At 38.7% G+C, this 68335-nt stretch overlaps 4 protein-coding genes and 1 pseudogene across 5 annotated transcripts; all 5 read left to right on the top strand.

Annotated features, from left to right (window-relative positions):
• The first annotated feature begins 37165 nt into the window (after nt 1–37165).
• LOC130749343 (disease resistance protein RPV1-like) lies at nt 37166–43001 on the top strand. 2 transcript variants are annotated; one of them, XM_057602685.1, is made up of 6 exons: nt 37166–38045; nt 38361–39462; nt 39691–39966; nt 40523–41356; nt 41922–42222; nt 42389–43001. In XM_057602685.1, the coding sequence occupies exons 1-6, from the start codon at nt 37327–37329 to the stop codon at nt 42424–42426; spliced, it is 3270 nt and encodes a 1089-aa protein (XP_057458668.1). In that variant the 5' UTR covers nt 37166–37326; the 3' UTR covers nt 42427–43001. The 2 variants fall into 2 exon arrangements, with proteins under 2 accessions (XP_057458668.1, XP_057458667.1); XM_057602684.1 differs by having other exon boundaries at nt 37168–38045; nt 41922–43001.
• A 1310-nt stretch (nt 43002–44311) lies between these two features.
• On the top strand, nt 44312–46403 carry LOC130743972 (uncharacterized). Its single transcript, XM_057596176.1, has 8 exons — nt 44312–44611; nt 44694–44961; nt 45096–45192; nt 45303–45424; nt 45624–45708; nt 45806–45941; nt 46021–46175; nt 46273–46403. Exons 1-8 carry the CDS (start codon nt 44453–44455, stop codon nt 46349–46351), a joined length of 1101 nt encoding a protein of 366 aa, XP_057452159.1. The 5' UTR covers nt 44312–44452; the 3' UTR covers nt 46352–46403.
• An 84-nt stretch (nt 46404–46487) lies between these two features.
• Nucleotides 46488–47300, top strand: LOC130749351 (uncharacterized). Its single transcript, XM_057602696.1, has 2 exons — nt 46488–46675; nt 46799–47300. Exons 1-2 carry the CDS (start codon nt 46490–46492, stop codon nt 47012–47014), a joined length of 402 nt encoding a protein of 133 aa, XP_057458679.1. The 5' UTR covers nt 46488–46489; the 3' UTR covers nt 47015–47300.
• A 5372-nt stretch (nt 47301–52672) lies between these two features.
• LOC130743971 (uncharacterized) lies at nt 52673–58853 on the top strand. Its single transcript, XM_057596175.1, has 7 exons — nt 52673–52831; nt 52948–53257; nt 53363–53427; nt 53536–54369; nt 54700–57144; nt 57431–57653; nt 58507–58853. Exons 1-5 carry the CDS (start codon nt 52673–52675, stop codon nt 55234–55236), a joined length of 1905 nt encoding a protein of 634 aa, XP_057452158.1. The 3' UTR covers nt 55237–57144; nt 57431–57653; nt 58507–58853.
• Nucleotides 58854–59802: 949 nt separating this feature from the next.
• Nucleotides 59803–68335, top strand: part of LOC130743970 (uncharacterized) — a 16189-nt pseudogene continuing 7656 nt past the window's right edge.

The raw sequence follows: 68335 nt of genomic DNA, 5'->3' as shown, positions 1-68335 counted from the left end.
CCTGTGCCTTGGAATATTATCTTTGGTGTTACCTTGGATAAACTCTGGCAGGCCAGGATTTCAATAATGATTTGATTCTAGTATTTGAGATTGAGATGCTTCCTGTTACTTTACTGTTTTGTGTGAAGAGGTGGGATGAAGAAAATAAATCAATCTTTCTATGAAAGATGGCTTGATGCGTATCGGCAGGGCTTTTATTCCAAGTACTTCAAATTTATAAAAGTCATTGGACAAGTTTGCAAAACAAAGACGACAATAAACTGATCGAACACAATGGTGTTGAAAGCCTTTCTGGTTCGATCTGGCTGGTTATCTTAATTGAGTCTCGCTTCTTTTCTAACCAGCAAAGGAGCTTTAAACCTATTTTAAGGTAAAAACGCATCTCTTTTTCTTCTGCAAGACATTTATACGTTCACAATTAATTTTTTAATGTTTATGATATAGTTTTAAGATTACCTAGGAAACTATCAATCATCAGTAAACGGCTATTCCACTAATTTATCTTGAACATTCTTTCTTTTGGGTTTATATTAGGTCCCTCTGTCTGAACCATAACTCTGTAACTTGATCCTGATTCCTCATTTTCCTTTGGAATTCATGATTGCATGCTAATATTTGAGACACTTCCTACTACTCTATTGTTTTGTGTGAAATAGGGAAATGTCCACTGAGAGCATTCAAGGTTCCAATAATCAAGTAGAAAGTGATGAACTCCCTCAGCCTCAAGTGATGTACACAGCTCTGCAACTTGCCCGATCGATGGTTGTAGGAGAGTGAGACATACAACGAAAGCCCTTGTATTTTCATCACTACATGATCTAGAGATCAAAGCAAGACAATTCCCAAAGGAGATCACTTCAAGTCTTCTATCCACTACAGGTACGCAACCCATCTCTATATATTTGGTATTCTATAATCATATATGGGATCTCAATTATTCTTACGAGAAGTTGTCAGAAAACCCAACAAGTCACCTCTGCGTGTAATTGACTTTCAAACTGTTTCTATTTAAGATTTTAACTAGCTAGGTGAACCAACACAATTAATTTTTCAACATTGCAGACTAAAAAATGTTATGAAGGTTCATATACCTGATGTTCACAAGACATTCTAAATAATATATTAAATAATCTCATCGTTAATGCACCACGCTCACTTGACATTCATATCCTTTTGACCTTTTGTTTAAATTAAGTTCCTTCAGTATTTTCTTTCTCTTTTCTTATAAAGAGTCCTCAATCTGCACAATCACTCTCTTATAGGTGTCAGGACGTCGTCTGGCAGTCCTGCAAAAAGGCGCTTTGCCTGCTTGAGCAATGAAGCTTTGCTTAGAGCTCGGTTTCTTCTCATTTGTGTTTGAAACCAAATGATTCATATCTTCATCTGGTTGTGCAGATTTGTAAGGGTCTGGCTCGCTCAGTTGTTTAATATCATCATCATTTTAACTGTAAACAAAAATTATTTATTAAATTTAATTTCATAAAGAATCGAAGTCTAAATTAACATGCCAGAAATTAAATTTAGGTAATTTATCTAAAAGATTGATGGATAACTTGTTTGAAGTTCGTGAAATGGCAGAGAGCTTGTTAAGTTTCTAACTGAAATCATTTGAAGTTCGTGAAATGGAAGCTGAGGCACACTTTCTGGTTATTACTGCAATTTAAAAACTTATCTTTTAAAACTTTTGGTTCACATTTATGCTAAACTCTATTATGACCCCCCAATATATCAGTTTGAGACACATAGATGGATCGATGTTGGTGTTATGGTACCGTCTCTGGACTGGGCGGGACATAAAGGATGCTTATGCCCGCCCAAAATAATGATCAACCAAACGAAGGCAGCCATGGCGGGAATTGGCGATATAGCAAATATCCTTGCCCTTCCTTTAGACGGACCCACAAGCCAGCTGGAAAATTCTTTTGGATTTGTCTTATATGCATAGAGATTTGGGCCCTGATTGTCAGGCCCAAATATAGGAAAAGTCAATATCCTGACCACACCCTCTATAAAAGGGGAGATCATCATCTTGTACGAAACACTTTTTGCACATTTAATGAGAATTTACCTTTTATGATATCCTTGCTATTTTAAGTGCTCTGCTAGGGTTTGCTTTCTTTCATTCTCTTACGTAAGCTTCCCTAGTACAGAATATTGGCGCCGTCTGTGGCTCTGACCTAGATCTACCAGTGACGTAGAAGGTGAGAGTTACGATTCATGGAGACTCGTTCATGCGGCGTGGGCCGCCGTGATCATCGCCGGAGAGGTGGTGGACGTCACGGCGGACGCGGCGGCGGACGGGACAACAATCGTCCCATACTTCAAGAGCAAGAGCAGGAGGCTTCCTCGGAAGGGGTTCACTCAGTGGCGCAGTCACCAGCGTCGCTGATGAACCTAGCTCCGGAAAAGCCCTCAGATCTGGTAGCCAAATCAGATCTAGGTGTTAGGCGACGATCAGCGCCGCTTGAATACGTGAATCTAGAAGACCTTAAAAACAGTGCTCCAAGGAAAACACAAGAAGTCGTGACGGGTATCACGCCTGCGGCTTTACAACAAATGTTGGACACTTTGCAAAAGGTACAAAGCCAGAATGAGCAGTTGCAAGCCCAGGTGGAGTATCTAACCCAGAGGCGAGATTTTAAACAAGGCCAACGTCTTGAGGCTGAAGACGTCGTCGAATTTCAACCTTTTGTTCCAGCCATCACAAAGGTGGATACCAAAGCATTTGCAAACAATGGCGTTAGACGCCTTTTCGGACGACTCTGATCCCATGGATCATTTGAGATATTTTAACACCAAAATGGTAATTGGTGGGGCAACGGATGCCGTGAAGTGCAGATTATTGCCATCGACATTCAAGGGAATGGCGATGTAGTGGTTCATTAGACAGCCGCCCTTCTCCATTGACAATTTTACCGATCTATCTACCAAATTCCTAACTCAATTCTCCGCCAACAAAACCACAAAAGCAACTATGTTTGATCTCATCAGCATACATCAGCAGCCAGGAGAGAAGTTAAAGACCTACATGGCGCGCTTCAGCAAGATGGCTGTTCAACTGGAGGAGGATAACCCGGATGTGTGCCTAGCGTCTTTCAAAAATGGTCTTAGGGCGGGGGATTTGAATCGAGATTTAACAAGGCGGCCGACAAGGGACATGATGGATCTTCGCGCTCGTGTTCAAGAATTCATCTTGATTGAGCAAGATGATCAGAAAAAGCAGGAAAGAGAAGAGGGGCGAAAACACGTCCAGCTTGGCGGAGTTTCGCAGGAAAAATTCAAGGCTGGAAAAGAAACTAGGGTAGCTCAAACCCCACGTATTCCAAGACCTGGCCCATATCAAAATTCCAAACCTGGATTCCAGAATACGTGGCACAGAAATCCCCAAGGTACTGTAAGATCAAGGTTTGATCAGTGGTTGCATCTCTATATTTTGATGATTACAATTAAGGTTTGTGATGATGAACAATTGTGGTACCCTAACGTTTGTCTTTTTTAGTTGTGACAAACACGTTCTGAATCTGACCCAAGCCTATTTATTCAGAAGAAGAAGAACCAAGGGTTACTGAAAAGAGAGCTCTAAAGCGTACCATGTTCGTTCAGAACAGTGGCAAATCCTTCAGAAGTTCTGAAGATACAAGCTCTCAAGAGGTTCTGAAGAACCAGAGTCAGAAGTTCTGAAGACCAGATGTTCCAGTGAAACGGTTCAGAAGTAGAAGACTCAAGTTCTGAAGACCTGCAAGAAGTTGGTTCTGAAGACCCAAGCTATTCTAGCTCTGACGTTCAGAAGTTCTGAGGAACTTGTTCAGAAGCAGAAGTTGCAAGGTCAGAAGAATCCAAGCTTTAACCTGACGAGGATCAGAAGCTTCACCAACGTTCATCTGAAGCCTTCAGATCTCAAGTAAACTGGTGAAAGGACAGGTCGCTATCATAGTACAACATCGTACAAGTCTCAGTCTGTCCGCCACCTACCTCGTGCAGCCTAGCAGTCTGATTTTTCAAGATTGCCACTCCAACGGACAAAACCCTAGCAACGGCTACATCACAAGTCTTGGAGTATATAAAGGCTAAAGAAAGAAGAAAGAGGCTAAGAAACCTTGCTGAAATCATTCAACATTTACGAACCAATCTCTTAGCATTATTTCTTCACTGTTCTTAAACATCTGAGTTTACTATTAGCTTTTTAGAAGCACTTCTTGTAAACCCGAAACCTTTTACATTACATTGTAAAGTTCCTTAAGAGACCAAGGTTGGTCAGATCTTGAGAGGACTGAATCAAGGTTGATTCAGTGTTTAGCTAGTCTTAAGAGGATCGGTAGATCAGCTTCTTAAGAGGATACTAGTGAGAAAATCAGTGTATTGTTAGTCACTTAGCAGGTAGCAAAGTGCAGTTGTAACACTCATTGATTTTAGTGAATTGCCTTCATCAGAAAAAGGAAGAAATCACCTTCACAGGTGGACTGGATTAGCTTGAGCTTTTATCTCAAGTGAACCAGGATAAAATACTTGCGTGCTTTACTTCTCATCCTTCAGCACTTAGTTCTTATCCTTGAATTTTGAAAAAGTTCTAAAAGTATACTCTTTATTCAAAAACTCTATTCAACCCCCCCCCTTTCTAGTGTTTTTCGCACCTTCAGGTACTACTACAACCCCGATTGGCCAACATGGAGCCTCGCTGACTCCAGTTCCACTTACTAAATTGAATGCTCCCCTAAGCACCATCTTGAGAGCAGTTGGACAGACAAATGTGGTCCAATATCCGCCATCGCCTCGGCGACCACCAGCTAATGTGGATACAAACAGATGGTGTGAGTACCATAAAGCATTGGGGCACACCACAGATAATTCTTGGAACCTACGGCGGGAGATTGATCGGCTGAGTTGGGTGATCCTGTGGGGGAATGCTCATCCATCGCAGGCGGATTTGGAGGGGGTGTAATTTCAAGCAAGGCTAGAAAGCGTTATGTGGCGGCAGTACATTCCGTACATGCGGCGTACGGGGGCGAATGCTGGTTGAATCACTCTCCCATTGTATTCACCCCTCAGGATTTTGCACATGTTATCCGTCATGACAATGACCCGATTGTAGTAACAATTAGGGTTAACAATTACATGACGAAAAAAGTGTTTTTAGACCAGGGATCTTCGGCGGATATCATTTATGGAGATGCCTTTGATCGCCTGGGGTTAAAGGAGGCAGACTTAAAACCATATCAAGGAACCCTGGTGGGATTTACTGGAGATCGTGTCAATGTACGAGGATATGTAGAAATACCAACAGCTTTTGGTGAAGGAGAGTTTGTTAAGAAATTTCAGGTGAAGTATCTAGTACTGGCGTGTAGGGCCAATTACAACGTACTCTTGGGGCAGGACACCCTTAACAAGTTATGTGCTGTAATTTCAACCGCTCATTTAACTGTCAAGTACCCAGCCTGCAATGGGAAGGTTGGGGTTCTTCGTGTGGATCACAACGCAGCAAGAGAATGTTATTTAAGAAGTGTGGCTCTCTATGGGCGAAAGGCCGCCATGGAAAGCCACCGTATCACAGAGATCTTTCCACAAGAAGGGTTTAGCCTAGACTCAAGAGATGATGCTGATGATTTTCGCCCACAACCTTTGGAAGAAACAAAATCAGCGAAAGTCAAAGATAAGGTTTTGAAAATCGGCAGCAGTTTAACAAAAGAACAGGAGGAACGGTTGATCGCCCTTTTGGGTGATAATTTGGATCTCTTTGCATGGACAATTAATGATGTACCAGGGATTGACCCCAACGTGATCACTCATAAATTGGCCATACGGCCAGGAGCAACTCAAGTCATCCAACCAAGGCGAAGGATGAGTGATGAAAAGAACAAGACGGTACAAGTAGAAACTGAGAAGCTAATCAAGGCTCAGTTTATTCGCGAGGTGCAATATCCAACCTGGCTCGCCAATGTAGTGATGGTCAAGAAAGCCAATGGGAAGTGGAGAATATGCACGGATTACACAAGCCTGAACAAAGTGTGCCCCAAAGATTCGTATCCTCTTCCCAATGTTGATAAATTGGTGGATGGGGCCTCCGGAAACGAACTTTTAAGTCTCATGGATGCATATTCTGGGTATAACCAAATCATGATGCATCCTTCAGACGAGGAAAGTACGGCGTTCATGACTAACCAGACGAATTATTGTTACAAAACTATGTCGTTTGGCTTGAAGAACGCAGGAGCCACATACCAACGCCTCATGGATAAAATTTTTTCAAAGCAAGTGGGAAGAAATATGGAAGTTTATGTAGATGACATGATTGTTAAGTCCGCCAAGTCCAAGGATCATGGCGACGATCTTAAGGAAGCATTTGCTCAGCTAAGAAAATATCAGATGAAGTTAAATCCAGAGAAATGTTCATTTGGGATTCAAGGGGGAAAGTTTTTGGGTTTCATGATAACATCAAGGGGGATTGAAGTAAACCCAGATAAAGGCAAGACGATTTTAGAAATGAAAAGCCCGACAAGTGTCAAGGAAGTACAGCGACTAACAGGACGCATGGCTGCTTTAGCCCGTTTCTTGCCAATGGCAGGTGATAAAGCGGCTTCGTTCTTCACTTGTTTGAAAAAGAATTCGAAGTTTCAATGGACAGAAGCATGTGAACAAGCTTTTACCAAGCTGAAAGAATCATTAGCAACGTTACCGGTACTATCCAAACCCACATCTGGCGTTCCTTTGACGTTCTACCTGGCTGTCACGGATAGGGCGGTCAGTACGGTTTTGCTTCAGGAAGAAGAGAAGAAGCAGAAGGTTATATATTTTGTGAGTCATACTCTGCAAGGTGCTGAATTGCGATATCAAAAAATCGAAAAGGCGGCCTTGGCGATTCTAAAAACAGCGAGGCGCCTTAGACCATACTTCCAAAGTTTCCAAATCAAAGTTAAAACCGATGTTCCTTTGAGGCAGGTACTCCAAAAACCCGATTTGTCAGGCCGATTGGTCAGTTGGTCAGTTGAGTTGTCAGAGTATGATATACAGTATGAGCCAAGGGGCCAAGTTACAATACAAAGTTGTTAAGTTCAAATGTGTTACAACGTGTTTCAATCTTATTTTGATCCTAACAATTTTTATAAATACTTTTCTCTACTAAAATCTAATTCCAGATGTTAATGTCATTTTTCAGGAAATATATATTATAAGGTCGCATGCTTCAACGAATATGTCTAAGCCTTATAAGGAAAAAGAAGTTTACGCAAGATATGACCGCATCGTCCAGTAAACAAGGAAGACACTTATTCTGTATCGGTTCATGCCACGTCATACCTCAGAATTTCAGAAGAAGCCTTTGAGCGGGAAAGTCAAAATTGTATCTCAACTATTTGCCCCATGCTTTAGTCAGAAGGAAACTAATCTGGTCACGTGCAAACTGATTTACCTTTGAAGAGAGAAGTCTCGATGACCAATGCAGAGGAAAAAGGACAACACGTCAACATCACTTTTCCAAAATGTCTCTCTTCTGCAAAGTAGCCCAAAGCTATCACCACCTACTAGCTGACAAAGTACACATTTTTGGCTAAAGGATAGCTCTGAACAGCAGCATGCATTTAATGAAGCTACCAACCGGAGATTTGAATCAATGGTTAGATGACACTCACAACGGCTACAAACAACGGCCAGATTTTGTGTCTCAACGGCTACACAACTAGCAAGATCATATATAAAGGACATATCTGAAGATTGAAGCAGAGAAGAAGAGAAAAATTTATTGCAAGAAAAGAAAGAACTCAGAGCAGTTACTCCAAACATTCTTCAAAGCATTAAAAGCTCACAGCAGATTTCCTAAGAGTCAAATCCGATCTCATACCTCTGCAAAATCAAGAGAGAATACCAAACCTTAAAAGAGTCAAACCTCTTCTCTTACTTCTCTCTTAGATTCTGAACTCTTGTGTGTTCCAACGTCCTTTCAGAACCCAAAACACTTGAGTGTTCCAGTGCCATAAATTGTCTACACCAACTCTTTTGAGAAGAGATTTCTTGTAGAGCCAAACAATCTTGTTGATTGTAGGAGGAGTCCTGTACAATACTTGGAGAAGTCCGTGATAATACTAGGAGGAGTCCTGTACAATACTTGGAGAAGTCCGTGATAATACTTGGAGAAGTCCTGTCTAATACTTGTATTGGAGAAGTCCTTGATACTTGCTAGTGAAAATCTTGGTGGTGGCCAAGTACTGGACGTAGCCCAATCGTTTAGGGTGAACCAGTATAAATTCCTGTGTGCTGATCGTTCTGCTTTATTTACTTCCGCTGCACTAAACAGTTTTTGAAAAGTCACCAGAACAATTTTCTTAAGAACTTATCTTCTTTTCATAAACTAAAGTTTTAACAAGTAATTTTTAAGAACACAATTCAAACCCCCCCTTTCTTGTGTTACTTATTTACATATCAATTGGCATCAGAGCTTAGGCTCTAGAACTAACATCTTAACAGGTGTAGAGTAAAGATCCATGGCAGAAGATCAAGCTATCGCTATGGGCTCATCCACCAACAAGCCTCCTTTCTTTGATGGAACCGAATATCCCTACTGGAAGACGCACATGCAACTTTTCATAGAATCCTCAAGCTACAAGTTGTGGGATATCATTGAAAATGGCAACATCGTCTATAAAGATGACGCTGGTGAACCCATCAAGAAAGATCAGCTGACAGAAGCTCAACGCAAAGACTATCAACTCAACTCAAAGGCAAAACTATTTCTCTTATGTGCCTTAAGCAAAGCTCAGTTGGACAAAGTTGATGGACTCGCAACTGCCAAAGAAGTATGGGAAGCTCTAGGGCTTGCCTATGAAGGTACAGCAAATGTACGTCAAGCCAAAGTAAGTTTACTAGTGGCTGAATATGAAACCTTCAAAATGAAGGAAAATGAAACCATTGATGAAATGTTTGCAAGATTTTAAACCATTATCAATGGTCTTCGAAATCTCGATCGCACATACGCACACATTGATCAAATCACAAAAATACTGAGGTGCCTTCCTAAAAGATGGAGACCCAAAGTTACTGCTATCCAAGAAGCAAGAGATCTTAGCATACTAAAACTTGAAGATCTCTTGGGATCTCTGAAGGTTCATGAGATTGAACTTTCTCAAGATGAAAGCCTAAAGAAGCAGAAAAGCATCGCCTTCAAAGCTAACATCTCCAAAAACAGTCAGACGAAAGAAATGTCTGATGAAGAAGATTCCTCAGAAGAACTGTCCGATGATGAGCAAGCACTGTTCAACAGAAAGTTCAAAAAGATGTGGATCAAACAACAAAGAGGAAAAGGCCTGAAGAAGGACAACAAAAGAGAATCAAGTCAGAAAAAGAAATCCTTTCCACACAAAGGTGAAAGCACCTCAACTGCAGACAAAAGCAACATTACATGTTTCGAATGCAAAAAGCCAGGTCACATCAAACCAGACTGTCCTAGACTAGCTAAAAAGCCTGTCAGGAAACCATTCTACAAGAAGAAGAAAGCTCTAGTAACTGGCTGGGATGATTCTGAAAACAACTCTGAAGATGACGAGGAAGAAGAAGATGAAGAATCTCTATTCGCTCTCATGGCTTCAGTAGATGGATCAGATGATGATGAAGATGATGAGGTAAGATCTGAAAACCTTGAAGAAGAGTTTAATGAACTGCTTGAGCATTCTTACACTTTATCTGAAAAATACAAGAACCTGAAGAAACAGTTTTCCAAGTTGCAAAAAGAACATGAGAAAGTTTTAAAAGAAAAAGATTCCATTATTCATGAAAATGAGTTTTTAAAGAAACAAGACTCCACAATGGAAGTATCTGCTTTAAAGAAAAGAATCAAAGTTTTGATTGATGATTTATCTACTTTCACAATAGGGCATGACAACTTAGTTAAACTATGTGGAAACAGTAGAGACTATATGATAAAAGTGGTCTGGGTTTTGACAGCAGTGAACCGTCTAATGAAACTATGTCTGATATATCGTTTACTTCTTCTATTGATAGTGAATCTAAATTTGTTGTGAACTGTTCAATAGAAAGGGAAGGAAAGAAAATCTTCTATGAGAAGAAGATTCCTCCCAAGCGTTCAACTAACCCTATAGGACCCAAGAAAATCTGGGTACCTAAGAAATCAATAATTCCTGTTGCAGATTTACTTAACAGAACGAAGGAAACGCCAACAATGGTACCTGGACAGTGGATGCTCGCGTCATATGACGGGAGAAAAGTCTATGTTCCCCAAGATTCAAGTTAGATCTGATGGTGGATTTGTAACCTTTGGTGGAAATCAAAAAGGATTCATTGTTGGAGAAGGTACTGTTGCTCAGAGACAAGGGAATCTATATAAGACGAACTTGGAAAACCTAGCAAATCAAAATGTAACTTGTCTTCAGCAAAAGAGTTCAAAATGAAAAGGGCTACTGCATCACAGCCATTCGCAGTGACAGAGGAGGAGAGTTTGTGAATGAAGATTTTGAAAAATTCTGTGCACAAGAAGGTATCAGCCATCAGTTCTCAGCTCCAAGGACACCACAGCAAAACGGTGTAGCTGAACGGAAGAACAGATCACTTCAAGAAATGGCAAGGACAATGCTCAGTGAAACTTCCCTACCAAAGTATTTCTGGGCTGAAGCTATTGAAACTGCATGCTACATTCAGAATAGAATATCTATGCGACCCATGTTGAAAAAGACTCCATATGAACTATGGAAAGATAGAAAGCCAACTGTATCGTATTTTCATCCATTTGGATGCAAGTGTTACATTCTCAACACCAAGGACAACATCGGAAAATTTGACAATAAGTCTGATCAAGGAATTCTCCTTGGATATTCTTCTCACTCCAAAGCCTATAGAGTTTACAACTCAAGAACAAAAGTTGTTGAAGAATCTATCAATGTCAAGTTCGATGATAGTTCAATCAAGGCCGTTGATCGTTTAGAAAGAGATTTTCTTAATCTAGACCTATCAGATCATGATGAAGCAGATGACGACACAACAAGAGCTCAACCATCAGAATCAGTTCATGAAGATCAATCTTCGTCACCTCCTGGTACTATTCCTGAACAGTCCGACCAAGTCATGACTTCAAGCGGAATCTCACTTCCAAAGGAGTGGAAGTACAGAAGTGATCATCCACCAGAGCAAATCATTGGAAGTGTATCAGAAAGAGTAAAGACCAGATCAGCATTCAGAGAAGAATCAAACAGCGCATTCATCTCAGAGATTGAACCAAAGAACATTGAAGAGGCTCTACAAGATGAAGGATGGATTCTGGCTATGCAAGAAGAACTAAATCAATTTGAAAGAAGTCAAGTATGGACCCTAGTTCCAAGACCAACTGGAAAATCTATCATTGGTACTAAATGGGTCTTCAGAAACAAGATGGATGAAAATGGGAAAGTCACTAGAAACAAAGCGAGACTAGTAGCACAAGGTTACAACCAACAAGAAGGAATTGACTACACTGAAACGTTCGCACCAGTTGCAAGAATTGATGCAATAAGGATACTCCTAGCTTTTGCATGTCAACATTCCATCAAGCTATATCAAATGGATGTCAAAAGCGCCTTTCTGAACGGAGTAATTGAAGAGGAAGTCTATGTGAAGCAACCTCCAGGCTTTGAAGAACCATCCACTCCAGACTACGTGTACAGGTTGAAGAAAGCTCTGTACGGTTTAAAACAAGCCCCAAGGGCTTGGTATGATCGTCTAAGGAACTTTCTCATGAAGAATGGTTTTTCAAGAGGAAAGATTGACAACACCCTCTTCAGGAAGCAATTGAAGGACGACTACATCCTTGTACAATTGTATGTGATGATATCATCTTCGGTGCAACTAGCGATAAACTGTGTAAAGAATTTTCTACTCTCATGCAAAGTGAATTTGAAATGAGTATGATGGGAGAACTGAAATTCTTTCTGGGACTTCAAATCAAGCAAGAGAAAGACAAGATCTTCATACATCAGTCCAAGTACATAAAGGATATGCTCAAGAAATACAACATGCACAAGTCAAATGAGATGAGTACTCCTATGTATCCCAACACTGTTCTGGACAAAAGTGATGAAAGCTCACCAGTTGACCCAACATCGTACAGAGGGATGATTGGTTCACTTCTTTATTTAACGTCCAGCAGACCAGACATAATGTTTAGTGTTTGTATATGTGCAAGGTTTCAGGTAAACCCACAGCAATCTCATCTTAGTGCTGTTAAGCGAATCTTTAGATATTTAATTGGTACTGCTAATCTTGGTCTATTATATGAGAAAGGTGAAGATTTCAGGTTGAAAGGATTTTGTGATGCGGATTATGCTGGTGATCGAGTTGAACGGAAAAGCACTAGTGGAGGATGTCACTTTCTGGGAAACTGTTTAGTATCCTGGACAAGTAAACGTCAAAGCACTATTTCCTTATCCACTACTGAAGCTGAATATGTGGCAGCAAGTTCTTGTTGTACACAACTCCTATGGATAAAGCATCAACTTGAGGATTACAACATTCATGAAAACAAGATACCTCTTTTATGTGATAACACAAGTGCCATCAATATTGCCAAGAATCCAGTTCAGCATTCAAGAACAAAGCACATTGAGATCAAACATCATTTCATTAGAGATCTTGTGGCAAAGGGAAACATTGATATATCTCATATACACACAGAAGATCAACTTGCTGACATACTCATGAAACCTCTTTTAGAAGGCAGATTCTCAGATCTAAGAACAAGGATAAATATGCACTCTGCTCAATAACAGGTATGGAAACAAAGGTTTCTATCTTGCAGGTTTCGTTCTTCGAAGAACATCCGCACTGTTCTGTCTCCTCACTGTTCAACCAGTAGATCAAATCTTTCAACAACTCTCCGTTCAATGAAGTTGCTCTCAGGAAATCTATATCGTTTGGTTAACAGCTGGCAAAGACATTGTTTAGTTCAATGCATCATTACTCTTGCACGTGCTACAACAGTGAACTTTGAAAGGTCTCATCACATTAAATGCGAAGCAGTTATCTCTCTTACTTTTAACGCGCGTGGTCTCAACTGCTCAATCGTTTAATAGTTTCCCTCTCATGAAAAGAAAACCGCCATCTGCACACCACCCAAAACTGCCATTCCTTATTCCAAATCAAATATATCCAAAAGATTTCCTTCTCTCTCTTTCACCTCACTTCATTTGACATTTACTCTCTCTCTCTCTTCCAAGTAAAGAAACCCTAAGCCTTCTCTGAAACTTCCTCTCATTCCCAAATGGCCGGAGTTCTTGCTACCTCTTCCAAAGCCCCTTCCAAATCTAAGGCCCCATCCAAGAAAGGTGGTAAAACACCTTACTCTGCTGAAGAAATGGAGATCATCCAAAGGAGATCAGAGAGGATCAACCGCCAACGCTCTGTTCAACTCAAGGAGGTTAGAGCCGTGAAAACTGAGAAACTGGGTGACAACTCTCTTGTGTCCCCAAGGTACTTTGATCTGAAGGTGTTTGCCTTCGTGAAGATGGCTGGGCTTGCAGACTTACTTCATCAGGACTGGGAGACGGTGTACACCATGGCTCAGCGCGAAGTGTATGTGCCTTTGGTAAAGGAATTTTATGACTGTGCCGTTGTGATAAATCACAGACAAGTCATTAAGTCCAAAGTAAATGACAAGATCATCTCAGTGACTCTCAACGACATGGCTGAAGCACTGAATGTGAAGTTGGAAGTTGGTGAAAAATATTCCCCAAATTGGTTTGCGAAAGTTAATGACTGGAAGTGCATTTGGAAGAACCAAGAGGAACCACTGACTGTGGAAGTGGGCAATCTCATTGATGATGTAAAGTTCAACAATGCTGTGATTAGCAAGGTTGTCTTACCAAAGGATGGTGCAAGAAATTATGTAAATGCGCATGCAAGGTACGCATTGTACAAGATTTTGAAAAGAGTGAAAATTAACCCTGCACACTTGATGTGGAACTACTTGATCAACTATCTGGAGAAAAGCCAAGGATACCTTCCTTTTGGCTCGCTGCTGACCGTTATTTTCGAAAAGAAAGGTGTTATCAAAGAGTTTCTGGAATCAGAGGATCGCTTGAATGAAGATGTGATCTTTCCTTCACCGATCAGACTGGGAGATGTGAGCAAAATGAACATTCCCTTTGATGCCTCTGATGTTCCTGAAGAATACTTGCCCAGAACAAGGAAAAACACCAGAGGAAAAGAAAAGGTATCTGATGAACAGACTGTCCAGACAAGGAAGAAAAATCTGACAGAACTGTCCGATGTGTCAAAGAAGGAACCGTTCAAGAGAATCGTTCCTGCAGCTCTCCGCATCGCACCGTTCCCTGAGGACGAGGAAGAACAGTCTGTTCGAATCAAGATTGTGAAGAGTGGTGAACCATTGCATTCTCAATCCAACCCCATCGCTTCAAGAACCAGATCAGAAAAAGGTTCTCCGCCTGTCAAGAATGCTGAACCCAAAAAGCTAAAGAGATTGAGGAAGCAATTTGAAGAATCTCAAGTTACTGTTGAACCACAACCTGCATGTCAGAAAAGGAAGATTTTCTCTGCTGAACCTGAGGAGCCCTTCTTTGATGAGGACATTGTTCTTCACACAAGGTTAGCAAACTCTCTCTTACCTTATCAAGAAATTCCTTCTGAAATGTCCAACAAAGAATTTCTGGATTCACTGTTTGTTGACAATACTCAAACACCACACTCCTCTCCAACACATTCACAACACCACACTGAACCATTGCCAAAACTCCCACCAAACACAAACCTCAATGAACCCTTGACTGAAACAACAAATGAACCACTCACATCTCAACCAAACTCTACCATGAACACTGCTTTCATCACTGACCAAACTGCCGTTGCAAAAGAGAATGCCTCTGCATTCCAACTTGTTCAATCTTTGCCTAAGTCATTGATTGCCGATGAGCATATGACTTCTACTCTCAAACCGTTCACGAAAGCAAGCACTAAGAAAGCAAGCAGATCCGGTACTGTTCTCTATTTTTCTCAAGCAAGAAAGAGGCGCCTTCAGACGCTAGTGTCCTCTGCTATCCAACGCAGACGCACCTTGAGAACTACCAAGGGATCGTTCAAAAGCTACCTGAACCTTCTGGCAAGAAAGATTGACAAGTATTCAAGCAATCAACTCACCGCTACATGGAAACGACAAGAGGGTGACAACTACTTGTTCCAACTTCACGCTTGCAAAGTTCCTGATCCAGAGTTCTGGAAATTGAGTGTCTCTGAGGGATATGTTGGTACTCTGCCATATTCTCTCATGAATCGGACCTCCGCGCTCTCACTGAAATTTGGAACTTGGGTGTTTGTACTCCTACTCACTCACATTCCTGAAGTTGTTTCTCATTCTGAGAAAGCCAACACTGAAAAAGGAAAGGAGAAGATGCTTGAAGAAGCAGATGATACAGAGTCACAACTGAACAGTTCTGCTGAGGGAAAAGAAGAAGATGAATCTGAGGGACTTCAAGCTGATTTCAAGACTGAAGGTGGAAGCTCAAGTGCTCAAGTCTTGGCGACTCAATTTGTCACCAGAGAAGACTTTGAAGACCACCGTGACCACATCAACCAGCAGTTCATGACTCTTGCCCAGAAAATCGATCAGCTGCTGACACGCTTTGGCTAATGGCCAACTCTCTATCCTGAACAATTCGCATTTACTTTTATGTTTTCAGACAATTGTTCACTGATTATGCATATTTTATCGTTCCATCGTGCTTATCGTTTTATAACTAACGTTTGCCATGTTTACTATGCATATTATACCTTTCTACTAATCTCTTTTCCCTTTTCTTTTTAATAATGCCAAAGAGGGAGAAAATAGGAATTAGGAATTATAGAAAAGTTTAAGATCAAGTTCAAGGTTGTTTCCTTAACCTAACACCAAAGTTTTATACAACTCAGGGGGAGTAATATGATTTGAATAAGTTTTTTTTTTTTTTTAAACTTTTATCTTACCCAATTTAGGGGGAGCATAAATTCTTTTTACTCTTGATCATTATCCTTTTCAATAAAAATTGTCATTATCAAAAAGGGGGAGATTGTTAAGTTCAAATGTGTTACAACGTGTTTCAATCTTATTTTGATCCTAACAATTTTTATAAATACTTTTCTCTACTAAAATCTAATTCCAGATGTTAATGTCATTTTTCAGGAAATATATATTATAAGGTCGCATGCTTCAACGAATATGTCTAAGCCTTATAAGGAAAAAGAAGTTTACGCAAGATATGACCGCATCGTCCAGTAAACAAGGAAGACACTTATTCTGTATCGGTTCATGCCACGTCATACCTCAGAATTTCAGAAGAAGCCTTTGAGCGGGAAAGTCAAAATTGTATCTCAACTATTTGCCCCATGCTTTAGTCAGAAGGAAACTAATCTAGTCACGTGCAAACTGATTTACCTTTGAAGAGAGAAGTCTCGATGACCAATGAAGAGGAAAAAGGACAACACGTCAACATCACTTTTCCAAAATGTCTCTCTTCTGCAAAGTAGCCCAAAGCTATCACCACCTACTAGCTGACAAAGTACACATTTTTGGCTAAAGGATAGCTCTGAACAGCAGCATGCATTTAATGAAGCTACCAACCGGAGATTTGAATCAATGGTTAGATGACACTCACAACGGCTACAAACAACGGCTACACAACTAGCAAGATCATATATAAAGGACATATCTGAAGATTGAAGCAGAGAAGAAGAGAAAAATTTATTGCAAGAAAAGAAAGAACTCAGAGCAGTTACTCCAAACATTCTTCAAAGCATTAAAAGCTCACATCAAATTTCCTAAGAGTCAAATCCGATCTCATACCTCTGCAAAATCAAGAGAGAATACCAAACCTTAAAAGAGTCAAACCTCTTCTCTTACTTCTCTCTTAGATTCTGAACTCTTGTGTGTTCCAACGTCCTTTCAGAACCCAAAACACTTGAGAGTTCCAGTGCCATAAATTGTCTACACCAACTCTTTTGAGAAGAGATTTCTTGTAGAGCCAAACAATCTTGTTGATTGTAGGAGGAGTCCTGTACAATACTTGGAGAAGTCCGTGATAATACTAGGAGGAGTCCTGTACAATACTTGGAGAAGTCCGTGATAATACTTGGAGAAGTCCTGTCTAATACTTGTATTTGAGAAGTCCTTGATACTTGCTAGTGAAAATCTTGGTGGTGGCCAAGTACTGGACGTAGCCCAATCGTTTAGGGTGAACTAGTATAAATTCCTGTGTGCTGATCGTTCTGCTTTATTTACTTACTTTCGCTGCACTAAACAGTTTTTGAAAAGTCACCAGAACAATTTTCTTAAGAACTTATCTTCTTTTCATAAACTAAAGTTTTAACAAGTAATTTTTAAGAACACAATTCAAACCCCCCCTTTCTTGTGTTACTTATTTACATATCAAAAGTTTGATTGACTTTGTGGCGGAACTAACGCCCGCGGAAGGTGAGAAAAATCAGGAAGAGTGGGTCTTGTCTGTTGATGGATCCTCCAATAGCACGGGAAGTGGGGTTGAGATAACCATCGAAAGCCCGGATAAGATGGTCATCGAACAATCTCTGAAATTCGAGTTTAAGGCGAGCAATAACCAATCAGAGTACGAGGCATTAATCGCCGGCTTAAGGCTAGCCGTCGAATTAGGCGTTCAAAACTTATTCATCAAGGGTGATTCGCAGTTGGTCGTTAAGCAGGTAAAGGGCGAGTATCAAGTGAAGGATCCACAACTTTCTAAATATTTGGAAATGGTACATAGACTAATGATGGAGATAAAAAAGATCAGGATAGAACATGTTCCAAGAAGTCAAAATGAGAGAGTTGATGTGCTAGCAAAATTGGCCAGCACGGGGCGATTGAGCAACTACCAAACAGTCATCCAAGAAACCCTTCCTCGCCCAAGTATTGACTTGGTGGAAGTCAAGATAAAAGCAGTAAAGTCAGTGATCGAAGGCGAGTCTTCATGGATGGAAACAATCAAGAATTTCCTTAAAAATCCTCCAGAGGATGATGAGTTGAACACAAGAGCAAAACGTAGGGAGACTAGCTTCTACACGCTGGTTGACGGTGAGTTATATCGGCGGGGAATTATGTCTCCGATGCTCAAATGCGTTGACACAAGAGATGCCTTGGGGATAATGGCGGAAGTTCATGAAGGTGTGTGCTCCAGTCATATCGGTGGGCGATCATTGGCAGTAAAAGTATTAAGGGCAGGATTTTATTGGCCAACGATGAAGAAGGACTGTCTGGAATATGTCAAGAAGTGTGAAAAGTGTCAAGTCTTTTCTGACTTGCATAAGGCCCCGCCTGAAGAATTAACAACTATGGTGGCGCCTTGGCCATTTGCTATGTGGGGGACTGACATTTTAGGACCATTCCCAGTAGCAAAGGCACAAATGAAATATATCATTGTGGCAGTTGATCATTTCACCAAGTGGATAGAAGCGGAAGCAGTGGCAACTATTACAGCCGCCAAGGTCAGGAATTTTCTGTGGCGACGTATTGTGTGCAGATTTGGGGTCCCCATGGCGTTGGTAATGGACAATGAGACCTAATTCACAAGTAATGTCACCCGAGAGTTTTGTGCGGAGATGAGAATTGAAATGCGATTTGCATCAGTAGAACATCCCCAGACCAATGGGCAGGCCGAATCAGCCAACAAGGTTATTTTAAAAGGCTTAAAGAAGAAATTGGACGAGGCGAAAGGTCTTTGGGCGGAGGAGTTGCCAGGCGTCCTATGGGCATATAACACGACTGAACAGACAAGCACGAAGGAAACCCCATAACGTTTAACTTACGGAACTGATGTCATGCTCCCGGTAGAAATTGAAAGACAAAGTTGGCGGGTAACTCGGTTCAGTGAGGATGACAATGGAGGAAATTTGATAGCAAATCTAATCATGCTGCCTGAGGAACAACGGGAGGCACATTTAAGGAATGAGGCGGGAAATGTGAAGGTTGCAAGAAAATTCGCAACGAAAGTGGTTCCAAGGGCTATGAGGGTAGGAGACTTAGTGCTTCGAAAGAATACTATACCCGACAAACATAACAAACTTTCGTCCAATTGGGGCGGGCCTTACAGGATAATTGGCGAGGTTGGAGGTGGAGCTTACAAATTGGAACAACTTAACGGTCAAAAGATTCCACGAACATGGAACGCCTCACATTTGAAGCAGTATTTTAGCTAAGGGGAACAACAAAAATGAATGAAGCCGCACTCTTTTTCCCTTTCTTTGGAAAGGTTTTTAATGAGGCGGCATATGTAAAGAATGAAGGGACAGTTGTTCCCATGTATGGAAAGTAATGAAGAAATCAATGAAAAAATCATTTCAAAAGATTGTTTATGTTTTGATTTATATTACGAGTTTATGCAATGCAAATCGTATCAAGGTATAACATACCGCGAATAATCCTTTCGGAATAAGAAAGTATCGCCATAAAAAATCAAAAGCCTTGGCAATTCTAGTGGCCACTAGAAACCAAGCCTCGTCGAAAAATCGGCTAAGGTATATCAACATAAACTGTAACAATTCAGTAAACAACAACTTCAAGGTAATAACAATTGAACTTAAAAGAACTTCATTGAAAATAGGAAAAGGGCGAGGCCCATACACGTTGTGAATAACAACAAACAAAAGGGGCAAACCCAAAGTAAATCTTGACTTAGCAGAATAAAAACAAAAACATTCAAGCCAGGTTCTCATTATTGGCGTTGTTGTCTTGGCTTGCGGCAGGTTGTGGGTCCTTCTCCACTCGATCCTCATTCTTGTCCTCGCCATTACCATCTTCACCATTTCCTTCCTCAGACTCACTTTCGGAATTGAATTGAGGAAGGAGGGCAATGTCAACGTCATCATCGCCAACCACCTGACCATCCTTGATCTCCTTCAAATACCCGATCCGGGAAAGGTCAAAGCCCGGTTCAACAACACTGATTTGCTCCTTGGCCGCCAGAAAGCCTTGAGCAAATTGAAGAGATGCGCGCCCTAAAATGGAGGCGTTCAGGCGCTCATATTTATTTTCCAGCTTTTGGGACTTAGCCTGAGCAGCAGTGTGCTTGACGTTGATGGCTTCCTTCAAGGACTTGGTCTTCTGAAGGAGCAGGTTAGTAGACGCTAAGTCATCAGTTAACTTAGCACATTTCTCCTCAGCAGACTTAAGATGCTTATTGGCGGTTTCAGCGTCGACTTTCGCTCGCTCATATGCAGCCTTATAATCAGTCGCCTTCTTCTCAAGACGATTCTTGGCCGCTTGCAAATCCTTCACACAGTGAGCCATACCCGCCACGGTGCTGGCGGCAGAAAGTGCATGGTGAATGGCCATGGAAGCAATATTGGGGGGGCCTTGACCAGTAATGTCTTTATGAATCCGATTGTGAAAGGTTCGATTCATGAAGTCCAAACCATTGAAATGAGGATCGGACAAGTGTAGCAAAGAAGGAGGAGCCTCGCCCCCAATGGCTGAACTAGTGCCAGCATGGCCAAACGGAGTCGGCGGGCGGTTAATCATCATGTTTGGATCCTGATGGGGTGGCGGGACATTGTCATATCCTTTCTTTTTCTCCGCCGGTTTATTCTTGGAAGCCAAACCGGTTGGGTTGAGAGTTGTCTGGCGAAGAGGTTTACCACCGGTAGTTCTTTCGGTGGCACCAGAAACTTTTTGACGCTTAGGATCCCGGAGGTTGTCAGAATCCGAAGCACCTTCAAGCTTCTTCTTTTGCTCAGCTTCCGCCCTTTTTCTCGCCGCCTCGGCAGATTGGGCGAGGTACTATTTCATCTTCAGCGGGCTGGAGTCGACCTTTCCCTTACCCATCGTGGCTGCACAGGAATGTAACAGTTAGACATGACACATGAGTAAAAGAAAAGCAAGTTAAGTGCGAAAATTATACACTTACTAAAAAATTGATTTAAGGTGCCGGATTTCGACGCCTCAATCAAGTCATGACCAGAGACTACCGATAGTGAGCGAAGATAATCGGCGACCCCTCGCTCAGAATCATCCAAGGCGTCATAAGAAACGGAAATTTTTTGGCGAGGATTTTTCGTCCAATAAAAGGGGAAGAGGGAATTATTGTCGGAATCTCGAAACAAGTCCTTTATTTCGGGCGATTCCACAACTTTGAAATATTTTTTCTGCCACACTTTGTAATGGCTCTTAAGGGCGGTGAACCGGCTCATTTTTTTGCGGGCTAAAAGGGGGACCCACTTTACGGACGTAGGTTTCTTGGTAACAGATTTATAGAAGAGGAAAAACAAAGGGTAGGTGGGCGTGAAGCTCAAATGTTCACAAAGAATTTCGAAGCAACGGATAAAACCCCAGGCGTTGGGCTGAAGTTGACAAGGCGCCACGTTCAGAAAGGATAGAACGTGGCATATGAAGGGTGAGAAGGGAAGTTTAATATTCAAGTCGGTGAAAAAATAACCATAAACGAAAAAGAAATCGGGCGATTCATCTGATGACTCTTTGCGTAAAAGAACACAATCATCCTCGCCACATGGAAGAACATTCAACTGAAGGTCTTCATTATTGGAAGTGGCTGGATTTATCTTCGTAAACCCTTGGGCAGATATCCGAAGCGAGTTAATGCTCCCAATACTGCCCCAGATGGAACGACACAGACATTTATCTTCAACCAAATGCACGTTTGTACGCCATTCGGGCGAAGATAAATCCCCATTAGAAGAAAGGAAAGAGTCGACAGAGCCGGCTAGCCCGAAATCCTCATGGGTAGAAGGCGAGGATTGGATTTCAATAATAGTGGGGGCATGAATTTCCCCCTCTGTAGAGGGTGAAGAAAGTTCTAGGGAAGAAATACCAACATTATTCAACGATATGCTGGGTAATTTGATAAAAGATAAAAGAAGAAGATGAACAGATTCAAGAAGATAAAAGAAGAAGATGAACAGTTTCGAGAAAGAGAAAACAAAACGAGGAAAAGGGTGTAAAGGAATCACCGGAGAAAGAGATGGAAGATTGAGTAAGGATAACGTCGGCTAAGGGAGAACACCGCGCAATGACGACGGCCGGAGTAAACGGAGGTTCGCCGGAGTTCAAGGAGGAGAAGGTAAGAATTCCAGAGAAGTCTCAGAGAAAGAGTTTCGGAAAGGTGAAAAAGTGAAAGGTTAAAATGGGTTTTTATAGAGGAAAAAGAGGAGAGAGAACGAGTGGGATAGGTAGTGAAGGGTCGTGGGATTTGAAATTCAAAAAGGTATGAAGTGAAAAGGTGTAACTCCTCGAGACGCACAACCGGAAACTGCATTCATGGCAAATGATGACGAAATCCCGGAAAACAAGGATTACGTGTGTCAGTTGAAAAGACGTGATTGACGGTTATGACAATGGCGACGTATCAGCGAAAATAAAAATGGCGGCGAATAAACAAACGAGAACGTGGCGACCTGAGGAACGGCGACATAATGACAGAAATCACAGGGTAAACAATGAAAGCAGGCGATGAAGTAGCATATTAAAGACATTTCGGCTCAACTTACCTGAGCCTCATGTCTTGGGGGCATGTGGACTGGGCGGGACATAAATGATGCTTATGCCCGCCCAAAATAATGATCAACCAAACGAAGGCAGCCATGGCGGGAATTGGCGATATAGCAAATATCCTTGCCCTTCCTTTAGACGGACCCACAAGCCAGCTGAAAGATTCTTTTGAATTTGTCTTATATGCATAGAGATTTGGGCCCTGATTGTCAGGCCCAAATATAGGAAAAGTCCATATCCTGACCACACCCTCTATAAAAGGGGAGGTCATCATCTTGTACGAAACACTTTTTGCACATTTAATGAGAATTTACCTTTTATGATATCCTTGCTATTTTAAGTGCCCTGCTAGGGTTTGCTTTCTTTCATTCTCTTACGTAAGCTTCCCTAGTACAGAACAGTCTCTAATGCCGCTTCGTCGTCGCCAAGCTTGGCCATGGTGTCTCCTTCAGCCAACTCAGCGACATTGTGGGCATCCCCATTTCTAAGTGAACATATCTAGGTTGTTGTCGAGGATGGATCGGAGGATGCCAAGGATTTGGTTGGATTTGGGTGTCGGGTTACCATGGATCTAGTTGGATCTTGTGCTTATGAGGTTGCTTTTTGCACAATATTTCATTTGTGTTCGTCCTTAGAAGATGAGTCGTAAATTATAAAGTGACCTAGGGTTTTTCTTCTCCTTCTTCTTATAGAGTTTAATTTGATTCTCTCCCATTTCGGGATTTTAATCCTTCTTTCTTTTACTGAAATATAGTTTGAGGTCATAACATAATAATGAATAATTGTGAGCCAATAGAAATTCATTAATTTTGAATTCTGTTATGAATATATGGATGCCCATCATAGTTAAGAGTCCATGGGCCAGGCCCACATGTATACTTGTTCAACACTCTAAACCTAATAGTATAAATACAAGGGAGTCTGCACCTAGCAGAGTATCCCTATCAGACTATTTCTCTGTCTCTCATATCTCTCTTCTCCTTTCTCTCTTACTTGCTACACTTTATTCACAACACGTTATCAGCACGATCGTCTCTCCAGAATTCCTAAGTTCTTCCAATTCTCTTTCAAGCGAGTAAGTACCACATCCATGTGGAAGGTTATAATTTTTATTTTTATCTTCACTCTTCTTTCTTCTTCTACAAATCATTTATTTTTCTTTTATAGTGATTCATAACTATGAATCCAAAAGTACCAATTTTTTATGCATGAATCAGGAAGATTCATAGCCTTACAGTCCAGAAGCACTGTAAGTGAATTATTTATGCATGAATCTGCAAGATTCATAGCCTTACAGTCTAAAAGCACTGTAATTGAATTATTATGCATGAATCAGGATGATTGATTCATAGCCTTACAGTACAGAAGCACTGTAATTGAATTATTATGCATGAATCAGAACGATTGATTCATAGCCTTACAGTCCATAAGTATTGTAATTAAATCATTTTAAATGAGGAAGATTCATAGCAGACGGTAATTGAATTATTTTTGAATCCTGAAGATTCAAATGAGCCTACAAATAGAGTTACTCTTTTATATACCCAATATTGTTATCATGTATATTGTCTAATAAATATATTATATTGCATTGAACCGGAAAAAAAAATACACACTGTTATCTATGATCAATTTTTTTCAGAAACAAATATACATGTATATATTTATGTAATCTTTTTTTTAAAAAGGATGCTATCTGTTTAGATCCAATTATTTTAAAAACAGATTCGTAACAATTTTTTTTTTTAACAAACTGTTTCTATAATAATTAAATTGAGATCCTAAGAAACCAATTGAATAAATATATATTTGCTAAATATTTCATCAACGGTTGCCCATATAAGCAGATTTTTTTTAGCCTAAGTGACTACCTAATAACCATTTTTTTTTCCCATATATGCAGATTTTTTTTTTCTTTTCCTTATAGTAATTGATTTTTTTTTTCTTGTTATTCATAGTTAAAAATGTCCAACCTTGCAAAGCTTGAATTTGTGGCTCTTGATATCATTGGAAAAAATTAAATGTCTTGGGTGTTAGATGCTGAAATGCACTTAGATGCAAATGATCTTGGAGATGCTATTAAAGAAGGAAATACTGCATCTAACCAAATCAAAGCCAAGGCTATGATCTTCCTCCGGCACCACCTTCATGAAGCTCTAAAGGTTGAATACCTCACAATAAAAGACCCACTTGTTCTCTGGAAAAATCTGAAAGAAAGGTTTGACCATCAAAAGACCGTGATTTTACCTAAAACTCGGTATGATTGGCTACATTTGCGCTTACAAGATTTTAAATCTGTAAGTGAGTATAATTCTGCTATGTTCAGAATTACTTCTCAATTAAAGCTATGTGGAGAAAATGTAAGCGATGATGATATGTTAGAAAAAACATTCTCCACATTTCATGCATCAAATGTGGTCTTGCAGCAGCAATATCGAGAAAGAGGCTTCACAAAGTACTCTGAGTTAATCTCTTGCCTTCTCGTTGCTGAACAGAATAATGAGCTGCTCATGAAGAATCATGAATCTCGACCTACTGGCAGTGCTCCATTCCCTGAAGCGAATGTTGCAACTTATAATCATAATACTCGTGGTCGAGGTTGAGATCGTGGTCAGATTCGAAGCCGTGGTCGTGGTCGTGGCAATGGCCATAGACGTGACCATGGAAGAGTACCAATAAACAATTCTTCACACCAGAAGTGGAAGAATAATGAAGAAAATGAAAGGAACAAGGGTGGTCAAAATAATAGACACGTTGAAAGCTCATGTCTTCGTTGTGGTGGCAAAGGACATTGGGTACGTACTTGTCGTACACCAAGGCATCTTGTTAATCTCTATCAAGAACACATTAGAAAAAAAGAAAAAAAGATAGAGACAAATCTCCTTGAAGAAAATGAAGATGATCTAACTCATCTAGATGTTGCTGATTTCTTTGATGATCCTAATGGAAGGATTGATCACTTGATTGGTGATGGAAATGTTTATAAATAAGTTTCTTATTTTTTTTTTCTTTTTAGTTGTTTCCTAAGAACTTTATATTTAATATTTTTCCTTTTTTTGAATAATGTAGTCTTTTATTCAGACTTTCTTATTATTGGAATGTTTTTGTCATCTCAATTCTATTTTCTCATAAATTCTATTTTTCTTTTATCAAGAATGAACGCAACGAACAATGAAGATATTTGTCTCGCTGATTGTGCAACAACGCACACAATACTCAAGGATAAGTCTTATTTCTCTTCTTTGATAATAGAAGAGGCAAATGTTTGTACTATAGCTGGTAGTACAAAGATAATTGAAGGCCAAGGAAGAGCCAAAATAATGTTGCCTAGAGGAACACAATTGAATATTGTGAATGCTTTATTTTCCTCTAAAGCTCATAGAAACTTATTAAGTTTCAAAGACATACGTGAAAACGGATACCACATTGAGACAATGAATGAAGAGAATGTGGAGTATCTTTGTATCACAAGAGTGATCTCAGGGAGAAAATGCATAGCTGAAAAATTACCTTCATTTTCTTCTGGTTTGTATTACACAAACATTTGTGTAATTGAGACAAATGCTATCGTAAACCAGAAGTTTACGGATTTTTCTATTTGGCATGACCGGTTAGGCCATCCCGGTTCAATTATGATGCGAAAAATAATTGAAAATTCATGTGGACATTCATTGAAGAGTCAGAAGATTCTTCAAACCAATAAATTCACATGTTCTGCTTGTTCCCAAGGGAAATTGATTATTCGACCATCACCAACAAAAGTTGGGAGTGAATCACTTCTATATTTGGAACGTATACAAGGCGATATTTGTGGGCCAATACACCCACCATGTGGACCATTTAGATATTTTATGATTTTAGTTGATGCGTCAACAAGATGGTCACATGTATCTTTACTGTCTTCTCGCAACTTGGCATTTGCAAGATTGCTTGCTCAATTGATTAGATTGCGAGCACATTTTCCTGATTATCCAATCAAGAAAATACGCCTTGATAATGCTGGTGAATTCACTTCTCAAACTTTTAATGACTATTGTATGTCGATTGGAATTGATGTTGAACATCCTGTAGCACATGTTCATACACAAAATGGACTTGCAGAATCATTTATTAAACGTTTACAGTTAATCGCAAGACCATTAATTATGAGGTCAAAACTTCCAACCTCTTCTTGGGGACATGCAATATTACATGCTGCAGCATTAATTAGCATCAGGCCAACGAGTTATCATCAATACTCCCCAATGTAAATGGTTCATGGTCAAGAACCTAATATTTCCCATCTAAGAACTTTTGGATGTGCAGTATATGTTCCTATTTCTCCACCACAACGCACAAAGATGGGCCCTCAAAGAAGATTAGGGATATATGTTGGATATGAATCTCCTTCAATTATAAAATATCTCGAACCATTAACGGGAGATCTATTTACTGCTCGATTTGCTGATTGTCATTTTGACGAATCAGAGTTCCCGATATTAGGGGGGAGAGAATAAGTAGTTGGGAAATGAAATTAGTTGGAATGAATTATCATTATCTCATTTTGATCCTCGATCAAAACAATGTGAACTAAAAGTTCAAAAGATAATTCATTTGCAAAGATTAGCTAACCAATTGCCAGACGCATTCGCTGATCCAAAAAGAGTTACTAAGTCATATGTACCAGCTGCTAATGCTCCATTAAAGATTGATGTCCCTATTGGACAACCTAGTGCTGCAAATAAATCTATTACACGCCTGAAGCGTGGCAGACCTACAGGTTCCAAAGATAAAAATCCTCGGAAAAGAAAAGGAGCTAAGAACCAAGATGGCACGAACGAGGATATGATAGCTCTAGAAGAGCAACAAGACATACTTAAAAATACAATTTCAGAAGAAACTCAGGTACCTGAAATTATTGAAAATGGTGAGATCTCAATTAATTATGTCTTGAATAAAGTCAAATGGGACCTAAGCAAAGTCAACGTTGACGACATTTTTTGCACATAGCACAACACTAGACGTGATAAACGATGATGAGGATCATGAACCAAAGTCAGTTAATGAATGCAAACAAAGAAATGATTGGCCAAAATGGAAAGACGCAATCGAGGCTGAGTTAAAATCGCTTGAGAAGCGCAAAGTTTTTGGGCCTGTAGCCCGTACACCTGAGGGTGTAAACCCAGTTGGATATAAATGGGTTTTTGTACGAAAAAGAAATGAAAATGGTGAGATTGTCCGATATAAGGCCAGACTTGTTGCCCAAGGTTTCTCACAAAGGCCTGGGATCGATTTTGTAGAAACATACTCACCAGTGATGGATGCAACTACTTTTCGATACTTAATTAGTCTGGCAGTACGTGAAAAGCTCGATTTGCGCCTAATGGATGTTGTTACAGCTTATTTGTATGGATCACTTGATACTGACATCTATATGAAACTCCCTGAAGGATTTAAGTTGCCTGAAGCACACATTTCTAACCCTCGGGGTGATTATTCGATTAAATTGAATAAATCAATCTATGGTCTAAAGCAATCTGGGCGTATGTGGTATAATCGCCTCAGTGAATATTTGGTGAAAGAGGGATATAAAAATGATCCAATTTGCCCTTGCATATTCATGAAAAGGTCTGGGCATGAGTTCGCCATAATAGTTGTTTATGTCGATGACTTGAACATTATTGGGACTCCAAATGAGCTTCCAAAAGTTGTAGATTGCCTAAAGAAAGAATTTGAGATGAAAGACTTGGGAAGAACAAAATTTTGTCTAGGCTTACAAATTGAGTATCTAAATGCTGGAGTCTTTATGTACCAAGAGACTTATGTTGCGAAAGTACTGAAAAGATTCTACATGGACAAATCACATCCGTTGTGTACTCCAATGGTTGTAAGGTCATTAGATGTAAATAAAGATCCTTTTAGACCTCGAGTAAAGGATGAAGAACTACTTGGTCTTGAAGTACCATATCTTAGTGCTATTGGAGCATTAATGTATCTTGCTAGCCATACTCGGCCTGATATATCATTTGCTGTTAACTTATTAGCAAGATATAGTTCTTCACCTACACGAAGACATTGGAATGGAATAAAACAAGTCTTTCGTTATCTTAAAGGCACAATGGATATGGGTTTATTTTTTCCCTATATGTCCAAGCTCGATCTAATTGGCTATGCTGATGTTGGATATTTGTCTGACCCACATAGTGGGACATAGTGGGAGATCTCAAACAGGTTATTTGTTTACATGTGGGGGAACAGCCATTTCATGGAGATCTACGAAACAAACTATAACGGCCACCTCAGCTAACCATGCAGAAATACTAGCATTACATGAGGCAAGCCGAGAATGCGTTTGGCTGAGATCTGTGATTCAATGCATACTTGATACTTGTGGTCTGTCCTCTGGAAAGATGCCGCCAACCACGATGTATGAAGATAATATTGCATGCATTGTTCAAACAAAGGAAGGATACATCAAGGGAGATAGGGCAAAGCACATATCACCGAAGCTCTTCTTCACTCATGATCTACAAAAGAATGGTGACATAGACATCCAACAAATTCGTTCAAGTGATAATTTAGCATACTTATTTACGAAGGCTCTTCCAACTACAACATTTGAAAAGCTTGTGCAGAATATGGGAGTTTGTCGGCTCAAAGATCTCAATTGAAATGCATTGCACTCTTTTTTCCTTAACCATGTTTTTTTCCCATTGGGTTTTTCTTGGTAGGGTTTTTAATGAGGGAATGTATAAAGACGAACTATAGAATGATGTACTCTTTTTCCTTCACTAAGTTTTTATCCCACACTGGGTTTTTCCTAGTAATGTTTTAATGAGGCACATTCTTAAGGGATGGTCATCCAAGGGGGAGTGTTATGAATATATGGATGTCCATCATAGTTAAGAGTCCATGGGCCAGGCCCACATGTATACTTGTTCAACACTCTAAACCTAATAGTATAAATACAAGGGAGTCTGCACCTAGCAGAGTATCCCTATCAGACTATTTCTCTGTCTCTCATATCTCTCTTCTCCTTTCTCTCTTACTTGCTACACTTTATTCACAACAAATTCAACAAATATTAAAAACCAAGAAATAACCTATAATAGGAGGTAAAATCCTCTGTGCAACCTTACACAAATTTTATGTTGTATATATTAGATGCATCCCACTCTTTGACACAGTTATGGTACCGAAAAATAAAATAAAAAAAGATTTGTGTTAGTTGACCAAAATATTGCCATTTTTTGCAATTGTTACGCCCAAAACTCTCTTTACTTTAGCATGTTGTCAAGTTGCCATTGACACTGCTGCCACTGCGAGAGTGGGGCAGTTTTTTGTTACAAGGATCATTGCTAAAATGCAAGATAGCTTATTGAACACATAATCTGATTCAAAATAACAAGTCATGTAGTGCAAAGTTAAGCAATATTAGAACTGCATGAATTTCTCGATGTGGGAAATAGCAGGAACTCCATACGTAATTTTAAATTCCGTTTGCATTTTTAATTCATAACTTTAAGCTTAAATGGTCAAATGACCCCTGTAATTGTAAAGAAAATCAGTTCCGATCCTTGAAAAAATTTCACATCAAATTGGGTCCCTAGAATTTATTTTAATCTAATTGGGTCCAAAGTGCATGTGGCTTGTTTTTTATCCAGTCAGCTTTTTCATGTGGCTTTTTTTTAACCAATTTATGTCCTAAGTGTAATTTACTTATTTTTTAATTAATTACAAATTGTTGGGGTTTTGGACTCCCTTCCTATGTGGAGAAAGACCCAAATATGTAAGCCCGCTTTGTCTCACTTAAACAAGTGGAGAGGGGTCAGCTAGGGTTGAGAGAGGTCTAATTTGGCAAGAGAAGCAAAGAGAAAAGTGAGAGAGAAGAGAAGAAAAAAGATTTTCGCACAAAGTCTGAGCAGCGTTTTTAGATTTTCCGCCACGCCTTCGTTCACCGTCCGATCGGGCTGAAATTTGGACAGCAGGTTTGTGACTCGTGGTTCTTCAATCTGAACGGTGTGATTGGTGAGATGATTCCTGTGTTGGGAGCAAACTGTGTCGGACAGTAGCTGCAAAATCTGGTTTTTCTGGTTTTCTTGGTTCTCTATTTCATACTTGTTGCTTTGTTGTTTGGCCAATTATTGTGCACGAATTGTGCTGTGTATTAAGACTCTCTTGTAACCTGATTTGACAATAGTGGAGCTCTATTACTGGCTTGGTCCCGTGGATGTTTTCCTTCTCACATTGAGAAGGTTTTTACCACGTTAAAAATCTTGGTGTCTCTTTATTTGTGATTTTTAGTTGCTGCATTATTTGTTGTTGCTCCTCACAGATTCAGCAAGTTTGGGGAAATTATTATCCGCTGTGCATTGCTTGTTAGAGTTGCTATTGTTATTTGTGTTGAATTTCCCATCAGAGTGGTATCAGAGCTCTTTGGTTAAGGGGCTGTTTGACTTGTTTGAATGATGGAGGCAAATACAAATAGAATGATCTGCTTGAATGGCACTAATTATCACTTGTGGAAGGGCAAGATGAAGGATTTGTTATTTGTGAAGAAGTTGCATCATCCTGTGTTTTCTACTGAGAAGCCGGAAGATATGTCTGATGAGGAATGGAATTTTGAACATCAGCAGGTTTGTGGTTTCATTAGGCAGTTTGTAGAAGACAATGTTTACAATCACATTGCTAGTGAGGAACATGCAAGATCCTTGTGGCAAAAGATTGAGTCTTTGTATGCTTCTAAATCAGGGAATAATAAATTGTATTTGTTGAATTCCTTGATGAATTTGAGGTACAAGGAGGGCACTTCTATTTCAGATCACTTGAATGATTTTCAGGGGCTCCGAGATCAATTATCAGGAATGAGCATCAAGTTTGATGATGAAGTGTTGGGGATAGCTACTGAATACTCTACCAGACTCTTGGGAAACTTTTCGGGTTTCAATTACTAATTCATCCCCAGATGGTGTTGTCTCTTTTGAAAATGTAAAGGGCAGCATTCTTAATGAGGAGATGAGAAGGAAGGCACAGGGTACTTCATCTCATTCCGAGGTACTTGTTACTGAGAACAGGGGGAGAAGTCAGAAAAAGGAACCGAAAGGGAATAGAGAGAAAAGCAGAAGTGCAAGTAGAGAGAACAACAGAAGTAAGTCCAAGTCCAGATACAAGAATGTAGAGTGCAATTATTGTCACAAAATGGGGCACATACAGAAGAACTGTTTTATATGGAAACGGGAGAGCAAAGGCAACAAGGGCAAGCAGAGAGAGAAGGATCATGATGATGATGACCGTGTTACTACTGCAACTTGTGATGATCTGATTATTCTCCGTGACCATGATTTAGTCAATCTTGTATCAGATGAGAGCATGTGGATAATTGATAGTGGTGCTACACTGCATGTTACACCAAGGAAGGATTTCTTCACATCTTACACTTTTGGTGATTTTGGAGTGTTGAAGATGGGCAATGATGGTGTGTCTAAGGTTGTTGGTATTGGTGATATTTGTTTGCAGACCAACATGGGAGTGCAGTTGTTGCTTAGAGGAGTCAAGCATGCTCCAGATGTTCGCTTTAATTTGATATCTGTGCATATGCTTGATGAGGGTGGTTATGATAATCACTTTGGTTCTGGAAAATGGAAACTCACCAGAGGTAACTTGGTTATGGCCAGAGGGGAGAAAATTAATAAACTGTATTGGACTAAAGCAATGGTTGCTAGAGACAGTGTGAACGCCATGGATATGGAGGCTTCTTTGTGGCACCGCAGGCTTAGTCATATCAGTGAAAAGGGACTGAATTGTTTAGCTAAAAAGGATGTGCTTCCAGGATTGAAGAGTGCAGAGTTGGAGAAATGTTCTCATTGCATGGCTGGCAAGCAGACTAGAGTATCCTTCAAGAAGCATCCTCCCTCAAGGAAGTCAGAGTTGCTTGAATTGGTGCATTCTGATGTTTGTGGCCCGTTGAAGGTAAAGTCTTTTAGTCGTGCACTTTACTTTGTAACCTTTATTGATGATTGTTCCAGGAAGCTTTGGGTCTATGCTTTGAAGACAAAAGACCAAGTTCTGGAGAAATTCAAAGAGTTCCATGTTATGGTGGAGAGACAGTCAGGCAAGAAGCTGAAATGCATTCGTACTGACAATGATGGTGAGTATTGTGGTCCATTTGATGTTTATTGCAAGCAGCAAGGTATCAGACATGAAAAGACTCCTCCTAAAACTCCTCAGCTGAATGGTTTAGCGGAGAGGATGAATAGGACTTTGATTGAGAGAGTTAGGTGTATGCTTTTTGAAGCAAAGTTACCTAAGCACTTTTGGGGTGAAGCATTGTACACGGCAGTGCATGTTATTAATCTCAGTCCTGCAGTTGCTTTGAATGCAGATGTGCCAGACAAAATCTGGTTTGGCAAGAATGTCAGGTATGATCATTTGCGTGTCTTTGGTTGCAAGGCATATGTGCATGTTCCAAAGGATGAAAGATCCAAGTTGGATGCGAAGACAAGGCAGTGTATCTTTATCGGTTATGGTCAAGATGAATTTGGCTACAAGCTGTATGATCCTGTTGAGAAGAAGTCAGTTAGAAGCCATGATGTGAAGTTCATGGAAGACCAAACCATTGAAGACATTGATAAGATGGAGAAGACTACACCCGAGAGAGATAGCAGTTTGTCTGATGTTGATCCAGTTAGGACACCTGTTCATGATTTGGGTACTGCTGAGAATAATGTTCAGAATGATGAACAACATGATGATGTTGATGATCAGCAGCAGCTTGGAGATGATGTAGATGTTCCTGTTGATGATGTTGAAGAGGAACATGAGATGTCACAAGATGAGAATCTTGGTGAAGCTCCTGAACCACCTCAAGTTCAACCTTGGAGGTCTAATAGGCAGAGGAAACCATCTACCAGGTATTCTTCTTATGACTATGTTACCTTGACAGATGGTGGTGAACCTGAGTGTTTTCAAGAGGCCATGGAGAGTGATGAAAAGAAGAAGTGGCTGGATGCTATGCAAGATGAAATGAAGTCTTTGCATGATAATCACACTTTTGATTTGGTGAAATTGCCAAAAGGCAAGAAGGCTTTGGAAAACAGGTGGATTTACAGGGTGAAGCAAGAGAGTAATTCTACATCTCCGAGGTATAAAGCCAGATTGGTGGTGAAAGGTTTCAGACAAAGAAAGGGTGTTGATTTCAATGAGATTTTTTCTCCTGTGGTGAAGATGTCATCCATTAGAACCGTGTTGAGTTTGGCTGCTACTCTTGATTTGGAGGTAGAGCAAATGGATGTAAAAACTGCTTTCCTTCATGGTGATTTGGAGGAAGAGATTTACATGAAGTAACCTGATGGTTTTCTTGTTGAAGGCAAGGAGGACTATGTTTGCAGGTTGAGAAAGAGCTTATATGGCTTGAAGCAGGCTCCGCGCCAGTGGTACAAGAAGTTTGAGTCTGTTATGTGTGAGCAAGGCTACAAGAAGACTACTTCTGATCACTATGTCTTTATTAAAAAGTTTGCTGATGATGATTTCATTATCCTGTTATTGTATGTTGATGACATGCTTATTGTTGGGAAAAATATTTCCATGATTGACAGGTTAAAGAAGCAATTGGGCGAGTCATTTGCCATGAAAGACATGGGAGCTGCTAAGCAGATTCTTGGTATAAGAATCATGCGTGATAGAAAAGAGAAGAAACTTTGGCTGTCACAGGAACACTATGTTAAAAGGGTGCTACAGAGGTTCCATATGCAAAAGGCTAAGGCGGTAAGCACTCCTCTTGCTCCTCATTTCAAATTGAGTGCTAAACAGAGTCCTTCAAATGAAGCTGAAAAATCAGATATGCAACAGGTTCCTTATGCATCTGTTGTGGGTAGTTTGATGTATGCAATGGTGTGCACAAGACCAGATATAGCGCATGTTGTTGGTACAGTCAGTAGATTTCTGTCTAATCCAGGTAGAGAGCATTGGAATGCTGTGAAATGGATTTTGAGGTATCTTTATGGCACTAGTAGTATGAGGCTTTGTTTTGGAGGTGATAAGCCTACCCTTGTGGGCTATACTGATTCTGATATGGCTGGAGACATTGATTCCAGAAAGTCCACTTCAGGCTACTTGATTAAGTTTGCAGGGGGAGCTGTAGCATGGCAATCCAGATTGCAGAAGTGTGTTGCATTGTCCACTATTGAGGCAGAGTTCATTGCCATTACAGAAGCATGCAAGGAATTTATTTGGTTGAAGAAATTCTTGTAGGAGCTTGGTTTTGTGCAGGACAAATACTTGTTGTTTTGTGATAGTCAAAGTGCTATTCATCTTGGTAAGAATTCAACTTTTCATTCTAGGTCCAAGCACATTGATGTGAGGTATCATTGGATACGCGATGCTTTGGATGCTGGGTTGTTGGAATTGGCCAAAGTTCATACAGATGATAATGGTGCTGATATGATGACAAAGGCATTACCGAGAAGCAAGTTTGAAACTTGCTGTGAGATCGCCGGTTTGGCGGTTCTCTCCACATAGTTGTGAGGGGGAGATTTGTTGGGGTTTTGGGCTCCCTTCCTATGTGGAGAAAGACCCAAATATGTAAGCCCACTTTGTCTCACTTAAACAAGTGGAGAGGGGTCAGCTAGGGTTGAGAGAGAGGTCTAATTTGGAAAGAGAAGCAAAGAGAAAAGTGAGAGAGAAGAGAAGAAAAAGGATTTTCGCACAAAGTCTGAGCAGCGTTTTTAGATTTGCCGCCACGCCTTCGTTCACCGTCCGATCGGGCTGAAATTTGGACAGCAGGTTCGTGACTCGTGGTTCTTCAATCTGAACGGTGTGATTGGTGAGATGATTCCTGTGTTGGGAGAAAACTGTGTCGGACAGTAGCTGCAAAATCTGGTTTTTCTGGTTTTCTTGGTTCTCTATTTCATACTTGTTGCTTTGTTGTTTGGCCAATTATTGTGCACGAATTGTGCTGTGTATTAAGACTCTCTTGTAACCTGATTTGACAATAGTGGAGCTCTATTACTGGCTTGGTCCCGTGGATGTTTTCCTTCTCACATTGAGAAGGTTTTTACCACGTTAAAAATCTTGGTGTCTCTTTATTTGTGATTTTTAGTTGCTGCATTATTTGTTGTTGCTCCTCACAGATTCAGCAAGTTTGGGGAAATTATTATCCGCTGTGCATTGCTTGTTAGAGTTGCTATTGTTATTTGTGTTGAATTTCCCATCACAAATCAGATTATTAATTAACAAAAAAGAATGTAAAAAACCCTAAGTGCCCTTCAATTCCCCCAAAATCCCCAAATCGGATGTAAAAAACCCTAATGGAGTGTCGCAGAACCAATTGAATGGTAATGATAACATTGTGCTTGTCTCCTGAGTCAACGGTTCACTTACTTTTCTTTACTTCCTCTGCCCCCAATGGCTGCTAATCACCCCGTGCCATGTCTTCCTCTACCACGTCGGATTATGTTGAGCAACTCGAACTCCAAATCAAATGGTTTTCTTCATTTATGAAAGATTCCTTTTCACAGGAAGATAGTCTGAATCCGAATCCGAATCCGAATCCGAATCCGAGGATCCACGATGTGTTCTTGAGATTCCCTTCCAAGGGGAGATCAAATTTCTACCTCACTCATGCGAGCAATTGAACAATCTCATATTTCAGTTATTGTTTGAATGATGGAGGCAAATACAAATAGAATGATCTGCTTGAATGACACTAATTATCACTTGTGGAAGGGCAAGATGAAGGATCTGTTATTTGTGAAGAAGTTGCATCGTCCTGTGTTTTATACTGAGAAGCCGGAAGATATGTCTGATGAAGAATGGAATTTTGAACATCAGCAGGTTTGTGGTTTCATTAGGCAGTTTGTAGAAGACAATGTTTACAATCACATTGCTAGTGAGGAACATGCAAGATCCTTGTGGCAAAAGATTGAGTCTTTGTATGCTTCTAAATCAGGGAATAATAAATTGTATTTGTTGAATTCCTTGATGAATTTGAGGTACAAGGAGGGCACTTCTATTTCAGATCACTTGAACTAGTGAGGAACATGCCAGTGTGTTCGAAGAGAGACGAGCACTCCACGACGAATCAGCATCCATGGATTCTGATCTCACGAATTAGGGTTTTGTTTTGGTGAGGAAGTGAGGAGCGACTGAGAGAGAGAGGACCAGAGGAAGAAAAAGCAGATATTTGGGTTTAGGTTTTAATTTTTTTCTGGGTTTTTGTTGTATATCATGAAAAAGGAGATGAAGATCATGGGAGGAGATCGGTTTATGAATGGATTGCCCAGCCAGAAATCTGCATCAGGATGATGAATTAAACTCCCAGGTAGCACGTTGGGTGGATGCTGATTGTGAGCTCTAATACCATTTGTTTTTTTTATGCTTTAATATATGTGTTGGAATTAAAAAAATAAAGTTTTAGAATTTTTCAATTTTAAAAATGTCACGTGGAATTGCTGAGTAGGATAAAATTGAAGTATGACAGACTTTGTCCTTAATTGAATTAAAAAAAAATTATTCTAAGGATCCAATTTAATGCAAAAAAATTTCAAGGATCAGAACTAATTCCCTTTACAATTACCAGGGCCATTTGACCATTTAAGCCTAACTTTAAATTCTCGCAGGGTAGTTGAATTTTTAATAACGACTTTAAATTTTGGTAGCTAAAAGTCAAAGATATATGGATTGGATTTTTTATCATTTGTCACCGTGGACATTTGAGGAATGTATGCAAGTGGGATTATGCCAGTGCGTTGCTCATGCAAGGAGTATCTATTTTAAGAACCAATTTCCATAGTTTAGCATAGTACACTGCAATTTCGTGAGTCAACGATTCTGTTTGATCTCTTCATTTGACTTTCAGTGCCTTTTCTCCAGATCTCAAATCATCCATGGCGGCTGACCCATCTTCTCATCGGAGCAATTCGCCATCTCAGGACTTCAATTGGGATGATTTGTTGGATCAGTCTGAAACACTGCTGCACGATTGTGTTTCAACTTTTCATTCTCCTCCAGCTCCAGCTCCAGCTCCACCTCCAGCTCCAGCTCCAGCTCCACCTCCAACTGTAAATGAAGTGTTTTGGGAGCAGTTCTTAACGGAAAGGACCAGTGATGAGTTGTTGAGAATCCATGAAGTGTTCTTGAGTTTCAGAGGGGAGGATACTCGTGCTTCCTTCACTTCACATCTCTATGCCGCTCTTCAAAACGCCGGAGTCAACGTTTTCAGGGACGACGATTCCCTTCCAAGGGGAGATCAAATTACAAGTTCACTGCTGCAAGCAATCGAAGACTCTCAGATCTCAGTTATTGTTTTCTCAATCAATTATGCAAATTCGCGGTGGTGTATGGAAGAGTTGGTGAAAATAATGGACTGTCACAGAACCATAGGCCAGGTGGTTCTGCCGGTGTTCTACGGTGTCGATCCCTCTGAAGTGCGGCGCCAAACTGGTGAATTTGGAAACAAATTTCAGGATCTTACAAACAGAATTATTGCACTCGATAGATACGGCTTTGATCAGGTGCGAGTGCGACTAGATAATTGGGTGTCTGGTTGGAGGGTGGCGCTTTGTGAGGCCGGTGGCATTGCAGGGTTTGTTGTCTTAAATTCCAGGTAACTTCACAAACACACACTTCATTACCCCATTAGAATTCTTTTAACTCCATTTCCTTTTTACTACTCTTATGTCATTTAGTATGCTTTTGTGATAGAGTTGAATGAATCATAACTTTTTTTTTTTTTGACTAAGTTTCATTAACACTTCCACACATGGAGAGAGTTGAATGAATCATGTCATGTGCGAGTGTAAATGAATCATTAAAAAATAATTTGGAAAAAAACAATTTATGTTAATTGTTTCAATTAAGAAACATATATGCAAGTTGCATATAGGAATGAAACAATAATTTTCTTTGGTTTGTTGTATAGGAATGAAAGTGAGGCTATTGAGAATATTGTTGAAAATGTTACTAGTTTGCTTGACAAGACAGACATGTTCATTGCTGATAATCCAGTGGGAGTTGAATCTCGAGTGCAAGATATGATTCAACTGCTAGACAACCAACAATCAAATGATGTTCTATTACTTGGGGTATGGGGTATGGGAGGAATTGGCAAGACGACCATTGCAAAAGCTATTTACAACAAAATTGGCCGCAATTTTGAGGGTAGGTGCTTCCTTGCAAATATTAGAGAAGTTGGGGAGCAAGATGCTGGACAAGTGCATTTACAAGAACAACTTCTCTTTGATATCTTCAAGAAAACAACCAAGGTACATAGCACTGAATCAGGAAAAAATATATTAAAGGATAGACTTTGCAGCAAAAGAGTACTTCTTGTACTTGACGATGTGAACAAATTGGACCAACTGAATGCTTTGTGTGGAAGTCGTGAATGGTTTGGTTCAGGGAGTAGAATAATCATCACAACCAGAGACCAGCATATACTGAGAGGGAGTAGAGTTGACCAAGTTTACATAATGAAACAAATGGATGAAAGTGAATCTATTGAGCTTTTTAGCTGGCATGCATTCAAGCAAGCGAGTCCTAGAGAAGATTTTTCTGAAATTTCAAGAAATGTTGTTGAGTATTCTGGGGGATTGCCACTAGCTGTTGAAGTCCTTGGGTCCTATTTGTTTGAAAGGGGGGTAACAGAATGGAAGAGTGTATTGGACAAACTCAAAACAATTCCCAATGATCAAGTACAGAAAAAGTTAAGAATAAGCTATGATGGTTTAAATGATGATAAAGAGAAAGATATATTCCTTGACATAGCTTGTTTCTTTATTGGGATGGACAGAAGTGATGCTATACAAATATTAAATGGCTGCAAACTTTTTGCAGAAATTGGAATTAGTGTCCTTGTTGAGAGAAGTCTTGTAACTGTTGATGATAAGAACAAGCTTGGAATGCATGATTTGCTGCGAGACATGGGAAGAGAAATCATTCGTGAGGTATCACCAAAGGAGCCTGAGGAGCGTAGCAGGTTATGGTTTCATGAGGATGTTATCGAAGTATTATCAGACCAAACCGTAAGAACTTCATTTTAAAATATTCAATTCTAAAGGAAGCGTAAAGAAAATATTTCAGTCACTCTTTAACATTCATTTGTTTTCTTGATTTGTTTGGTTATGAATTGTTTGTACTACCTGGTTCCATTAATTTTAGCAAATTCTGGGTTTCATACATTAATTTTAGCTGCCCTATATCTTTCAGCTATGCATTTTTTTTTAAACCTTTTTATGCATCTTATTTCACAGGGAACAAAAGCTATTGAGGGACTGGCTTTGAAGTTGCCAGTTAAAAATACAAAATGTTTCAGCACTGAAGCATTTGAGAAGATGAAGAAACTCAGATTGCTTCAACTTGCTGGTGTAAAACTTGAAGGAGATTTTAAATATCTTTCAAGAAATCTGAGATGGCTGTGTTGGCATGGATTTCCGTTACCTTTCCTACCTAAAAACCTTCGTCAAGAAAATTTAGTTTCCATCATGTTAGAAAACAACAATATCAAACATGTATGGAAAGATGGCCAGGTATTGATTGAGTTTAGCTTTTCGCTTTTCATGAATTCTTTTCAGTTTTCGATTTATAGATGCAATTTAACATAAGCATATTAAATAGTAGTAATATTTAGTTATGTGGTACTTTTAGGCACAGTTAAGATATGGTTCACGGATGCACCAGTTTTGAATATAGGTCACCATAGAATTGTCCATATGTTACATATTCACCTCTTTTATCTTAAACAGACAGAACATATTACAAACTAAATCTTGTGCATGTGCGAAACAGTTTGATTAAAAAAGCTTCAAATTCAAATGTCAAACCTATAAATGATCCTAATGTTTTAAGTTCTCCACAGAATGCTCATAGCCTCATACATGACTTTTACTAATTTCTGTAGCGTCATATATATAAATGTAGCCTTGGTTGGAAGATTTTTAAAGCAAAAGTACTTCGAAACCAATGGATATAGTCATGGACACTTGCTCATGTTTACTTTCCATTCTCTACTAACATTGAAATTGCTTCCATCTATTTTGTAAGCTTTTTCCATATGTTCTTTCTATAATATTTCTGATCTTGCAGAGGATGGAGATGCTGAAAATTCTGAATCTTAGTCATTCTCAGCATTTGACACAGACCCCAGACTTTTCATGTATGCCTAATCTTGAAAAGCTTGTACTTAGAGATTGTCCAAGCCTGTCTGAGGTTTCCCATAGCATTGGACATCTCAATAAAGTTTTACTGATAAATTTGAGAGACTGTATTCGCCTTCGTAACCTTCCAAGAAGCATCTATAAGTTGAAATCTCTGAAAACCCTCATCCTTTCTGGATGTTTAATGATTGACAAGTTGGAAGAGGACGTGGAACAGATGGAATCTTTGACAACCCTGATTGCAGATAACACTGCAATAACAAGAGTCCCCTATTCATTAGTCAGGTCAAAAAGCATTGGATATATTTCTTTGTGCGGTCATGAAGGACTCTCTCGTGATGTGTTTCCTTCTATCATTTGGTCTTGGATGTCACCAACAAATAACCTCTCATCCTTAGTTCAAACATCTGCAGGCATGTCATCTCTTGTTTCTTTAAATGTATCAAGTAGTAGTTCCCAGGGACTATCATCTATTCCCGTGGACCTCCCAAAGCTTCAAAGTCTGTGGATGGAGTCTGGCTCAGAACTTCAACTTTCTCGAGATGCAGAAAGAATTTTGGGTGCCTTGTATGCCATGAATTCTTCTAAAGAATTGGAATCAACTGCAACTACATCAGAAGTATCAAATATGGAAACTTCTGCCTTGATGGAATGCATTTCTCAAGGGCTTGATTCCGGATCAAAAGGTTCCTTGAAATATCTTTTATTTCAAATGGGAATGAATTGTCAAGCCACCAGTATTCTGAAAGAGATCATTTTAGAGGTTTCTATCTCTCCCTCTCTCTTGTGTATAGGCTTGCATTTTAAAATTAAGATATATGAAGTCATATGTGAATTCTTGCATATACATCTATAACTATTAAAGAAATACATATGTGAACTCTCAGATTCAATCTTTCCTGTAAGAAAAAGAAATCATTGAATCTGATTTTTTGCTTTAGCTAGTACATAGAGCAGTGACATTATTCGTGTGTATTAGTTTGAAAAACTGTTACAAACTCCAATGGGCATGCTGATTTTAGTGAGGGCACCATTCGTTTAAATCACTGGTAGTCTCATTTTATTTTTTGTTGGAATGGATTTGTAAGCTGGACTGGTAGTCTCTGTTTGAAGAATCCAAGCAATAATTTTAACGATTTAATTTTTTCTTCTTCAATAAATGATCATCATTTCATAATTTGTCTGTTAATTAGAAGATAATAATATTATCGACGAGAAAATGATTAATTATCTTAGGAGGATAACTATATTTTTAATTTTTGAATGAATGATAAGGTTGCATTTATATACTGTTCAATAAAATCTGCAGCATATTTTCATTTTTACAGAATATGGCTGTTGGAGGGTCTGGTGTGAGCTTGCTCCCTGGAGACAATTATCCAGATTGGTCAACCTTCAACTCAGAAGGCTGTTCTGTAATTTTTGAAGTCCCTCAAGTGAATGGGCGTAGTTTGAAGGCAATGATGTGTGTTGTCCATTCTTCTACCGCAGATGACATAACATCAGATGGCCTTCAAAATGTGTTGGTGATAAATTGCACAAAGAACACTATTCAGCTCTATAAGAGGAATGCATTAGCCTCCTTTGAAGATGAAGAGTGGCGGAAAGTAGTATCAAATATTGAACCAGGTAACAAAGTAAATATGGTGGTTGTTTTTGAGAACGGATTCACTGTGAAGAAGACAACTGTTTATCTTGTATATGATGAACCAATTAGGGAGGAAGTGGAACCTTGCAATGCACCATATAAGAATGAAATTGTTTTTGGTGGTGATGAAATTGAATCTGCTGTCAGGAGGAGCTCTGTTCAAGTGGAGTCAGTGGATGACTTGAAACAAAAACAGAAGAGAAGGAAATTCCAATAAAAGATGGTGGAAGAATGGCTGGTTAAAACTATTTTTTATGGTGCCTGCAAATCTCATATTGGTGCTTGCTGATTGTGGGGTTTGATCAACAAACACACCTATCTATTCCCATGGGACTGCATCAGCAAATGGTAGAAAAATATCATCTGCAACAATAATAGGGATGCAACCATATGCCACTGCTTCAACCAATCTTGGGCTCCAAGGTGCATAGTCAAATAACAGCTAGTTGCATGTTCTCGTGGTATGTGGTTGGATGCTCAGTTCACCTCTGCCAGATTGCAAAATGCAAATCACAGTCAGTTTAACCGGCCAGGATTATTTGTTGATCTAAGTTTGTTAATAAAGCAGCAACGCATGCACCCGAACTTCATGCACTCATTTTTCTTAGCAGCAATTTTCCTGCACATCTGCTCAATAAGAGCACTCGTTTTTCTTCATTTACGAGATTACATTAGCAATTGGTGTAAATATATGTATCGATAATAGAAGTGGGTTTCTCCACCAGCAAAAACAAATTTTTTCACCTTTTACAATCATCTAGTTCTGGTCTGATTGCCTTCAATCCCTTGAGTCGGCACATAAAGTCCCTCAGCCATTGGGAGGTGTCGCCCATAGTATAACTGTCCTCTCCGTAACCAAAGTGTCTTAGAGATTTATTGCCATACTCAACCGGAGCTGAGACTCTACCCCGAGAATGAAGGTAGAAGGAGGCACCAAACAATCACAGAAACCAACACAGTTGAGACCAACCTCTGTCTAGAGTTCCCATTTTCTATCTTTCTTGTCTTCATTACTACTGAACCACCTCTCTAGAATGACTTCAACTCCTCAACTGCCACAAGATTGAAAATCAACAACTGAGAAAGGCGTAGCTCAAATAGCCATCATAAACTTTTCCTTGCCACACTCCTGATTCAAAGTTTTCTTACTCATGCTCTTGCAAGGGATCGACCACACTAATTACTCTATTCCCAGATCTTCAAGCATCATGTTATACAAAATTATAATATTTAAATTATTTTTTTAATTCATCCTGTCATACATGATACAACCTATAATGACAAACGAATATGCTGATTCAGCAGCCACCAAGATGGTATCTGAGACTGTTTGTATCTGAAAACTTGTATACTTATATTAAATTCAGCAAATTATTGGCAGAGTGGAGAGTATCTCCTACATATTATTTCCGTGTTACTAAGAGTACTGTTTTTCCTGTTCATTTCAAATTGCAGTTTTTTTTTTGGTGTAATGAGAATTGGGCCAGTTTTGTTAAATTGGGTTCCAAGGTGGGCTCCATGTATCCAGTATGATAGATTTGAAACAAAACTCCAATTTAACAAAACAGACGGCAGTTTTTTCAACAATGTTTGACCTAAGTAACATATATTAGATACAACCGTTTGATACAAAACTCAAATCACACGGCAATTTCGCTTCTCACCCTCAAAATTCTCCATAATTTCAACCTCTTTCCGTCAGCAGTGAATCACGATTGGTACTTTAATTCATTATTCAATGGTTTTCCTCATTTTCTCCTATTTTTCTCCTATGTCACTCAAATCGTGGAGGATTATGGCCCTGGTTTTCCGATTTGATGTAATGGGTGACAAAAGCTTCCATATCTATGACAATTGACGCAGGTAATGTGCTCCATATTTATTCCCTCAGCAAACGTTGTTGTCCCAGTATTCTTGCCTCAGCAAATGTACTTGTTGGCAAATTTTATGGGTTTTAAACTGAAATTTAGGGTCAATTTATGGATTTCCTCTGCCATATATCAATTTGATTGGTATGTGTTGTCAGTTCAAATGGGATGTTTCTGAAAACGAGCAATGAAAGTCTGATGAAATGAGCTCCATCAATTTGTGATCTTTTGTTGTCTATAAATAGGCTCCTCTTGCTTTGGTTATTTCAACTTGAGTTATAAGTTGTTGTTTGTGTTTTGTTTGTTCTTCTTTTATTTGCATCTTACTGTAATAACAGTTCCAATGTCTCATACTGCTGGCATTAACAGTCCATTGAAATCTCTTTGTGGTGGAAGGGATACATGGAGGATTAAAGTAAGGGTTATTCGTGTATGGGAGATGTCTCCAGTTTCTCAACCATCAAAACCATATGCTATGAGTTTGGTCTTGGTTGATTCTGATGTAAGTTCATCCTGAAGTTGTTAGTAGTATTTAACATTGTTATTAACTTTAGTAGTTGTTTAATTTAATGTGTGGTTTGCAGGGTATGAGGATTGAAGCGGTCATACGTAAAGGCATGATCCAGAAATTCAAGAGGCTGATTGTTGAGGGCCAAGTTTACAAAATAGTATACTTCAATGTTGTTGAAAATGATGGAGCTTATCGTGCATCCCCACATGAGTTCAAGATTGTGTTTAATGGTAGGACAAAGGTGGAACGTGACCAATCTGATATCATACCATTGAACTCTTTCTACTTCAAGAACTCTGAAGAAATCTCTGCTACCCTTGGTGAATCAGATGTTTTGGTTGGTGAGATATTTTATCTGTAGCCTTCTTCTATTTTGTTTAGTGTTGATATTCTTTTTATAATTTGGCAAGAAAAATTGAAATTTTGCACATGTTTGCCCATATGTACTCATAATATGGAATAATTTTGGTGACAGATATGATTGGGTTGGTTACTGCTATATCTATTGAAAAGCAATATGTGAAGGGTGGTAATGTTAATAAGATTATTGTGTTGGAGCTCACTGATGATAGGTATGTAATATGTAATATTTTTCATTGGTCGAAATTTGTAATGGTTAAATGTAATTATTTGCATAATTGTGGTATTTTTTGTAACTGAAAGTTAATTTTTTTGCTATAAGGGGGAAAGTCCATTGTTCATTCTTTGGGCGATATGTGGATATTGTTAGGCAGTTTGCAGCTGTTGGAGGTCATGGTATGCCTGTAGCAATTATTCAGTTTGCTAAGGTGAAGACGTTTAAGGGTAATTATTTATTCTCTTTTTGCATTATGTATAAATTTTGTGGAAACTGTATTGTATCTTTTTTTTTTTAAATTGAGAAGTTGTAGAGATGTTGTAATTTGTTTTTAGTTTAAAATTCAAATGGTTTATGTGGCAGTGCCTACTTTTATAATTTGGCAAGCATTTTTGAGATGTTCTTATGTTGTGTGTTTTGGTGCAGGAGATGTTGTTCTACAAAATGTTATGAATGCTACCAAACTTATGTGGAATCCTGATGTGCCTGAGGCTAATTCATTTCGTGATGGGTAGTTTGCTGCATAAATTTATTTTTTTGTTAATTGTTTCAATCCCAAACTTGTGTTATTTGAATGATTTGAACGTAACTTTATTTTTGTTTTGAAGGTTGGCATTGCATGATATTGATGTTGACCTTCCTATTGGACAAATTGATGATGGGTTTCGTCGGCTTCCAACTGATCAAGACTCTGTTTCTCTCTTCCCTAGGAAGAGTATTGGTGAACTGCACAGTACTGGAGAGGTTATATTTCATGTTTAAATCTGCACATGCACCTTGAACTTAGACCTATCACATTTTTTAAACTTTAATTATTTTACAGGAAGGTAGGTTCACAGTGATGGCAGAGATTGTTGGCTTAACTGATGGAGAGAAGTGGTGGTATACTTCTTGCCATTGCCATAGGTCTGTTACAGCTGAGGATGGACTATATTTTTGCTCTGCTTGCTGTGTCCATGTATTTGAAGTTACCCCAAGGTATTGATCAAATTGTCCTGTTTTGGTTTTTTCCTTACTGTAGTGGATTTTCACAATTTCAGTTGTTAATTTTAGAAGTTTTTATTTGTGATCTTAGATTCAGGGTGAAATTTGAGGTTTCTGATGGTGAAGACCTTGCTACATTTGTGTTGTTTGATGCTGATTGTCAAATCTGATTAACAAGACTTGCAAAGAATTAGTTGTTAGCTCCAAGGCCAGTAAAGCTATTATTTTTTTGATTTTCTACCATTTAAGTATACCCAAAATTACTTTAGCCAAGGACTAAGGCTATCAATTCTGATTTGCAGGGTGTTATGGGAGATGGGGAATATCCTGCTGAAATTTGTGGTCTGATAGGTACAAAGCTGATTTTCATTGTTGAAAAGTTAGCTGACCATGGTTCAAAGTATGATCATTCTTACAAGGTGAAGAGTATATGTGCTGATGAGACTTTAGTGGAAGCTTTTAATGACAATGAGAATGTTCAAACTGCAAACAATGTGTGTTTCTTATTCCTATAAAAAAATTTATGTGTTTGTTTTATCAATTTGTTCTTAAAATGATAGTACTATATGTATATGTATATGAAGTTTTTAACCATGGATCATTTATTGAATTACTAGGTTCAATCAAGTGATGTTGAAGGATCAAACTTAACTCCTGAAAATTCTGACACTATAACACAGCTTGGCCCCAATGTTATTTCTTTGGATGACATCTTACCTGGTGATGGGTCTGCTGTATATTCATCAGTTGGAAGTGGTAGTGGATTGGAAGCAAGTTCTAGCAAGCCTTCCAAAAAAATGCGTCTGAGGGGAACGAAAGTGGAAAAGCTGTGAATGTGAAGTTTAGTTAGTTGCCTTGGTTTTAATTGGAGCTTCTCAGACTTTTGGCTAATCATTTGTGCATTGTTGGGTTATTGTGGTGAACCCACCACATGCACTTTGACTGTGATCTGAGAAGTATTTGGATGTTTTCCAACTTTAGGGCAACAATAAGTAGTATTTATATTTTGATGTTATGTAGTATGTTGTTGTTAATTTCCAATTTCCAAGTCTCTTTATGTTGTATCCCTTGCACTTTTATGATAACTTGTGATGTACATTTTGGTAAGTTATGAGTTTCAGACTCTTTTGTTTATTTGTTAAGTTGTTTACATTAATACATGTGCACTGGCATGATATGAAATTATTGTTCATTTTATCTTCCAAATAGGTCTAACCATACCAGTAATAATTAGGGCTTGTGTTCACAGAAGTAGTTGTTTATATTTCAAAATAGTAAAGGTATTAGGAAGTTGTTAATTTGTTTCCAAGTTGTTACATTTGTTTCTCTTTATTTGTTGTAGGCTATCCACTAGATCTTAGCCTGAATATTTTATTATCATAAAATCAAGTGAATTTGAAGACTTTTTTGTTGGAAATTACCATCACATTAAATGCTTTTGAAAACAACTTTCAATCAGGTTCTTAATATTGAAGGAAGTATTAGAGTACATATAAGATGACAAAGAAAGGGCCCACAGTTAACCAGCAGTAAAGGATAATAGGAAAATGAACAAAGGAGACAAAAGGTCCTTAGGAGCATGCTAACGATTTTTCTTCTTTAATGCTATCTACCTAGGAAAACCAAATGCATCCTTATCTATAATTATGATCCAGAATTATAATAACATTAGAAGTTTAAAACTTAATTGCATCAATTATTATTTTAGTATAATTGTTTATATAAGTTACGGTAAAATTTAATTCATTAGCTTTAATTGGATCCAATTGAGAATCCTTATTTATATTTGAATGTTAGGTGTGGTAGATATATTAATCATGCACTTTTTAAAATCCTAATTATTTGTTTTTTTAGTGTTATATGATAATAATAAATGTCTTTTTTTATTGTGGAAATTGGAAAAAGAAAAGTCTTGGAATTGGAAATTCGGTTATTAATTTAAGTAAAAAATACTTATTATTCTTTATCACATCCTAAATTTCAATGACACATGAAATTAAACTTCATTATAAGACCTGAGAACTGTTAAAATTCTGAAATCCGTTTTACACATTCAACGTTACCTCTTCTTTTTCTCTCTCGTCTTTTTGTTGGTTTCTCCTATTTAAACTCTTCTTCCTTTATTTTGTTAACTTGAATCACTTCTCTTTTACTGGTGTCTGTGCTTTTCTCCCTCAAAGTGGCTATCTGTCTTCCATCTTCAATTCAAGAGTAAGGGTTAGGAAATTTACTGCTTTTATCAAATCTGGCCCCTCTCCCCATCATGTGTTATCTGTGATCCATAAAAGTTTCTACCTTTGTATATATGTATGTGAATGCCTTTGTAATGCCTATTTGCATGGCCGTTTCATAAATATTTGGTTAATTTTTGTTTCGTTTGTATACTTTATTTGAAGGATGTGTTCTGGTTTTGTAGTTTTTGTTGCATGTGTGAATGGGGATGTCAGCTTTGGTATCTGGAAGTTCCTTTTTTTCTTTTTAACCTTGCATGCAGATATATGTTATATTTGTTTTATCAGTAATCTGTTGAATCATCACCTTAATCTGGAATGTTTGGATCTGCTACTTCTGTAATTTACAGTATTTTGTATCCAAGTCAGTGAAAAGTAAGTGAAAAAAAACTTATGATGGATTGAAAATTCTGGATCAACATCCTACTATTTTATAATTATCTTTAATTTTTTGGGTGTTGTAGATTCATAATGATGAAAGTTTTTCCCTTTCCAGATTTAGAGCCAAATCACAATGTTCTATGTGTTTTTGCATGTATGATTAGTTTTGATCTCTACTTTGGACAATGAATTGTTAGCTTGTGAAATAGTAGATTCGGAGAATTAATATTTTTTGGCTTCATATGATTGTATCTGTTGTTTATAGTAGAAAAAAGGTGCTACATGACTTCCTTATGTGTTGTATAAACAAGTTCTTCCTTTGTTTTCATTATTAGTCTATATTATTAAAACTGTCTTCCTGATGTGCAGTAATAATGCATCCTTTTTCGCTGAGATTTCCTCATTCCAATAAGAGGATCTTTGTCAAACCACTGCGTGTGGGAATGGTAATGTTGATTTGTTACATGGTCCATCTAACATATTAGAGATATGATTTGGTTGGAAATTAATATAGTTTGATGTAATTTTTTTGTTCATTAATTAGGTACATATTCATGTTCCAAGGCGATTTGATGATCATTTTGGGCCAGGACTTGATGATTTTGTGGAGTTACGAGATCCTGTTGGTAATACTTTCAATGTTAAGTTTGAGTACCAATTCAACAAGGCTAGATTTTCTGATGGTATTTCAGAATTGCGTGTTGTCCATCAATTGGAATCAATTGTGTGGATTCGATTTTCCTACCGTAGAGAATCTAGGTTTGACATAAAAAATTTTGATGGCCATTTGAGAGAGATTGAGTACAGGATTAAACAACAAGTTGAGGAGCCAGGAAATTCTCTGGATGGAAACCATTCATCCCTTCATAGCAGTGAAGATAAAAATATTGTTGATTTAGTGACAGAGGATGAGTGTGATAATGTGGTCAGCAAGCTTCAATTTCATAAGCTGGTTTGGTTGCCTGACATTAGTCTTGCCCACATGACTGGGAAGAGAGCTCTGGTGGGGTTTATTTGTGTTATTATTTTCATTGTGCTTGTTATAAATTTGCTATGTTCCTTACTTGATGTTGTTTATTGTAGATCATTCCAGGATGTGTTCAGCAAAGTGCTTTTCCTAAGCTTCCATCTGAAATTAAGGTGTGCCTTCCAAATGGTACATGGACGCAGTGGCAGATTGTTTGGCATCCTATTTGTAATTCTGTGGCAGAGGACTCTGTCAAGCCTGAGATGGTGGGTGTGATAGGTGGAGACTGGTGCGATTTCCTCAGGGATGAGTTCAACAGAACTGGTTCTATTGCAGCAAACAGAATGCAAGTTTGGAGACTCCCTCAGCCAAATAGTTTCAGTGTTCATGTTTTCACATGTTAGTCCTTTATCATGTTATGTGTGTGGTTGTTTTTTGGATAGCGTTGATGAATTTTGAGAATGTAGTTGGTCTGGACTTATTGGTTTAACTCCAATGTGTTATTTTGGGTTAGTATTAGTAGTTGGTGAACAAGCTTTTCCAGTGTTACGTGGACAACTTAGTTTTCTTTAGTGTTATGGTCAGAAATTGAATTTTGTGGGAGAACTACTCAAGTTAGAGTTGTGTTCACAATTCTATTCAGTTGTATGAGTGTGTTATCCTTGTGTTGAATTTGCTGGTTTTATAAGTAGTTTATTTAGCCATGTTGATATTATTTTATTATCTAATGCCTAACTGAAACCAACTTATTTTGAAATCTACACTTACTTTTTGATACCCAATCTGGTTGATTATTTTTAAAATTGCTTTGAAATTAGGCATGAATTAGTGGAAAGTTAAATAATATTTCAACAATTGATTTGATTAGGTATTTGGTCACAATTTAGATTGTGTATGTTAGTGCACGTATGAATGCTTATCTAGATTGGGAATATATTATTTTTGTTTCATAAGATTAAGGAAATTATTTTAAGAATATAATATTCTTTTATATTTGATTTGTTTTTGTTACAAGAGTATATATTTAAATCTAATCTTAAGACAAAAGATTATAGTGATTAATCTAAACAATTATGTAATATGCTTGTTTATAACAATGTTTATAAAGGTTTGGGTTTGAATTTTAAGAATCGAAATAACCCTCGGTTGGAGAGTCAGTTTCACCCTTATGTGTATCTGCTTGGTCCAAACAGGGTTGCCTCTGAAATAGGATAATTGGTGTGCCCCTAAACAAAAAATCTAAGTTGAATTTAAGTTGAATGGATTCTTGTGTTATTTCATATAAAATATAATTTTTTTATATGAAATCATTTTAATGAGTGGTTTTGATTCTTATCGTTTGAATTATAGGTATATATATATATCTTTTGATCACTTTTAATTTGAAATAAAAATTCATTTGTATATTTTATTTTATTGTGTATTCCTCATTATAAATGGGGGTTGGAGTTATTTTGGAACTTATTTATGTAAATAAGAAGTGTGTGTTATTAATCTTGAATTTAATGTTGACAAAAAACAATATTATAGGTCAATGTTATTTTTGTTAAAAAATTAATAAATAAAATTATAACTAATAGCAACTTATCTTTACGTTAAAAAAAAAAACTTATCTTTATTTTGATTGGAAGAAGTGTTATTTGGGTCAAACTTTCTCTTAGGGTGTTTAGACCACCCTTTTTAAACATTAATATAAATTGATAGTTATTAAATAGTTTTTGAATTTTTTTTTCTTATAAAAGTAGCTGAGGAGGTAGTATACAAAAAGGTGGAGTATACATTTAACCTACTTTACTATTTCATTTCATCCAAAATCACATTTTCCCCACACTCAATATATTGAAGTTGTCACACCATATTGTAGGAGATTTCATTGTGTGACATGTGTTTGATTTATTTTTTATTAGAATCCTATCTAATTGACATGTTGGTACTTACGTGTTATTGTATCATGATAGTGATTTCAATATTTGCATATTTATAGTAGTTTCATATTTATATTACTTAAGTTTTTATGGCTGATTTTTTTTTTTAAAAATATCCATTACCCTTAAATATATTTAGTTATTTGTCTTATTACCAAATAAAAAATTCTATATTTTGATACTGTTTTTCTAATCCTATAGGCCAACCTATGTAGAGTATTTGTTAAAAAGTGAGATATTTACTTAAATATAAAATATTATTGTTATTTTTTTGAAAAGTTGTTCCAATATTTATTTCCATTAACAACTATATATATCAAGTCATCGTCAAAATCAAAAGGTATATCAATCTAACTTTGAGTTGGTTTTTTTATCTGTGTACTAACAAAATTGATTTGAATTTGTTGATATTTAATATATATATATATTTGCTGTGTAGAAGTACAAATACTCAATACATGAGTTTGGACCTCTCAAATCACAATTTCAATTGATGATTTTTTCCATGCGTAAGTTCAAACAAAAACCCTCATTACGGTGTACTATCCGCAGGTGTTTGGTTCGTTTGTTCACTTCAAGTTATGGTGCCTTTGGTTAATTTAAATCCAATCTATTTCTCAAATTACAACTTACCTTCTACTGTTTTAAGTGAGATGTAGAGTGAAGTCATCATGCTCCATTCTTGAGGTATTTATATATCCATCCTGTGACATGAATCCTTTCCCTTATTTCCTGTTATGTCACACCACAATTGATTGTCGTCCTTTTCATATCAAGCATGTTCTCTGTTATGGTTTGATTCACAAGCAAGTCCTTATGAAGCTTTGTTATTTTAATTGATATTTCTAAAAGCTTACCAGAGTTTTTTTGTCTATATAAACAACCATAGAAAGAGTTGTTAAGTATACCACAAGAGAAGTGAACTTGCATTTCTTTCTTCCTCTTCTTATTGCTCGATATCTTTTATCTGAATTCAGTTCCTGAGCTATGGATCCTGTTGTGACGCCCTTCCACACGTTAAGCCAACTTTCATTGTGGCCACATATCTGGACAATTAAAGTTCGTGTAATTGGTTTGTGGAAGACTCCTGAAGATATGATGGAATCAAGTCATTCATCCTTGAACATGGTTTTGATAGACCGTGAGGTATAGTTATCTGAACACAAAATCTCCCTTTCTTATATTTTTCCTTCATTCTGCTGATTAGTTATTGTTATATTATGTTGATAGGAGGTTATTTTTGTTTTGATTTTTATATGTAGGCTGTCAAGATTGAAGCATATGTATGCAAGGAAGACCCAATGACTAAGAACATAGTTCCTGGTTGTGTCTATAAGTTTTCAATTTTCCAGGTTACTTGCAACCATGGTGATAATCGTGTAACAAACCATCGTTACAAGCTGCTCTTGCACTCTCGCACTTTGATTTTCCCCTCTGTGGAACCAAGTATCCCTTTTGATGGATATGATTTTCTTGACATTGGGCATATTCGAAGGAACTTTGACACATTTACCTACCTGATAGGTTATAACTTATCACAATCAATGTTATTTCTAATTTCAGCAGTGGATGGTTTGTTTTATTTGCATAAAAGTAAACTATAATTAATTTCTAATGCTATTTCCTGACTATCTACATTACCTAAATTATACGTAGAAATGTGACATTGGTTGGAAGATTTTGAAACCACAAGTACTATGAAACCAATGGATACAGGCATTAAAAAATTGACACTCAACAATGTAAATATTTTACTTTTCACTCTTGTTAGTGGTGACATTGCTATTGCTTGCATCTACTTTTTAAACTTTTTTCCATATGTTCTCTCATGAGCACTTCTGATCTTGCAGAGGATGGAGAAGCTGAAAATTCTGAATCTGAGTCATTCTCAGCATTTGACAAAGACCCCGGACTTTTCATGTATGCCTAATCTTGAAAAGCTTGTACTGAAAGATTGTCCAAGTCTGTTAGAGGTTTCCCATAGCATTGGGCATCTCAATAAAGTTGTTCTTATAAATTTGAAAGACTGTATTCGCCTACGTAACCTTCCAAGAAGCATCTATAAGTTGAAATCTCTGAAAACCCTCATTCTTTCTGGATGCTTAATGATTGACAAGTTGGAAGAGGACGTGGAACAGATGGAATCTTTGACAACTCTGATTGCCGACAATACTGCAATAACAAGAGTTCCCTTTTCATTAGTAAGGTCAAAAAGCATTGGATATATTTCTTTGTGCGGCCATGAAGGATTCTCACGTGATGTGTTTCCTTCTATCATTTGGTCTTGGATGTCACCAACAAATAACCTCTCATCCTTAGTTCAAACATATACAGGCATGTCATCTCTTGTTTCTTTAAACGTATCAAATAGTAGTTCTGAGGGAGTATCATCTATTCCCGTGGACCTTCCAAAGCTTCAAAGTCTGTGGATAGAGTCTGGCTCAGAACTTCAACTTTCTCGAGATGCGGAAAGAATTTTGGATGCCTTATATGCTACAAATTCCTCTAAAAATTTGCAATTAACTGCAACTACATCAAAAGTATCAAATATGGAAACTACTGCGTTGATGGAATGCAGCTGTCAAGTGCATGATTCAGGATCAAAAGGTTCCCTGAAATTTCTTTTATTTCAAATGGGAATGAATTGTCTTGCCACCAGTATTCTGAAAGAGAGCATTTTACAGGTTTATGTCTCTCCCTCTCTTGCATAGGTTTATTTTTTGTTGGAATCTGTTTTTTAAGCTGGACTGATAGTCTCTGTTTGAAGAATACATGCAATAATTTCTATGCTTAACTTCAAAATATTTTAACCATTAAATCTTTTTTTCTTAGATAAGTTATCATCACTTCATAATCTGTCTGCTAATCAGAAAATCATAAATTTTATCGACAATAAAATGATTAGTTATCTACTTATCTTATGAGAATAGCTATATTTTTAATTGTTGAATAAATGATAAGGTGGTATTTATATATTGTTCTATCAAATCTTGAGCATATTTTCATTTTTACAGAAAATGGCTGTGAGAGGAACTGGTGTTAGCTTGCTCCCCGGAGACAATTATCCAGACTGGTTAAACTTCAATTGCGAAGGTTCTTCTGTAATTTTTGAAGTCCCTGAAGTGAATGGGCGTAGTTTGAAGTCAATGATGTGCGTTGTCCATTCTTCTACCGCAGATGACACAACATCAGATGGCCTTAAAAATGTGTTGGTGATAAATTGCACAAAGAACACCATTCAGCTATATAAGAGGAATGCATTAGCCTCCTTTGAAGATGAAGAGTGGCAGAGAGTGGTATCAAATATTGAACCTGGTAACAAAGTAAAGGTGGTAGTTGTTTTTGAGAACCGATTCACTGTGAAGAAGACAACAATTTATCTTATATATGTTGAACCAATTGAGGAGAAAATGGAATATTGCAATGCACCATGTAAGAATGAGATTGTTTCTAGTGGTAATGAAATTGAATCAGATGTTTGGAGGAGCTCTGCTCACGTGGAATCAAAGGATGACTGCAAACAAAAGCAGAAAAGAAGAAAAATTGAATAATGGTGAAAGAATGGTTCGATATAAAGTAATTTTTATGGTGCCTGGAAATGTCATATTGGTGCTTGCTGATTGTGGTGTTTGATCATTTGTTTGTTATGAAAGCAGCAACTCTCGCACCTGAACTTCATGCGTTCATTTTTCTGTTAGCAACAATTTTCCAGCACATCTCCTCAATAAGAACACTCGTTTTTCTTCATATAGGATATTACATTAGCAATTGATGCAATATGTTTATCAGCGCTATAATAGAAGGGATTTGGATCTGTGTCCCGCTGGAAAAGCCATTTTTCAGCTTTTCAGAACCAACCAAACAAGTGATTTGCTGTTTATGTTTAAGTTCTGGGTAGAAGTTAAATAGAGATAAAACCAGAATATTTTTCTCTAAAGATGTCCACCACAATGCCAGGGATCAACTGAGTTCTCTCTTTGGATTTCTAAGAACAAGCCATTTTGGAAAAAGCCTTGGGGTCCCTCTCTACCATAAGAGCGTCTCTAAACACACTTACCAATTTGTTCTTGACAAGATTAACCAAAGACTATCTTAGTGGAAGACCTCTAATTTATCCTTTGCAGGAACATGTGATGCAGACCTCTTTACTGCATTTAGCGATTTGTAACAGCCTTGACAAGAGATGCAGAGATTTTGTATGGGGGGATCTGTCAGGAAACAGGAAGGTTCACCTATTAGCCTGGGATAAGTTTACTATCTTACCTTATTAGGTGGTCTTGGTCTAAGGCTCTCCCTTTCTGCTAATAAAGCCTTTATGATGAATATGTTCTGGGTGAAAGTAATTACATCCAAGTATAAATGTGGAGATGGTCACCAGGTGTCTTAAACAAGGGTAGAAATCCTTCAAATTTGTGGAAGGGGATGTGTCAAAACTAGGATCAGGTTAAAAAGAAGAGCTGTTGGTGTATTGGTAATGGTTGTCTAGCTAGGTTCTGGTTGGACCACCGGCTTCCTGCTTTTCAGTCTTATGCTACTAAGACCCTGTCAGATTTTGAGACAGAGCAAAAGTGCTGCAGTTTTGTGAATAACGTGGGTGTTTGGGACGTCCAGAAACTGAGGTCTTTCCTTCCTAGAACTATCAGAGAGTAGATCCTAGCTGCCATGCCCCCTAATTCTGAGAATGGTAATGATGCTTTGGCCTGGAGTGGTTCCCCTGATGGTTTTTTCTCCATTAAATCAACATATCAGTCTTGCATCCAAGAGAATGGCTCGAATCATAACAGCAAGTTGTCTAAGGCTGTTTCGTCGTGGAAAGGTCCCCAAAGAGTCAAGGTCCTCTTGTGGAAAGCTGTCAGCAACATTTTGTTAACAAATGAGCAAAGGTTTTACAGGCATTTCTCAGATTCTGATGCCTGCCTGAGATGCACTGAGAGAACTGAATGCATTACCTGTGTGCTTCGAGACTGCGCCCTGGCTGTAGAGGTATGGTTGAAGTTTATTGCTCAATGCCTTCTTAGTAAATTCTTCACTGATGGGAGAGAGGATTGGTTGTTGGAGACCCTGTTAAACCAAAGGAGGTACAATTTTCCTGTGCCTTGGAATATTATCTTTGGTGTTACCTTGGATAAACTCTGGCAGGCCAGGATTTCAATAATGATTTGATTTCTAGTATTTGAGATTGAGATGCTTCCTGTTACTTTACTGTTTTGTGTGAAGAGGTGGGATGAAGAAAATAAATCAATCTTTCTATGAAAGATGGCTTGATGCGTATCGGCAGGGCTTTTATTCCAAGTACTTCAAATTTATAAAAGTCATTGGACAAGTTTGCAAAACAAAGACGACAATAAACTGATCGAACACAATGGTGTTGAAAGCCTTTCTGGTTCGATCTGGCTGGTTATCTTAATTGAGTCTCGCTTCTTTTCTAACCAGCAAAGGAGCTTTAAACCTATTTTAAGGTAAAAACGCATCTCTTTTTCTTCTGCAAGACATTTATACGTTCACAATTAATTTTTTAATGTTTATGATATAGTTTTAAGATTACCTAGGAAACTATCAATCATCAGTAAACGGCTATTCCACTAATTTATCTTGAACATTCTTTCTTTTGGGTTTATATTAGGTCCCTCTGTCTGAACCATAACTCTGTAACTTGATCCTGATTCCTCATTTTCCTTTGGAATTCATGATTGCATGCTAATATTTGAGACACTTCCTACTACTCTATTGTTTTGTGTGAAATAGGGAAATGTCCACTGAGAGCATTCAAGGTTCCAATAATCAAGTAGAAAGTGATGAACTCCCTCAGCCTCAAGTGATGTACACAGCTCTGCAACTTGCCCGATCGATGGTTGTAGGAGAGTGAGACATACAACGAAAGCCCTTGTATTTTCATCACTACATGATCTAGAGATCAAAGCAAGACAATTCCCAAAGGAGATCACTTCAAGTCTTCTATCCACTACAGGTACGCAACCCATCTCTATATATTTGGTATTCTATAATCATATATGGGATCTCAATTATTCTTACGAGAAGTTGTCAGAAAACCCAACAAGTCACCTCTGCGTGTAATTGACTTTCAAACTGTTTCTATTTAAGATTTTAACTAGCTAGGTGAACCAACACAATTAATTTTTCAACATTGCAGACTAAAAAATGTTATGAAGGTTCATATACCTGATGTTCACAAGACATTCTAAATAATATATTAAATAATCTCATCGTTAATGCACCACGCTCACTTGACATTCATATCCTTTTGACCTTTTGTTTAAATTAAGTTCCTTCAGTATTTTCTTTCTCTTTTCTTATAAAGAGTCCTCAATCTGCACAATCACTCTCTTATAGGTGTCAGGACGTCGTCTGGCAGTCCTGCAAAAAGGCGCTTTGCCTGCTTGAGCAATGAAGCTTTGCTTAGAGCTCGGTTTCTTCTCATTTGTGTTTGAAACCAAATGATTCATATCTTCATCTGGTTGTGCAGATTTGTAAGGGTCTGGCTCGCTCAGTTGTTTAATATCATCATCATTTTAACTGTAAACAAAAATTATTTATTAAATTTAATTTCATAAAGAATCGAAGTCTAAATTAACATGCCAGAAATTAAATTTAGGTAATTTATCTAAAAGATTGATGGATAACTTGTTTGAAGTTCGTGAAATGGCAGAGAGCTTGTTAAGTTTCTAACTGAAATCATTTGAAGTTCGTGAAATGGAAGCTGAGGCACACTTTCTGGTTATTACTGCAATTTAAAAACTTATCTTTTAAAACTTTTGGTTCACATTTATGCTAAACTCTATTATGACCCCCCAATATATCAGTTTGAGACACATAGATGGATCGATGTTGGTGTTATGGTACCGTCTCTGGACTGGGCGGGACATAAAGGATGCTTATGCCCGCCCAAAATAATGATCAACCAAACGAAGGCAGCCATGGCGGGAATTGGCGATATAGCAAATATCCTTGCCCTTCCTTTAGACGGACCCACAAGCCAGCTGGAAAATTCTTTTGGATTTGTCTTATATGCATAGAGATTTGGGCCCTGATTGTCAGGCCCAAATATAGGAAAAGTCAATATCCTGACCACACCCTCTATAAAAGGGGAGATCATCATCTTGTACGAAACACTTTTTGCACATTTAATGAGAATTTACCTTTTATGATATCCTTGCTATTTTAAGTGCTCTGCTAGGGTTTGCTTTCTTTCATTCTCTTACGTAAGCTTCCCTAGTACAGAATATTGGCGCCGTCTGTGGCTCTGACCTAGATCTACCAGTGACGTAGAAGGTGAGAGTTACGATTCATGGAGACTCGTTCATGCGGCGTGGGCCGCCGTGATCATCGCCGGAGAGGTGGTGGACGTCACGGCGGACGCGGCGGCGGACGGGACAACAATCGTCCCATACTTCAAGAGCAAGAGCAGGAGGCTTCCTCGGAAGGGGTTCACTCAGTGGCGCAGTCACCAGCGTCGCTGATGAACCTAGCTCCGGAAAAGCCCTCAGATCTGGTAGCCAAATCAGATCTAGGTGTTAGGCGACGATCAGCGCCGCTTGAATACGTGAATCTAGAAGACCTTAAAAACAGTGCTCCAAGGAAAACACAAGAAGTCGTGACGGGTATCACGCCTGCGGCTTTACAACAAATGTTGGACACTTTGCAAAAGGTACAAAGCCAGAATGAGCAGTTGCAAGCCCAGGTGGAGTATCTAACCCAGAGGCGAGATTTTAAACAAGGCCAACGTCTTGAGGCTGAAGACGTCGTCGAATTTCAACCTTTTGTTCCAGCCATCACAAAGGTGGATACCAAAGCATTTGCAAACAATGGCGTTAGACGCCTTTTCGGACGACTCTGATCCCATGGATCATTTGAGATATTTTAACACCAAAATGGTAATTGGTGGGGCAACGGATGCCGTGAAGTGCAGATTATTGCCATCGACATTCAAGGGAATGGCGATGTAGTGGTTCATTAGACAGCCGCCCTTCTCCATTGACAATTTTACCGATCTATCTACCAAATTCCTAACTCAATTCTCCGCCAACAAAACCACAAAAGCAACTATGTTTGATCTCATCAGCATACATCAGCAGCCAGGAGAGAAGTTAAAGACCTACATGGCGCGCTTCAGCAAGATGGCTGTTCAACTGGAGGAGGATAACCCGGATGTGTGCCTAGCGTCTTTCAAAAATGGTCTTAGGGCGGGGGATTTGAATCGAGATTTAACAAGGCGGCCGACAAGGGACATGATGGATCTTCGCGCTCGTGTTCAAGAATTCATCTTGATTGAGCAAGATGATCAGAAAAAGCAGGAAAGAGAAGAGGGGCGAAAACACGTCCAGCTTGGCGGAGTTTCGCAGGAAAAATTCAAGGCTGGAAAAGAAACTAGGGTAGCTCAAACCCCACGTATTCCAAGACCTGGCCCATATCAAAATTCCAAACCTGGATTCCAGAATACGTGGCACAGAAATCCCCAAGGTACTGTAAGATCAAGGTTTGATCAGTGGTTGCATCTCTATATTTTGATGATTACAATTAAGGTTTGTGATGATGAACAATTGTGGTACCCTAACGTTTGTCTTTTTTAGTTGTGACAAACACGTTCTGAATCTGACCCAAGCCTATTTATTCAGAAGAAGAAGAACCAAGGGTTACTGAAAAGAGAGCTCTAAAGCGTACCATGTTCGTTCAGAACAGTGGCAAATCCTTCAGAAGTTCTGAAGATACAAGCTCTCAAGAGGTTCTGAAGAACCAGAGTCAGAAGTTCTGAAGACCAGATGTTCCAGTGAAACGGTTCAGAAGTAGAAGACTCAAGTTCTGAAGACCTGCAAGAAGTTGGTTCTGAAGACCCAAGCTATTCTAGCTCTGACGTTCAGAAGTTCTGAGGAACTTGTTCAGAAGCAGAAGTTGCAAGGTCAGAAGAATCCAAGCTTTAACCTGACGAGGATCAGAAGCTTCACCAACGTTCATCTGAAGCCTTCAGATCTCAAGTAAACTGGTGAAAGGACAGGTCGCTATCATAGTACAACATCGTACAAGTCTCAGTCTGTCCGCCACCTACCTCGTGCAGCCTAGCAGTCTGATTTTTCAAGATTGCCACTCCAACGGACAAAACCCTAGCAACGGCTACATCACAAGTCTTGGAGTATATAAAGGCTAAAGAAAGAAGAAAGAGGCTAAGAAACCTTGCTGAAATCATTCAACATTTACGAACCAATCTCTTAGCATTATTTCTTCACTGTTCTTAAACATCTGAGTTTACTATTAGCTTTTTAGAAGCACTTCTTGTAAACCCGAAACCTTTTACATTACATTGTAAAGTTCCTTAAGAGACCAAGGTTGGTCAGATCTTGAGAGGACTGAATCAAGGTTGATTCAGTGTTTAGCTAGTCTTAAGAGGATCGGTAGATCAGCTTCTTAAGAGGATACTAGTGAGAAAATCAGTGTATTGTTAGTCACTTAGCAGGTAGCAAAGTGCAGTTGTAACACTCATTGATTTTAGTGAATTGCCTTCATCAGAAAAAGGAAGAAATCACCTTCACAGGTGGACTGGATTAGCTTGAGCTTTTATCTCAAGTGAACCAGGATAAAATACTTGCGTGCTTTACTTCTCATCCTTCAGCACTTAGTTCTTATCCTTGAATTTTGAAAAAGTTCTAAAAGTATACTCTTTATTCAAAAACTCTATTCAACCCCCCCCTTTCTAGTGTTTTTCGCACCTTCAGGTACTACTACAACCCCGATTGGCCAACATGGAGCCTCGCTGACTCCAGTTCCACTTACTAAATTGAATGCTCCCCTAAGCACCATCTTGAGAGCAGTTGGACAGACAAATGTGGTCCAATATCCGCCATCGCCTCGGCGACCACCAGCTAATGTGGATACAAACAGATGGTGTGAGTACCATAAAGCATTGGGGCACACCACAGATAATTCTTGGAACCTACGGCGGGAGATTGATCGGCTGAGTTGGGTGATCCTGTGGGGGAATGCTCATCCATCGCAGGCGGATTTGGAGGGGGTGTAATTTCAAGCAAGGCTAGAAAGCGTTATGTGGCGGCAGTACATTCCGTACATGCGGCGTACGGGGGCGAATGCTGGTTGAATCACTCTCCCATTGTATTCACCCCTCAGGATTTTGCACATGTTATCCGTCATGACAATGACCCGATTGTAGTAACAATTAGGGTTAACAATTACATGACGAAAAAAGTGTTTTTAGACCAGGGATCTTCGGCGGATATCATTTATGGAGATGCCTTTGATCGCCTGGGGTTAAAGGAGGCAGACTTAAAACCATATCAAGGAACCCTGGTGGGATTTACTGGAGATCGTGTCAATGTACGAGGATATGTAGAAATACCAACAGCTTTTGGTGAAGGAGAGTTTGTTAAGAAATTTCAGGTGAAGTATCTAGTACTGGCGTGTAGGGCCAATTACAACGTACTCTTGGGGCAGGACACCCTTAACAAGTTATGTGCTGTAATTTCAACCGCTCATTTAACTGTCAAGTACCCAGCCTGCAATGGGAAGGTTGGGGTTCTTCGTGTGGATCACAACGCAGCAAGAGAATGTTATTTAAGAAGTGTGGCTCTCTATGGGCGAAAGGCCGCCATGGAAAGCCACCGTATCACAGAGATCTTTCCACAAGAAGGGTTTAGCCTAGACTCAAGAGATGATGCTGATGATTTTCGCCCACAACCTTTGGAAGAAACAAAATCAGCGAAAGTCAAAGATAAGGTTTTGAAAATCGGCAGCAGTTTAACAAAAGAACAGGAGGAACGGTTGATCGCCCTTTTGGGTGATAATTTGGATCTCTTTGCATGGACAATTAATGATGTACCAGGGATTGACCCCAACGTGATCACTCATAAATTGGCCATACGGCCAGGAGCAACTCAAGTCATCCAACCAAGGCGAAGGATGAGTGATGAAAAGAACAAGACGGTACAAGTAGAAACTGAGAAGCTAATCAAGGCTCAGTTTATTCGCGAGGTGCAATATCCAACCTGGCTCGCCAATGTAGTGATGGTCAAGAAAGCCAATGGGAAGTGGAGAATATGCACGGATTACACAAGCCTGAACAAAGTGTGCCCCAAAGATTCGTATCCTCTTCCCAATGTTGATAAATTGGTGGATGGGGCCTCCGGAAACGAACTTTTAAGTCTCATGGATGCATATTCTGGGTATAACCAAATCATGATGCATCCTTCAGACGAGGAAAGTACGGCGTTCATGACTAACCAGACGAATTATTGTTACAAAACTATGTCGTTTGGCTTGAAGAACGCAGGAGCCACATACCAACGCCTCATGGATAAAATTTTTTCAAAGCAAGTGGGAAGAAATATGGAAGTTTATGTAGATGACATGATTGTTAAGTCCGCCAAGTCCAAGGATCATGGCGACGATCTTAAGGAAGCATTTGCTCAGCTAAGAAAATATCAGATGAAGTTAAATCCAGAGAAATGTTCATTTGGGATTCAAGGGGGAAAGTTTTTGGGTTTCATGATAACATCAAGGGGGATTGAAGTAAACCCAGATAAAGGCAAGACGATTTTAGAAATGAAAAGCCCGACAAGTGTCAAGGAAGTACAGCGACTAACAGGACGCATGGCTGCTTTAGCCCGTTTCTTGCCAATGGCAGGTGATAAAGCGGCTTCGTTCTTCACTTGTTTGAAAAAGAATTCGAAGTTTCAATGGACAGAAGCATGTGAACAAGCTTTTACCAAGCTGAAAGAATCATTAGCAACGTTACCGGTACTATCCAAACCCACATCTGGCGTTCCTTTGACGTTCTACCTGGCTGTCACGGATAGGGCGGTCAGTACGGTTTTGCTTCAGGAAGAAGAGAAGAAGCAGAAGGTTATATATTTTGTGAGTCATACTCTGCAAGGTGCTGAATTGCGATATCAAAAAATCGAAAAGGCGGCCTTGGCGATTCTAAAAACAGCGAGGCGCCTTAGACCATACTTCCAAAGTTTCCAAATCAAAGTTAAAACCGATGTTCCTTTGAGGCAGGTACTCCAAAAACCCGATTTGTCAGGCCGATTGGTCAGTTGGTCAGTTGAGTTGTCAGAGTATGATATACAGTATGAGCCAAGGGGCCAAGTTACAATACAAAGTTGTTAAGTTCAAATGTGTTACAACGTGTTTCAATCTTATTTTGATCCTAACAATTTTTATAAATACTTTTCTCTACTAAAATCTAATTCCAGATGTTAATGTCATTTTTCAGGAAATATATATTATAAGGTCGCATGCTTCAACGAATATGTCTAAGCCTTATAAGGAAAAAGAAGTTTACGCAAGATATGACCGCATCGTCCAGTAAACAAGGAAGACACTTATTCTGTATCGGTTCATGCCACGTCATACCTCAGAATTTCAGAAGAAGCCTTTGAGCGGGAAAGTCAAAATTGTATCTCAACTATTTGCCCCATGCTTTAGTCAGAAGGAAACTAATCTGGTCACGTGCAAACTGATTTACCTTTGAAGAGAGAAGTCTCGATGACCAATGCAGAGGAAAAAGGACAACACGTCAACATCACTTTTCCAAAATGTCTCTCTTCTGCAAAGTAGCCCAAAGCTATCACCACCTACTAGCTGACAAAGTACACATTTTTGGCTAAAGGATAGCTCTGAACAGCAGCATGCATTTAATGAAGCTACCAACCGGAGATTTGAATCAATGGTTAGATGACACTCACAACGGCTACAAACAACGGCCAGATTTTGTGTCTCAACGGCTACACAACTAGCAAGATCATATATAAAGGACATATCTGAAGATTGAAGCAGAGAAGAAGAGAAAAATTTATTGCAAGAAAAGAAAGAACTCAGAGCAGTTACTCCAAACATTCTTCAAAGCATTAAAAGCTCACAGCAGATTTCCTAAGAGTCAAATCCGATCTCATACCTCTGCAAAATCAAGAGAGAATACCAAACCTTAAAAGAGTCAAACCTCTTCTCTTACTTCTCTCTTAGATTCTGAACTCTTGTGTGTTCCAACGTCCTTTCAGAACCCAAAACACTTGAGTGTTCCAGTGCCATAAATTGTCTACACCAACTCTTTTGAGAAGAGATTTCTTGTAGAGCCAAACAATCTTGTTGATTGTAGGAGGAGTCCTGTACAATACTTGGAGAAGTCCGTGATAATACTAGGAGGAGTCCTGTACAATACTTGGAGAAGTCCGTGATAATACTTGGAGAAGTCCTGTCTAATACTTGTATTGGAGAAGTCCTTGATACTTGCTAGTGAAAATCTTGGTGGTGGCCAAGTACTGGACGTAGCCCAATCGTTTAGGGTGAACCAGTATAAATTCCTGTGTGCTGATCGTTCTGCTTTATTTACTTCCGCTGCACTAAACAGTTTTTGAAAAGTCACCAGAACAATTTTCTTAAGAACTTATCTTCTTTTCATAAACTAAAGTTTTAACAAGTAATTTTTAAGAACACAATTCAAACCCCCCCTTTCTTGTGTTACTTATTTACATATCAATTGGCATCAGAGCTTAGGCTCTAGAACTAACATCTTAACAGGTGTAGAGTAAAGATCCATGGCAGAAGATCAAGCTATCGCTATGGGCTCATCCACCAACAAGCCTCCTTTCTTTGATGGAACCGAATATCCCTACTGGAAGACGCACATGCAACTTTTCATAGAATCCTCAAGCTACAAGTTGTGGGATATCATTGAAAATGGCAACATCGTCTATAAAGATGACGCTGGTGAACCCATCAAGAAAGATCAGCTGACAGAAGCTCAACGCAAAGACTATCAACTCAACTCAAAGGCAAAACTATTTCTCTTATGTGCCTTAAGCAAAGCTCAGTTGGACAAAGTTGATGGACTCGCAACTGCCAAAGAAGTATGGGAAGCTCTAGGGCTTGCCTATGAAGGTACAGCAAATGTACGTCAAGCCAAAGTAAGTTTACTAGTGGCTGAATATGAAACCTTCAAAATGAAGGAAAATGAAACCATTGATGAAATGTTTGCAAGATTTTAAACCATTATCAATGGTCTTCGAAATCTCGATCGCACATACGCACACATTGATCAAATCACAAAAATACTGAGGTGCCTTCCTAAAAGATGGAGACCCAAAGTTACTGCTATCCAAGAAGCAAGAGATCTTAGCATACTAAAACTTGAAGATCTCTTGGGATCTCTGAAGGTTCATGAGATTGAACTTTCTCAAGATGAAAGCCTAAAGAAGCAGAAAAGCATCGCCTTCAAAGCTAACATCTCCAAAAACAGTCAGACGAAAGAAATGTCTGATGAAGAAGATTCCTCAGAAGAACTGTCCGATGATGAGCAAGCACTGTTCAACAGAAAGTTCAAAAAGATGTGGATCAAACAACAAAGAGGAAAAGGCCTGAAGAAGGACAACAAAAGAGAATCAAGTCAGAAAAAGAAATCCTTTCCACACAAAGGTGAAAGCACCTCAACTGCAGACAAAAGCAACATTACATGTTTCGAATGCAAAAAGCCAGGTCACATCAAACCAGACTGTCCTAGACTAGCTAAAAAGCCTGTCAGGAAACCATTCTACAAGAAGAAGAAAGCTCTAGTAACTGGCTGGGATGATTCTGAAAACAACTCTGAAGATGACGAGGAAGAAGAAGATGAAGAATCTCTATTCGCTCTCATGGCTTCAGTAGATGGATCAGATGATGATGAAGATGATGAGGTAAGATCTGAAAACCTTGAAGAAGAGTTTAATGAACTGCTTGAGCATTCTTACACTTTATCTGAAAAATACAAGAACCTGAAGAAACAGTTTTCCAAGTTGCAAAAAGAACATGAGAAAGTTTTAAAAGAAAAAGATTCCATTATTCATGAAAATGAGTTTTTAAAGAAACAAGACTCCACAATGGAAGTATCTGCTTTAAAGAAAAGAATCAAAGTTTTGATTGATGATTTATCTACTTTCACAATAGGGCATGACAACTTAGTTAAACTATGTGGAAACAGTAGAGACTATATGATAAAAGTGGTCTGGGTTTTGACAGCAGTGAACCGTCTAATGAAACTATGTCTGATATATCGTTTACTTCTTCTATTGATAGTGAATCTAAATTTGTTGTGAACTGTTCAATAGAAAGGGAAGGAAAGAAAATCTTCTATGAGAAGAAGATTCCTCCCAAGCGTTCAACTAACCCTATAGGACCCAAGAAAATCTGGGTACCTAAGAAATCAATAATTCCTGTTGCAGATTTACTTAACAGAACGAAGGAAACGCCAACAATGGTACCTGGACAGTGGATGCTCGCGTCATATGACGGGAGAAAAGTCTATGTTCCCCAAGATTCAAGTTAGATCTGATGGTGGATTTGTAACCTTTGGTGGAAATCAAAAAGGATTCATTGTTGGAGAAGGTACTGTTGCTCAGAGACAAGGGAATCTATATAAGACGAACTTGGAAAACCTAGCAAATCAAAATGTAACTTGTCTTCAGCAAAAGAGTTCAAAATGAAAAGGGCTACTGCATCACAGCCATTCGCAGTGACAGAGGAGGAGAGTTTGTGAATGAAGATTTTGAAAAATTCTGTGCACAAGAAGGTATCAGCCATCAGTTCTCAGCTCCAAGGACACCACAGCAAAACGGTGTAGCTGAACGGAAGAACAGATCACTTCAAGAAATGGCAAGGACAATGCTCAGTGAAACTTCCCTACCAAAGTATTTCTGGGCTGAAGCTATTGAAACTGCATGCTACATTCAGAATAGAATATCTATGCGACCCATGTTGAAAAAGACTCCATATGAACTATGGAAAGATAGAAAGCCAACTGTATCGTATTTTCATCCATTTGGATGCAAGTGTTACATTCTCAACACCAAGGACAACATCGGAAAATTTGACAATAAGTCTGATCAAGGAATTCTCCTTGGATATTCTTCTCACTCCAAAGCCTATAGAGTTTACAACTCAAGAACAAAAGTTGTTGAAGAATCTATCAATGTCAAGTTCGATGATAGTTCAATCAAGGCCGTTGATCGTTTAGAAAGAGATTTTCTTAATCTAGACCTATCAGATCATGATGAAGCAGATGACGACACAACAAGAGCTCAACCATCAGAATCAGTTCATGAAGATCAATCTTCGTCACCTCCTGGTACTATTCCTGAACAGTCCGACCAAGTCATGACTTCAAGCGGAATCTCACTTCCAAAGGAGTGGAAGTACAGAAGTGATCATCCACCAGAGCAAATCATTGGAAGTGTATCAGAAAGAGTAAAGACCAGATCAGCATTCAGAGAAGAATCAAACAGCGCATTCATCTCAGAGATTGAACCAAAGAACATTGAAGAGGCTCTACAAGATGAAGGATGGATTCTGGCTATGCAAGAAGAACTAAATCAATTTGAAAGAAGTCAAGTATGGACCCTAGTTCCAAGACCAACTGGAAAATCTATCATTGGTACTAAATGGGTCTTCAGAAACAAGATGGATGAAAATGGGAAAGTCACTAGAAACAAAGCGAGACTAGTAGCACAAGGTTACAACCAACAAGAAGGAATTGACTACACTGAAACGTTCGCACCAGTTGCAAGAATTGATGCAATAAGGATACTCCTAGCTTTTGCATGTCAACATTCCATCAAGCTATATCAAATGGATGTCAAAAGCGCCTTTCTGAACGGA

This window comes from Lotus japonicus, chromosome 3, assembly GCF_012489685.1.
Source record: "Lotus japonicus ecotype B-129 chromosome 3, LjGifu_v1.2".
Taxonomy (NCBI): domain Eukaryota; kingdom Viridiplantae; phylum Streptophyta; class Magnoliopsida; order Fabales; family Fabaceae; genus Lotus; species Lotus japonicus.
This window is presented reverse-complemented; position numbering and strand designations above follow the sequence as displayed.

Coding starts and splice junctions, on each gene's coding strand:
- LOC130743972 (XM_057596176.1), top strand. CDS start 44,453: ATGTCTCATACTGCTGGCATTAACAGTCCATTGAAATCTCTTTGTGGT. Junction 45,193..45,302: donor TTGGAGCTCACTGATGATAG/GTATGTAATATG, acceptor TTTTGCTATAAG/GGGGAAAGTCCATTGTTCAT. Junction 45,942..46,020: donor AACTGCACAGTACTGGAGAG/GTTATATTTCAT, acceptor ATTATTTTACAG/GAAGGTAGGTTCACAGTGAT.
- LOC130749343 (XM_057602684.1), top strand. CDS start 37,327: ATGGCGGCTGACCCATCTTCTCATCGGAGCAATTCGCCATCTCAGGAC. Junction 38,046..38,360: donor TTTGTTGTCTTAAATTCCAG/GTAACTTCACAA, acceptor TTTGTTGTATAG/GAATGAAAGTGAGGCTATTG. Junction 39,967..40,522: donor ATGTATGGAAAGATGGCCAG/GTATTGATTGAG, acceptor CTGATCTTGCAG/AGGATGGAGATGCTGAAAAT.
- LOC130743971 (XM_057596175.1), top strand. CDS start 52,673: ATGGATCCTGTTGTGACGCCCTTCCACACGTTAAGCCAACTTTCATTG. Junction 52,832..52,947: donor TGGTTTTGATAGACCGTGAG/GTATAGTTATCT, acceptor TTTTATATGTAG/GCTGTCAAGATTGAAGCATA. Junction 53,428..53,535: donor AAAAATTGACACTCAACAAT/GTAAATATTTTA, acceptor CTGATCTTGCAG/AGGATGGAGAAGCTGAAAAT.
- LOC130749351 (XM_057602696.1), top strand. CDS start 46,490: ATGGGAGATGGGGAATATCCTGCTGAAATTTGTGGTCTGATAGGTACA. Junction 46,676..46,798: donor ATGTTCAAACTGCAAACAAT/GTGTGTTTCTTA, acceptor TTGAATTACTAG/GTTCAATCAAGTGATGTTGA.